At 44.2% G+C, this 71,829-nt stretch overlaps 1 protein-coding gene across 2 annotated transcripts; it reads left to right on the top strand.

The window, feature by feature from the left end:
* Nucleotides 1-40,071: 40,071 nt before the first annotated feature.
* On the top strand, nucleotides 40,072-69,445 carry TMEM273 (transmembrane protein 273). 2 transcript variants are annotated; one of them, XM_065919947.1, is made up of 6 exons: nucleotides 40,072-40,143; nucleotides 59,755-59,808; nucleotides 60,908-61,048; nucleotides 62,279-62,309; nucleotides 64,759-64,782; nucleotides 68,525-69,445. In XM_065919947.1, exons 1-6 carry the CDS (start codon nucleotides 40,098-40,100, stop codon nucleotides 68,547-68,549), a joined length of 321 nt encoding a protein of 106 aa, XP_065776019.1. In that variant the 5' UTR covers nucleotides 40,072-40,097; the 3' UTR covers nucleotides 68,550-69,445. The 2 variants fall into 2 exon arrangements, with proteins under 2 accessions (XP_065776019.1, XP_065776020.1); XM_065919948.1 differs by lacking the exon at nucleotides 64,759-64,782.
* Nucleotides 69,446-71,829: the final 2,384 nt, after the last annotated feature.

Below are 71,829 nucleotides of genomic sequence, written 5' to 3'. Positions count from 1 at the left end.
GCTAGACACAGCTTGAGGAGTTAAGGATTTGGCAGTGAACAAGGGAGACAAAAATGAATGAATGCTGATCGGGAAGTGAGTAGGGGATCATGTAGGAGAGGGAGGGGATGGTACATGCAAATGTCCTGAGGAAGGGAAGGCTTCAGAATGCCCAAGCAACAGAGAGAAGGGCTCTGTGACTACAGTAAGGGAGGAAGTGGTGAGGAGATGAACTGGGTGAGGATTCAGAAGCAGCTCCCATGGAGTCCTGAATCTCAGGGCGAGGGGTGGAATTTTATTCCCTGTGCAATACCTCTGAGGGGTTGTAAGCAGAGGCAATGTGATCCTTCAGGTTGCTTTGTGTATCATTACACCTTCAGCAGACAGGAATCTGAGCACTCATCTCTGCCAGACTGTTAATCTCTCAACTCCAAGAAGTCCAAAGTGTGTTTACTTAGTGACAGAGATGGAATGTTTGTGTCCCGCCCTCTCCCCCTCCAAACCTCATCCTCAGTGTGATGGTATTTGAAGTTGGGGCCTTTGGGAGATGATTAGGTCATCAGGGTGGAGCCCTCATGAATAGGATTAGTGTCCTTATAAAGGAGACCCTAGGGAGCTCCGTTCCCTCTTCTGCCATGTGTGGGCACAGTGAGAATATGACTGTCTATGAACCAGGAGGCAGGCCTTCATCAGAGATCAAGTCTGATGATGCCTTAATCTCCGATTTCCCAGCCACCAGAAATGTGAGAAGTATACATTTGTTTTTTATAAACCACACAATCTGAATGGACCGAGACACTTAGAGCACATCTGAAACACAGCCCAGTGAGGGAAGCCCCACTACCCTCATATCCTTGACAGCTGGTGAATTCTCATAAAAATCCACCAGTCTCGGTGAGATGAAGCAACCATGTGGTTCCTTGGTTCCCACATGCTGGTCCAGGGTTGACTGCCTTCCTTTGTGAGATTGTTCACAGACTGGCTGTGGAAGGCTAGTCCATCTTTCTTCTCTTCTTGGGGATCAGACAGATGCTGGTGGGCCCCAGATCCTCTTCCTGGGGCACTGGCATAGACTCTTATGTCATTCGGGGCAATCTGTGTGGGAATCATTGAGCTTTCTAGGAAGGATGTCCTGATCAGCAAGAAGTTTGCTTGCAGTCTGGGTGGAGAAACAAGATTTCAGTGTCTTAGAAACTGGATTGAGGGAGTTGTAAAGTATTGTGGCTGGAAAGAACCTGAGTATCTTCTGGTCGTTCAAGATAAAGGCTGCAGTTACCAGCTCATAATTAATTACTGAGTATGTCATCGCAACAATGTGTGGCTAGGAATCTATGCCCAGTCTAATGGTGAGTTTCTTTGAAACCTCAGCAGTAGGGGAACCCATTGTTGAGAAGCTTTTGAGAAAAATAGGGCTGAGGCCTGAGATCATAAATGAAGTCATGAAGCACTATACATCTATTTATTTTTTAACCTTGAATATAATAAAACAAAGGCAGCATACTAAATAAAGACAAAAGCATTGGCCTCTTACACATCATAAATTTGTAATAGCAGGAAGTTTATAATTAATTTCCATTTACCATTACTTCCTTTCTTAAAATCTTTAGTTATCTCTTCCTCACAATTTCAGCAAGATGCTTATAAAGTCACTTGACATGCTTTCAGAGAACATGTTTAAAGGGGATAATATTTTTGAAGTATTTTCCTATCTGGTAACTCTTCATGCCCTGGGCTCCCCACCTGTGTTGGACAGAATTCTTACCAGGAGACAACAAAATCTGTACTAGTTAGTTTCATCAGAAAGGGGATTTTAAAATCATATTTGTTTGCTTACAGGACCTCCTGGGAGACCGGGGAATGATCTTGGCTGCTACACAGTCAGGAAAATTGCCCAAGCTCACACAGGACTATTCTAGTAAAATACCATGGCTGAAAAAAAAAAAAAAATACCATGGCTGTTGCCACCCCCTGCTTGACACCTATGACACCAGGCTCTCAAAATCCCATTTCAGTTGTTGAGAAGAGTCAGTTGTTTCTGCAATCAGACTTCTGGAAGATATAGTGTGCTGTTTTTTGGCCAGAAAGTCTTGTTCACTTCATTTTTCAAGTCGGTGTGTCAGCTTGGCGGACGCTCGGTGGTATATGGAACTCTCTTTGAGAATATAGTGTCTAGGCCAGAATAGGAAGCTCATGGGCGTGGGCGGTGGGGCAACTAACAGGGTCAGCCAGCCCCCCATGGTAGCAACAGTTTTCAGTGCTTCAGGCAGAAGGCAGGTATCAGTTAGAACACCGTGTCATGACTCAGCTCTGACTTTACAAAGTAAAAGCTTTTTTGAGTCTCTAACAGGACAATGATTTTAACAATCAGGATTTGTAGAGAGAGAAAGCTTCTTCTAAGTTCTTGAAGCTCCCATGAACATGTTAGCAGCCAGCCCTGGCCATCAGGAACATCAAGGTTATAGTAATATATTGGGTAGAGAAATTCAGGATATAGTATAATCATAGACCCTGCTACATGGGAAAGCAAAGCAAAAAGCTCACTCTTTCTACTCTAGTGAGCTATAAAAAGAGAAGAGAGAAAGAACCAGGAGACATTGGTCGAAAGTAGAATCTTTCCCCTTCCCATTCTTGGGGATACAATTTGGTGGGGTTGGCGTGTTTAGAAACATTTCTATACCTCCCAATATCACTTTTTGCATGTTATCCTGAAAGGCTATGAGCCTTAGGAGAAGAGAGGTGACACTTCATCACCATGGTTGATCTGCAGTGGGAGCAATGGTGTACCACTGGCAGAAGAGGAGGCTGGTAGATAAACCACAGGGAGGGTGCCTGGGCAGCCTCCCAAGCTCTTCCATCTGCTGGTCTGTTGCCTCCTTAGCTCTCAGTTCTCTACTATATCCTCTCTATCTGACTGGTCAAAACAAACAAATAAAAAGAGGAAGGAGAGTCTCTGGAGGACGCACAGGAAACTTCAGGGGTTTGGCCAGCAAGCAGTGAGTACCACTTCCACCGCATCTTTGAGTAGAACCAAATCACATGACATCCCTAATCGCAGGGAAGTCTGGATGATGTAGATTGGCTGTGTACCTAGAAGGAAAAGGAATGCATAACAAAGTTTCTAGCCCATACCAAGGATGCAAATGTGTCATGTGCCTTGGTGAGAGGACACAGTGGCAGCATGGGGTTCCAAGAGATGTCATGAGCAGGCACTAATATCCAGGTGCTAATGGAGGAATTTAGAGCTCTGCCCTGGGTGCCACAGGATGGCCTGGGGCCAAGGACAGTGAGAGGCTATCTGATGGACCGCAGCCCCTGGTAGAAACCTGGTCAGGCTGTGGCAGAGGTGGGTGGAGAATTAGCCTGTGTCTGCAGCCCCCTCCCCACTTTTGCCATGAGGCCACATATACCCAACACGTGCCCAGGTTCCATCTTGGTATGAAGGAATGGTCTGCTGTCTTTCACCTCTCTTCTCCCATTCTCCCTCGGATCCACTTCTTTTAGGATTGAGACAAGGAAGAAGGTTAAAGGAAAAGGTTTCTGAAGTGGCTGCCTCATTTTACATTTCCACTAGCAGTGTATGAGGATTCCATTTTCTCTACAATTTCCTTGACAATGATTGTTGCTATCTGAATTTTTGTTTCTAGCTGTCCTAATGGATATGAAGTAATATCTCATTGTGGTTTTGATTTGCATTTCCAGGATGACTGACCATGATATTTTCATGTTTGTTACTGACAAAACCTGGGTTGGGGGGTTTGACTGCAACCAAATTTTACTTAGCTCTGCTAGAAAAGTCAAGAGTACAGGTAATGGCTGGGGTTGAAGGTCAGGTTCAAGTGTCAGAGACAAGTCTTCCTTTCATTGTCTTTCCCGCGGCCTTAATTCATTTAGAAGCTTGACTCACTTGGCGAGGTAGAGCTGGAATCACCCAAATTTGCAGTAGTCAGCCAACCAACTCTCTCCTCTGGTTCTTTCACTTGTTTTAGGCTTTTTTCCCCCCTGCATCCCAGCCAGGCCTCCCCAGATCTCCTTCAATACCTCAGGATAGTCAGAGCTCGTTGGTTGATGTCAGAATGGCTGAGAAGAATTCAGGGATCTGATTCCACACAGTTAGGCTATCAAGGTCATTCCCAGAGGGGCTGAGTGTGCCTATAAACAGATTATATGTGATAATGTATGTTGTAGCAAATTATATGTGATAATGTATGTTGTAGCATATCTAAGTATTCTTTTCTTATGTAAACCCCTTACTGCCTTCTAAGAAGCATGGGTGTGCTAATTGGAAGTTTTTTGTTTGCTGAGTGTGGTTATCATGCTCTATGTAATGGCTTCCATAGGCCTGAATACAGTATTGATTTGGGTGTGTACGTTTAAAGGCAGAAACCAGGAAATTGTAAATTGTCTTCCTTAATAAGAAAGGAGTGGCAAATTGAGTGGTCTTGGGGAAAATCTAGGAACAGGAGGTAATAATAGAGGAGATTTAGAGCAGAGGTTGGCACACATTTTCTTAAAGGCCAGATAGTAAATATTTTAGGCTTTGAGGTCCATTCAGTTTGTCCTGGCTACTCAACTCTGTAGTTGTAGCACAATAGTTAAGTCCTAGATGAAACCTAAATGGGTAGGCTGCTTCAGTAAAGCAGGTGTCTGTAGTTTGCTAACCCTTGGAAAGGTTGAAGGGATAGGATGGAAGATGGGTCGGGAAGGGAGGGAGAGAGAGAGAGACTGAGAGTTCATGACTAGCAGTTGAAATGTTACACTTGGAAAAAGGGACATAACTAACAGAAACTTTCCAACGGTGGCTCTGCACACCCCACCTTTGTAGCGGACAGGTTCTTTATGATGAATGCAAAAAGTGCTGAGTATTGCCTTGTGGCTGGTGAGGGAGGGGTGCACAGAGAAGCTGTATCTGAAGCACCCAACAAAAGGGTCACCATCAGAAAGTAGTTCTCAGCTCAGTTCTTGATGCCTGGGAAACTCTTAGTTTAATGTTCAGATGATTCTGACCAGAACCAGCATCGTGATCCAAATGGCAGAGGTCTGACTGTGTCTCTAGAAGACCCTGTCAGTGGTGGAGAACTTGTTTGGTTTACAAGCCCACTCATCTACCTGTTGCAAAAGCCCATCAGAGACACCGTTCCACATGAAAACTCTGCTTTCCCCATCAGTGCTAACTTTGGCATCCTTGGTACATGGTTGCTTACAAAGTACTGGAGAGATGAGCAATGGGGGAGAAGAGGCAAGACTGAGGCAGATGGCCTCTGGCATGGGCGACCTACGTGCCTTTGAAAGGAGGGCCCCAAGTGAATATCAGTGTTACTTAACCATATCTCACCTACTTGGTGAGCATGGACTGCTTATGGGGACAATGTGGGTATCAGACCCTGGCAGGTTAATTTATTTGAAAATCTGTTCTTGGAGAAATCTACATTTTTTTACCCTGTAGAAATAGAAGTTATGTCACTTTTTTCTATGAATTAGCTTTTTGGCTGCCATAATGTCCTACTTTTCTAGTCATGAGACTGTTGACTTGGTTGTTAAGAAAGCAGTACAAAAATCACATCAGCCATTTTTAAAGCTGGTTATTTTGGTCATGAAGACATAGCCAGAATCTTTGGTCTCTTTTGTAGTCTTTGGCAAATTATCTCAAGAGACAATTTTTTTTTCACATTAATTTATATCTTTAAAAAATATAAATATTCTGTTTTCTAAACAATTGTTTACCTCACCAGGATGTGGAGCTTTTCTTAGAATGTAAGAGGTAGCAGGTGTATTGATTGTCTGGTTAATACCGTCTATGGGGTCGCACAGAGTTGGACATGACCGAAGCGACTTAGCAGCAGCAGCAAGACATTGTAGATGGGGGACCGGGATGGGGAATACGTGTAACTCTATGGCTGATTCATATCAATGTATGACAAAACCCACTGAAAAATAAGAAAAAATTTAAAAAAATTAAAAAAAAAAGACATTGTTACCCATTCTCCTTCATTTAAAGTGAGCTTTCCAGGAAAAACATTTGGTGCAAACATGGTATAAAGGGTAATATCTTTATTACTCAAAAAGCTCATGCAAATGTTGAAGAACATTAAGACCCCAACAAAGGCATGGAGACAGAACAACTCACAAAAGAGAAATCAGACAGATGCAATTAACACAATCCCAGAACCAGCTAAAAAATTAATGCTAACTCCCTATGGTTAGTCTCATATGGTGTAAATTGGTACTCCTTTTTGGAGAGCAATCTGGCAAAATGCTTCAAGATTCATGTTTATGATTCCGAAATCTCATTTCTGGAAATCTTTCCCAAGGAAAGATCCAAAATAGGAAAAAAAAACCTTATATTTTTGAGTTCACTGCATAAGCAAACTATCAATACAAGTTCAACATTAGTGAAATGAGTTAGTATATTATCTGATAAACTAATAGGCAGCTATCCAAGAGTCAGTTATGAAGACTTAGATAACATGAAAAGTAAAATGGGCAGAATTTAAGTGGTCTGTACAACAAAATATACACATCATTCCAAAGTCCAGAGGAAATATACAAAAGTAATGTTTCTTTCTAGTCTTTGGAATGATGTGGAATTAAGAATAACTTTTAAAAAAAATAACTTTTCATTATAAAAAATTTCTAACATACATGCAGAGAAGGGAAAAAATGCTGATAAACTCATGACCTAGATTTCACAATTAGTAACCTTTTGCAATACTTGCTTCACATAAGTTAAAAAATCTTCAATAAACAATAATTTTTAAAAATGCATAATCCACGTGTTATTGTCACAACAAGCAACATAATTTCTTTTGTGTGTGTCTTTTTAAAAAAATTGACATAATTTTGACTTTAAGTTGGAGGAACAATAGAATTTCTATATACTCTTATTTGGGAAGATTCCCTGGAGAAGGAAGTGGCAACCCACTCCAGTGTTCTTGCCTGGAAAATCCCATGGATAGAGGAGCCTGGTAGGCTACAGTCCATAGGGTTGCAAAGAGTCGGACATGACTGAGTGACTTAACTCCCACTCACATACTCTTATTCTAGAATATCCAAATGTTAGTGATGTGCCTCATTTGTTCTATTCATTTTTTCCTCCCCATAGTCATACACACTGTGTTTTTTTTTTAAACCATTTGTCTTAGTCTGTTCCAGCTACTGTAACTAAAATAACACACCGAGTGACTGAAACAACAATTATTTATCATAGTTCTGGATGCTGCAAGGTCTAAGAACAAGATACTGGCAATTCAGCTTCTGGTAAAAGCCTACTTCCTTGTTCATAGAGTGACATGTTCTTGCTGTGTCCTCACATGGTGGAAGGGGCAAGAAAACTTTCTGGGATCTCTGATATAATAACACTAATCTCATTCAAGAAGGCTTCACTCTCATAATGTAATCACCTCTAAGGCCCCACCTCTAAATAACACTGCATTGGGAATGAGGTTTGAACATATGAATTTGGTTGATTGACATTATTATGAACTCATTTTGTTGTTTAGTTGCTTAGTCATGTCCAACTTTTTGCCACCCCATGGGCTGCAGCACAACAGGCTTCCCTGTCCATCACCAACTCCTGGAGCTCTCTCAAACTCATGTCCATTGAGTCAGTAATGCCATCCAACTATCTCATCCTCTGTGCTCCCCTTCTCCTCCCACCTTCAATCTTTCCCAGCATCAGGGTCTTTTCCAATGAGTCAGTTCTTGGTATCAGGTGGCCAAAGTATTGGAACTTCAGCTTCAGCATCAGTCCTTCAAATGAATATTCAGGATTGATTTCCTTTAGGATGGACTGGTTGAATCTCCTTGCAGTTCAAGGGACTCTCAAGAGTCTTCTCCAACATCACAGGTCAAAAACATCAGTTCTTCAGCACTCAGATTTTTTATAGTCCAACTCTCACATCCATACATGACTCCTGGAAAAACCATAGCTTTGACTAGAAGGACCTTTGTTGGCAAAGTAAAGTCTCTGCTTTTTAATAGACTGTCTATCTTTGTCATAGCTTTTCTTCCAAGGAGCAAGTGTCTTATAATTTCATGGCTGCAGTCACCATCTGCAGTGATTTTGGAGCCAAAGAAAATAAACTCTGTCACTGTTTCCATTGTTTGCCCATCTATTTGCCATGAAGTGATGGGACCAGATGCCATGATATTAGTTTTTTGAATGTTGAGTTTTAAGCCAACTTTTTCACTCTCCTCTTTCACTTTCATCAAAGGCTCATTAGTTCTTCTTTGCTTTCTGCCATAATGGTGGTGTAATCTACGTATCTGAAATTGCCAATATTTCTCCCAGCAATCTTGATTCCAGCTTGTGCTTCATCCAGCCTGGCATTTTGCATGATGTACTCTGCGTATAAGTTAAATAAGCAGGGTGACAATATACAGCCTTGACATACTCCTTTCTCAATTTGGAACCAGTCTGTTGCTCCATGTCTGGTTCTAGCTGTTGCTTCTTGACCTGCATACAGATTTCTCAGGGGGCAGGTTAGGTGGTCTGGTATTTCCATCTCTTGAAGAATTTTCCATAGTTTGTTGTGATCTACACAATCAAAGGCTTTGACGTAGTCAATAAAGCAGAAGTAGATGTTTTTGGGAACTCCCTTGCCTTTTCAATGATCCAACAGATGTTGGCAATTTGATCTCTGATTCCTCTGCCTTTTCTAAATCCAGCTTGAATATCTGGAAGTTCATGGTTCACATACTGTTGAAGCCTGGCTTGGAGAATTTCGAGTATTATTTTGTTAGCATATAAGATGAATGCAATTGTGCAGTAGTTTGAACATCCCTTGGCATTGTTTTTTTGGGGGATTGGAATGAAAACTGATCATTTCTAATCCTGTGGCCACTGTTGAGTTTTTCAAATGTGTGCACCAGGAGCCAGGAGAAAGTAACAGTGTCCCCAAAAGAGACTGAGCCAGAGTTGCCTGTGAGTGTCCAGGAGTCTCCAGTGGAGGTGTGGGTCGACAGTGGCCTGCCACAATGTCAGGGGCACTGAATGCAACAGTGCATGCACAAGTTCTGTTGAAAGGGGTTGCCATCCCCACCAACAGTGTAAGAGGGTTCCCTTTTCTCCACACCCTCTCCAGCATTTATTGCTTGTAGACTTTTGGATAGCAGCCATTCTGACTGGCATGTAATGGTACCTCATTGTGGTTTTGATTTGCATTTCTCTGATAATGAGTGATGTTGAGCATCTTTTCATGTGTTTGTTAGCCATCTGTATGTCTTCTTTGGAGAAATGTCTGTTTAGATCTTTGCCCCATTTTTTGATTGGGTCATTTATTTTTCTGGAATTGAGCTGCAGGAGTTGCTTGTATATTTTTGAGATTAATCCTTTGTCTGTTACTTTGTTTGCTTTTATTTTCTCCCATTCTGAATGCTGTCTTTTCACCTTGCTTATAGTTTCCTTTGTTTTTCAAAAGCTTTTAAGTTTCATTAGGTCCCATTTCTTTATTTTTGCTTTTATTTCCAATATTCTGGGAGGTGGGTCATAGAGGATTCAGCTGTGATTTATGTCGGAGAGTGTTTTGTCTATGTTCTTCTCTAGGAGTTTTATAGTTTCTGGTCTTACATTTAGATCTTTAATCCATTTTGAGTTTATTTTTGTGTATGGTGTTAGAAAGTGTTTTAGTTTCATTCTTTTACAAGTGGTTGACCAGTTTTCCCAGCACCACTTGTTAAAGAGGTTGTCTTTTTTCCATTGTATAGTCTTGCTTCCTTTGTCGAAGATAAGGTGTCCATAGGTACGTGGATTTGTCTCTGGGCTTTCTATTTTGTTTCATTGATCTATATTTCTGTCTTTGTGCCAGTACCAAACTAGTACAGCCACTATGGAGAACAGTGTGGAGATTCCTTAAAAAACTGGAAATAGAACTGCCATATGACCCAGCAATCTCACTCCTGGGCATACACACTGAGGAAACCAGAACTGAAAGAGACATGTATACTCCAACATTCATCACAGCATTGTTTATAATAGCCAGGACATGGAAGCAACCTAGATGCCCATCAGCAGATGAATGGATAAGAAACTTGTGGTATGTATACACAATGGAATATTACTCAGTCGTTAAAAAGAACACATTTGAATCAGTTCTAATGAGATGGATGAAACTGGAGCCCATTATACAGAGTGAAGTAAGCCAGAAAGATAAACACCAATACAGTATCAGTTCAGTTCAGTTCAGTCACTCAGTCGTGTCTGACTCTTTGCGACCCCATGAATCACAGCATGCCAGGCCTCCCTGTCCATCACCAACTCCTGGAGTTTACTCAAACTCATGCCCATTGAGTCAGTGATGCCATCCAGCCATCTCATCTTCTGTTGTCCCCTTCTCCTCCTGCCCTCAATCCCTCCCAGCATCAGGGTCTTTTCCAATGAGTCAGCTCTTCGCATCAGGTGGCCAAAGTATTGGAGTTTCAGCTTCAGCATCAGTCCTTCCAGTGAACACCCAGGACTGATCTCTTTTAGGATGGACTGGTTGGATCTCCTTGCAGTCCAAGGGACTCTTAAGGGTCTTCTCCAACACCACAGTTCAAAAGCATCAATTTTTCGGTGCTCAGCTTTCTTCACAGTCCAACTCTCACATCCATAATGACCACTGGAAAAACCATAGCCTTGAGTAGACGGACCTTTGTTGACAAAGTAATGTCTCTACTTTTTAATATGCTGTCTAGGTTAGTCATAACTTTCCTTCCAAGGAGTAAGCGTCTTTTAATTTCATGACTGCAATCACCACCTGAAGTGATTTTGGAGCCTCCCTAAATAAAGTCAGCCACTGTTTCCCCATCTAATTGCCATGAGTGATGGAACCGGATGCCATGATCTTAGTTTCATGAATGTTGAGCTTTAAGTCAACTTTTTTCACTCTCGTCTTTCACTTTCATCAAGAGGCTCTTTAGTTCTTCTTCCCTTTCTGCCATAAGGGTGGTGTCATCTGCATATCTGAGGTTCTTGATATTTCTCCTGGCAATCTTGATTCCAGCTTTTGCTTCCTCCAGCCCAGCGTTTCTCATGATGTACTCTGCATACAAGTTAAATAGGCAGGGTAACAATATACAGCCCTGACATACTCCTTTTCCTATTTGGAACCACTCTGTTGTTCCATGCCCAGTTCTAAGTGTTGCTTCCTTACCTGTATACAGGTTTCTCAAGAATCAGGTCAGGTGGTCTGGTTTTCCCATCTCTTTCAGAATTTTCCACAGTTTATTGTGATCCACACAGTCAAATGCTTTGGCATAGTCAATAAAGCAGAAATAGATGTTTTTCTGGAATGGTCTTGCTTTTCGATGATCCAGTGGATGTTGGCAATTTGATCTCTGGTTCCTCTGCCTTTTCTAAATCCAGCTTGAACATCTGGAAGTTCATGGTTCATGTATTGCTGAAGCCTGGCTTTGAGAATTTCAAGCATCACTTTACTAGTGTGTGAGATGAGTGCAATTGTGAGGTAGTTTGAGCATTCTTTGGCATTGCTTGTCTTTGGAATTGGAATGAAAACTGACTTTTTCCAGTCCTGTGGCCACTACTGAGTTTTCCAAATTTGCTGACATATTGAGTGTAGCATTTTCACAGCATCATCCTTTAGGATTTGAAATAGCTCAACTGGAATTCCATCGCCTCTACTAGCTTTGTTCATAGTGATGCTTCCTAAGGCCCATGTGACTTCACAATCCAAGATGTCTGGCTCTAAGTGAGTGATAACACCATTGTGATTATCTGGGTTGTGAAGATCTTTTTTGTACAGTTCTTCTGTGTATTCTTGCCATGTCTTCTTAATATCTTCTGCTTCTGTTAGATTCATGCCATTTCTGTCCTTTATTGAGCCCATCTTTGTATGAAATGTTCCCTTGGTATCTCTAATTTTCTTAAAGAGATCTTGTCTTTCCAATTCTATTGTTTTCCTCTATTTCTTTGCATTGATCACCGAGGAAGGCTTTCCTATCTCTCCTTGCTCTTCTTTGGAACTCTGCATTCAAATGGGAATATCTTTCCTTTTCTCCTTTGCTTTTCATGTCTCTTCATTTCACATCTATGTAAGGCTTCCTTAGACAGCCAATTTGCCCTTTTGCATTTCTTTTTCCTGGGATGGTCTTGATCCCTGTCTCCTGTACAATGTCATGAACCTCCGTTCATAATTCATCAGGAACTCTGTCTATCAGATCTAGTCCCTTAAATCTGTTTCTCACTTCCACTGTATGATCATAAGGGATTTGATTTAGGTCATACCTGAATGGTCTAGTGGTTTTCCCCACTTTCTTCAATTTAAGTTGGAATTTGGCAATAAGGAGTTCATGATTTGAGCCACAGTCAGCTCCCAGTCTTGTTTTTGCTGACTGTGTAGAGCTTCTACATCTTTGACTGCAAAGAATATAGTCAATCTGATTTCACTCTTGGTCACCTGGTGATGTCCATGTATAGAGTCTTCTTTTGTGTTGTTGGAAGAGGGTGTTAGCTATGAGCAATGGGTTCTCTTGGCAAAACTCTATTAGCCTTTGCCCTGCTTCATTCTGTACTCCAAGGCCAAATTTGCCTGTTAACTCCAGGTGTTTCTTGATTTCCTACTTTTGCATTCCAGTCCCCTATAATGAAAAGGACATCATTTTTGGGTGTTAGTTCTAAAAGGCATTGTAGGTCTTCATAGAACCGTTCAACTTCAGCTTCTTCAGCATTACTGGTCAGGGCATAGACTTGGATTACCGTGATATTGAATGGCTTGCCTTGGAAACGAATAGAAATCATTTTGTCGTTTTTGAGATTGCATCCAAGTACTGTGTTTAGGACTCTTTTGTTGACTATGATGGCTACTCCATTTCTTCTAAGGGATTCCTGCCCGCAGTAGTAAATATAACGGTCATTTGAGTTAAGTTCACCCATTCCAGTCCATCTTAGTTTGCTGATTCCTAGAATGTCGATGTTTACTCTTGCCATCTCCTGTTTGACCACTTCCAATTTGCCTTGATTCATGGACCTAACATTCCAAGTTTCTATGCAATATTGCTCTTTACAGCATCAGACCTTGTTTCTATCACCAGTCACATTCACAACTGGGTGTTTTTTTTTTGCTCTGGCTCCATCCCTTCATCCTTTCTGGAGTTATTTCTCTACAGATCTCCAGTAGCATATTGGGCACCTACTGACCTGGGGAGTTCAACTTTCAGTGTCCTATCTTTTTGCCTTTTCATACTGTTCATGGGGTTCTCAAGGCGAGAATACTGAAGTGGTTTGCCATTCCCTTCTCCAGTGGACCACATTCTCTCCACCATGACCCGTCCATCTTGGGTGGGCCCCACACAGCATGGCTTAGTTTCACTGAGTTAGACAAGGCTGTGCTCCATGTGATCAGACTGGCTAGTTGTCTGTGATTGTGGTTTCAGTCTGTCTGCCCTCTGATGCCCTCTCTCAGCGCTTACTGTCTTATTTGGGTTTCTCTTACCTTCGACATGGGGTATCTCTTCACAGCTGCTCCAGCAAAGCGCAGCCACTGCTCCTGACCTTGGACGTGGGGGTAGCTCCTCTTGGCCACTCCTGCGCCACACAGCCGCCACCACTCCTGCGGTAACCATCATCTTAGTTACCGACAATAATTTAACACCATCTGTTACCCTATCTGTGTCCAATTATCCCTGATTTTCTGTAAAGTTGCTTGCAGTTAATTTGTTCAAATCAGGGTCCAAACAAACTTTACACTTCTTATTTGGTGGTAAGTCTCTTGAGGGGTGCTATAATAGCACCCCTTTTTCATGCCATTTACCTTTGTAAGAACTGAACATCTATCCTATGAATCCTTCACATTTTGGGTTTGACTGATTTTATCTTGCAAGTGTCATTGAACATGTCAGATTTCCTTTAACAGGCAATTAGACCCAGTTACTTGGTTATGTTCAGGTTCAGTTTTGTTTTGAAAGGGAATTTTGTTAGATGGTGTTCTGTTCTTCCTATCGTATTGTATCATAAGGAACATGGTATCTGGTGAAACCAATCCGAAAGATTACTGATCAGTGTCCACTCACTGATAGGTGATGTAAGTCTCTCTTATTACAAAATCCCTGTCAATCTTTTCCCAGTGGACCTTCAGCCATTGATGAATATCATCTAGATTCGTTGTCTTGAGGTGGCAAAACTGTAGTTTTCTAATTCCCTGGCCTTTTATCTGCTCCTACACTTTATTTAATGCTGTAATGTACTTGTAATTAAAAATATAAATACATAAGAATACAAGTTTATATCAGTATCAGTAGTAAGCTGAGGCCAAATGGCATTATCCATACGGAAGATTTTTAATCTAGTTTCCCAGATAGTCTCGTTACCATGCCTCTTGAGAGTGCACGAAAGTTTCCAGAGGCTGAGGGCTTATTTTGGGAAAGTGTGTGACCAGTTAAATCCCTTCATAGAAAAGGAATTAAAATGCACACACCCTGTTACTCAACAATTCTATGTTGACATTAACACCAATGAAATGGCCATCTTTCCCAGGGCAATGGCTTCTGCAATCTTATGACAGAAGTGTTTTGGTGGGCCAGCTTGAAGATAGAAACCAGGAGAGATGTACCAGGAATTTCATTATAGCAATGTGTGCAATAATAACCAGGTGCAACAACCTCAATGTGAATGGAGGAAGGGATAAGTGAAAGGTAACAGAACAGAACAGAACATGCAAACAGAACAAGGCACAGCAGGCGAAAGGCATTTGAGCTATCTGAATCAATAGGGATAAATCTCAAAAACTTACTGTTGAGTAAAAAATGAGGTACAGAAAAATTCATTTTTATGTCAGTTATGAAAATAAAGATCTACCAAATAATATTTATTTTTTATGGGTAGATATGTATCTATGTATATATGACTGTAAGACATGAGTTGAAGGCAAAATGAAATATAATACAGGTAACCACTGGGTTGAGGAGAGGGCAAAGGACCTTACATTTCGCTGACATGTTCTAATACTGCTTTTTAAAAAAGAATATAATACTTGTGGGTTGCTTTTTAAAAGAGCATAAGCACAGAAAAAGAGATGAAATATCCCAAAGTAGGCACACTGTTTCACTGTCTCACATATGGGTCATTGTTCCTTTTTTTCCCCGTTGTTTTTTGGTACTTTTTAATTTCCAGAGATTATAAAAGGGCAGAACCTTGCTCTGCAGCAGAGATAGCTCATCTAAAAAGGTCCCTGGAGGGACAGCTCTCACTGTGATGTGATGGGTCCGTCTGGATTGGCAGATCTCACTGGAGTGGGCGCCAGGCCTGGGACTGTGGTGTCTCCCAAGACCCAGTGGGCTCCTGCAGTCTGGGACCATCGGAAAGCCATGTCTCCTAATAAAAACCTGTCTGCCCTTTTCTCAGAGGCAAAACCCTGGATCCTCTGGCTTCTTTTCTTCTTCTCCTTCCCTCCCCACAGGCAAACAGTCCCCAAGAGCTGAAGTCCCACTTTCCTCACAGCTTCCCCCGCTCCCAGCACTGCCCCCCTCTCTCTAATCCCTTTTGTGTAGATTCCAGACTGGCCTTCCTAAATCCCACGGCACATGACTGTCTCCCAGGTGTAAAGATTCTTGGTAGCCCCTTATAGAGGCTGGGACAGAATCTCAATAGCTTTGCCTAACATTTGTGGCCCTCTCTTCAATCTGACTCCAGCCTTCATTTCTTCCTCATCCCCTTCTCTTTCCCTTCCTCCATTGACTCCTCTGCTGCAGTCTGTGAACAAGAATCTCTCACTAGAACCAAATAGTCCACACGGTATTTCTTAAGCCTGTGGCTCACCGTCCCCTCACTGGCCCGGAATGCCCTTCCCTCCTGCCTGGCTCTCATTGGCTCCTCTGTGATCTACTCTCAGTAATCAGTCTCCCCTCTGAGTGCTCTCATCATGTATTATCCATGCGCTCATGCATTCCTCTCATACCTATTATAAAATAATAATAAAGAAATAGCTACTGCTTATTGAGTACCTCCATGTCAGGTGCAGACAGAGTTATTAACCAAAGCCATTAGTTTGATGGAGGGCCAGAGAGATGAGAGACCAGGAAAGGCTTGGCAGGGTCCCAGGCACCCAGACTGTGGCTGGGCATAAGAGAGTCAAACACAAGAGGGTCTACTTGAAATCATTTGAGGGAGTTGAGATGGGCAATATGCGAAGAGGCCATTTTCTCTGATGTCTAGAAGGGGCCAGGTTTGGGATACACCCAGCTGTTGTAACTGGCTGTTGTAACTGCCCCCTTGACAACCACTTCCTTGCTGACCCACAGAGGGTCTAGGACTCTAGCAACAGGGAAAGGAACAGAGGCCATCACCCCGACTCTCCTCACTTGGCCCCACTCTCCCGCCTACAAGGCAGGCTCTGAAAAGCAAAGAGCCCTGGAGTCCAGCTGCCTGGCTCTGGCCCCTCCCGCCCCAGATAAGTGACTGCCTGCCCCTGCAGCTTCTGGTCCAATGGGTACACTGCTCCTTCACCCCAGTACTTGAAGCTGGGGTGGGTGAGCTCCTCGGCTATCCAGGCTGCAAGGTTCTCTTTCTGCAGTCCACAGCCCATCTTCTGCCTCCTGCATCTAGTTGTCTCTAGTCCTTTGCTCAAAGCGGTCACCATGCTTCCTGTCTCAGGGTCCTAGATTCTCATCAACCTGAAGGGACAGGATGGAGGCACAGGCCCTGGGCTGGTGGCCTGAATACGCTTTTATTTAGGGCCTTGCCTATTTGTCCAGGTGGCCTATATGTCCTTCAAGATAGGGCTCTGGGTCCTTAACACCAAATATCCTTAGAGAAAAAAGCAACAACCTGATTTCCAGATAGAGCCAGGGGGATTTTCCCTGTATAGACCAGGGACCCAAGCCAGAGACATTCAAGGAGGCTGCAGGAGTCTGTCTTGGAGGCAGAGGACACGCAAAAGCAGCCTTCTGGCCGCAGTGTGGATGTGGCCCCTTTCAAATGCCCAGCCTCCTGCCAGCCACCGGGGGCATCTGCCACTTACCTGGAAGCTTTGGGAAAGGCAGTGCATTTGCGGGGGCATTCGGAATGCCATCAGTTTCCGGAATGGATGACGTGGAGTTTGCACATGGCCATTTTATTTTTACTCCACGTTTCTGGAGAAAGCCTAATGGCTTCAAGTGCTCCTCTCTGCTCGTGAAATTTGAAAGGGGGAACAAGAGCACACATAATTATAATCCCACAGCAGGGCAATTGGCTTGCCTCTGACTATTAGGTCCCATTAAAGATGTAATATCTCTGGTGTCTCAGGAGAAATTCCTACTTATTTATGCCTAGTATTAGGGCAAATATTAGTTAGCATCAAAACAGGATGCAGTTAAGTCTAATCTGATGTCACCAGCAGAGCTTGCCTTATAAACAAAATAAGTGGCATTTACTTTCAAGCTGAACTAATAATTTTTTCAAGTGATTCCATTTGTTCATCAGAAACATTCACCAAAGGAAGGTGTGTTCTAGGCAAATGTGCAGGGTGTGCTTTTTAATCACACTTCATTTAAATGTACAAATGAAGGCTGCGGGACTGGCTCTCCTCTCCTCCTCCCTAGGTTTTCCTGTGGGACAGTAATTAGGAAATATGACCCAATATAGAAAATGAGCATTGCTGCTTTTATGGGGATTTTAAACCAAATGGCTCTGCTCTGTTGACTGAAGGAAGGAGTTGCTCCCAAGAAACCCAGAGGGCTGTTCTAGGCTACCTGTAATTCAGACCTTTTGGAAAATGGCTCCTTGTTCCTCTGGGAAGGACTTTCTTGAGAGAAAGAGGGGAATACCCGGGAATACCCTGGGGGCAGGACCCTGGTGAGGAGCGGGCCCAGCACTCAGCCTTGTTGCATGTGACCAGGCAGGCTCTTCAGGTGGTGGTCTGGGGGCAACTCCCCTCTTCTGCACTGTGCTCTTCCTGGCAGCCAATGGCTGCGTGCTATGCTTTATTTCAGTTTTAGCAGCTGGGCATTCAGCACATTCTCCAGAAAAAGAATGTCCCTAGCCCAGAACTTCCTCAGGTTGCAAATGTCACTCCCAGCCAAGACTCCCCGTGCCTTGTTAAATGTGCCCCTTAGTCTGACATCCACACAGCTCTCAGAGGGCTATACCTAGGCCCTCTGGGTGATAGATGGGGCCATCCATCCCTATGTCCTTCTGGGAGGGGCAGCTGCTTTAGGGTCTCACCCATGGGCATTTTCTCTGCAGCGGAGAGAGGACCCCACCCCCTACACTGGCAGGATCCCCCCTACACTGGGGGATCATGCGCAGGACTGTGTCTCCAAGTGGATGTGAGCTGAGCACTCATCTCCAACAGGACCCTGGTTCCACATCTGCATCTCTGCACAGCACCAGCCAGGGTTGGCCCAGGCCGTGAGAAAATCTGCAAGAGCTTCAGATTCACTTCCCCTCCCAGGTTTCACCCTCTCTTCAGGTAGCTCCATCTCATTACACCAACAAGGGGCACTCTCCATGGATCAGGTCTGGTGAGGTCCAGTGGCAGATTCGCAGAAGAATGAAGCCCAGATTCTACCTACACAGAACCTGCACTTCTAGTTTCAAGAAATGGTAACAGATAATTAACTGAAGACACCCAGGCTGAGATGAGTACCATGTGGTAGGTGGAAAGTGGTCTAGAGAGGCAATCGTGTCCATTTGGGAGGATGAAGGAAACCTTCAGGAAGGAGGCAGTGTTTGCGATCTGAAAGGTCAGATACAATTCCCCTTCAAGAAGCTGGTTTCCAGGGATGATATTCCAAGCAGAAGGAGCTGCAGGAGGAAAGCCGTGGAGCTGGGACGTGAGGGGCACTTAGACAATGCCAGGTTGGTGGCTAAATTAGTTACGTTTCTTTTATTGAAGCAACAGAAACCACTGACTGGTTGTGGAGGCTAGTGGCACAGATTAGCGTGCCAGCCATCATGGGAGAAGGGTTGGGGTACTGCAACACAGGTGTCTGGGTGGGACAGAGGTCTGGGGTGGTGGTCAAGTCCTCCAGGGCACTGCCTTGAGCTGTCAAGTGTTGGCTTGACACCATCATGTTCAGTCGCTACCCTGCCAGAACCCACCAATGGCTCCTCATCGTGCCCAGGGGAAGTCCAAATGCCTTTGCTTGACATGTCCTGAAAGTCTCTCCCTGAGCTGCCCTTTCCCCTTTCACCTGCTATTACCTTTTAGAAATCATTTCCTCTGACTCTGGCAGACCCTTCTTGGGGGCTGAGGTAGGCAGGCCAACTAAGCTCCCCACAAATCCCCGCTCTCCAGGAGCAGAGAGCTGATGTCCCAGCACAACCTTGCTTCCCTGGTCTGTGGGTAGGCACCTGACCAATTGTGCCTAATCACATTTGTTCTAGGATCTTGGAGAAGGGCAGAGGCTCAGTTCCACAGGGAGGGCCAGTGAGGTCTGGCTGAAGTCACAGATGCTGCTACTGTGTATTTTCCTGCTTCCTGCTTCTTGGTTGTTCACATCTTTCTCAGATTCCCTGCGATATGTGTACACATATAGATACAAATTCCCTCTGTATTACTTGAAAATAAGTACTTACATGTTAATCACTTCATCCTAAACATGCTGCAAGGTAGCTTCTAAGAATGAGCCTAGGACAGTCTCAGGGAGTGGAGGAGGACTGGGGTCCATGTAAAGGGTTGGACTCAGGAGCTGTCTCATGGGTGCCAATCCCTGAGCCCCTGCTCACTTGCCTGTGAAGTGGGCTCCATATGTGTCCCCAGACATGCAGAGTGTCACGGGACTCTGCTGTTAATCTCACTGACCCGTAGGAGCTGGCCACACTGGAGCCACTGGCTGCCAGATCCAAGCCTCACCAGCTTTCCTCTGCAGCCCAGAGGTGGGAGGCAGAATGTCACTGATAGGGCAAGGTCCAGTCCTGGCAAAGAAAGGGGGTGGCCTTGTTAGGTTAAGAAATACGCCCAGAAACAAATCTTGTAAGCAGTTCCGCCTATTGGCACACATGTTTGGAAACATTTTGCCTGCCACGTGGGTTGGTAGAAATAGAATGTCATGAAATAGCAGAAATTGGTGGATCTTCACGAACGCATCACACTCAGCAGGAAGAACGTGTCTTGGTCAGCAAAACGGCAGGAGAAACAGGGCTGATAAAGAGGAAGGGTCGCTGCAGAGCTGATATTCTCTCAGCCTCCAGTGGGAGGCCCAGATGGAGACGGTGAGGAGCTATGTGGATGGCAGCGACGGGCCTCCCTGGGGACAGTCTGGGCTGTGCACTGAGGTGACACTGAGCCGGCCCTCAGGAGCAGGGGGTCTTGGCTGTGCCTGCCTACCCTGTGTGTGTCAGTCAGTGGCATGAGCACACACTGCTTGACCTGCCCTCAGAGTGCTGGGCGGGGCTGCACTCTCTTTTCCTGTGGCTTCTCCGAGCTGGTGCCACGCCGGTGACAAGGGCAGCCTGCGGCCTTGACTGCTCCTCTCTGACCTTCACAGTGCAGAGCCTTTCCTCAGAAAGAGAGCAGAACACAGAAGCAGCCTCCCAGGGTCCAATCACATCACCTTCTTTACCCTTTGCCTTGAAATATTTGAGGGTCCCAGCCATCCACTCGACAACTATTTTAAGAGTCACGGGGTGTTATCAGTGACCAGCAATAACATAGCAGGCTGCCTGGAATTTTTCCCTGGTGTGTATCTGGGAGCCAAAGCATTCCAACTCTCCTCCCTGGAAGATGGTCATACCCCATAGGCAACAGCTTTTAGGTTTGCTGACGAAGCTCTTTGAGTAAAAGAATAGAAGTGTTATGTTTTCAAATGAATGCTTCATTGGTCATCTAATCTTAAGACTGGAAGTGCCTCCTTTTATTAATAAAAATCACCTAACAGTAACAGGGCTCAGAGAGGGACCTTGACCTGTCTGGAGCTACTCAGCAGGCAGTGGGGTTTGGGATTCTGATTGGCAGCCGCTCCACCACGGAGGCAGGCATAAGTAAGAACTGATGGATGTGTACCTCGGGGGAGGGCTGCGATCCAACGACTTCATGTTTTGCCCCAGTCCACAGGATACTGCAGAAGACTCTGGAAGCCAGAGCTGTGGGAAAGTAAATCTAGAACCACTGAGATTCTGGTCCCAGCTTCCCGCCTGGGCCTTCCTCCTCTGATGGGGGTGAGTAGGTGTGTGGGAGCTGCAACCCGTCCTCAGGCTGGCTGAACTCAACCCTCGTTGTAGTGGCCAGTGTCTGTCCCATGTACCAGTCCCTCTGTCTTCCCGACACCCTTTCTTACTCCTAGGCAGCCAGATTTGTTGCTTTTCAGGTTCCAGAGCTGTGTATTTGGGGGCAGGATGATGGCATGACTGTTAGCATAGGTTATAGCATCACATGCGACATGCACGCAAAGTCGCTCAGTCATGTCCAGCTCTTTGCGACCCTATGGACTGTAGCCTGCCGGGCTCCTCTGTCCATGGGATTCTCCAGGCAAGAATACTGGAGTCAGTTGCCATTTCCTCCTCCAGGGGATCTTCCCAACCCAGGGATTGAACCCACCTCTCTTACATCTCCTGCACTGGCAGGCAGGTTCTTTACCACTAGCACCACCTGGGAAGCCCACGTAGTATCACATAGACCTGGTTCAAATCCAGGCCCCACTCTGTAGCTCTGTTTGAGTTGGTCCCCCTTGTGCAATCGGTGATCATTAGAGTTCATTACACATGTCGTGGGGGCTGAATGGGGAGATGAATGTGCAGCCCAGGGCATGGTGCCTGCCGCACAGTATGGAACCTGGTGGCTGTGGTGGTTTTCAACACTGGCTTCAGACTCTCGCGGTCTCCTGGAGAAGGGCAAGAGGCTTTAGAGTCCAGGGGACCTGAGGGTATGTCCCAGCTCTCTCCACATGCCACCTGTGTCCTTGGGCAAGTTCCTTCCTCTCTCAGCCTCAACTTCCAACGCATCCTGACATGTCATAGCTGCCGCACAGATACCTGCCTTGTAGCAGAAAATTTGACGGTCAGTGTGAACACATACTTGAAAACACCTCTTTTATCTTTAATTTTATGACACTTGATGCCAGTGTTAATATTTGTTAAGGTTTGGCTGGCTGAAACTGAAATGATAAAGTAATTGCATTTGCCACCTGTATTTGGAGATACTCATTCAAACTCATCAATGAAACTTTCTAAATTCAGATTGATTATGATCTGTTCAAATGTATTTGTTTGTATGTTTGTTTATTTTGGGCTCCTGAGACACACAATAAAGTAAGAGTTGAAAGTGTTCTGGAAGGAGATCAGAGGCATCAAAGGAAGAGCGTGAGGTCCGGGTGTTTATTGCCTCAGATCCCTCCTGGCAGTTGCCTTGTTGTGTTTATTATGTGCAAGAGCTTGTCTCTCCCTTTAGGGTTCACTGTCATTGGGGCTGGTGACCAGGCATAATGACAGGCAATGTCACCATACAGGGAAGTGAGTGGCAAAGTTTCAAGGCGAAGCATCCTTAGGGTCTCTGTGACCTGAGTCCAGCGTGTGGTCTGTCCTACCAGCATACGGATGCAGCCTGTGTGGAATGCCAGGCCACTAAGCCAGCTTGTCAAGCATGTTGATGACACACATCCGAGGAAGGAGAATTCTGTTTTGTCCAAAGGCGATCACAGGACCAGAGGTGTGAGCTGCTCATTGTCTCTATGCGAGCAGCCTCAACAGCCATTTGGCTTCGTTTCTACATTTACCAGACACTACAGCTCTCACTTTCCCTTCCAGCAATTAATAGAGGAGGCAGCTAGAGCTATTTCAGGGAACACGAGGAGCCACTCAAAGTGGCCAAATTGTTAGCGGTCGTGCTTGGAAATACGACATAGCAATAAGGCTTCATTCCAGGGCAGCCGCACTTATAATGCAAAAGGCAGTAGGTGTTGTGTGTGTGTATATGTTTTTTCTCTCTTGAGAAAGTAAATTAGTTAATACCAAAGAAGTCATTAGAACAGTGTCTGGAATAAAGGTCTGCATAGTTGTTACATATTGTGTTTATTATGTGCAAGAGTTTGTCCCTGCCTTCAGGGTCACTGGGGCCAGTGAACACACAGGAAACAGATGCTATCCTCAGGTTAACCCTTGCGCTGACTTTACCAATGATGATTTTCCTTTGTCTCATCAGGTGTTGTAAAATGCACAGGTTTTAGAGACAGACAAGCCCATGTTTGGATTCTGGTTCCCCTTTATATTAACTTTGATAAAGCCTCCAGCTCTCTCCAACCAACCATGATATCTTCCATTTGGGCCTCTCACACTGTTGGAATGACTTCAGCTGGGCTGTGTGGGGAAGCGGAGTTCATCGTCCCTCAGGCTCTGGGCCAGATGCCTCGTCCCCCAACGCTACATACCAAGAAAATCTTGCATGGCACCTGATTCCAACTTCCCAAGGCCTTGCATCTTCTTGACCACTGTGCCCAGAGACCCTGGTCTCCTGGGGGTGGGACTCTTTTCAAGTGTAACACTGATGCAGGGGTGAGACCCGTCCTTGAACTGAGCTTCAGACAACCCATTCACACACACACTGTTGAGACAGGTCAGGGGAGACACATGCAACACCACCCTGCAAAAAACTGAAATCATTTACTGATTTTTCTTTTTTCGGAAGTTTCTCTCCGATGCCTTCCACTCAGTCCACCTGTTGGCCTGCCCCTCAAGGGCCCCCACTGGCTTCTCCTCTTTTCCTGCTGCACCTCCCTCCTCCTGTCTGCACTAGATAACACACAAACTCCAAGTCCTTCTCCCCAGAGCTGTATCCAAGTCATTTGGACGCTCAGCAAGCAAAATGACCTTTTATTAAATGGCATTCACCTTTGTGAGAAGACAGCTAAGGATATCAATTGCAAAGTTCTTTACTCTGTTGCTTGAGTGGCTTTTCTTTGTGTTTCCCTCCCAAGATGAATCTCAGACAAATCCTTGGGTGCAAGGAACTCTTTTGGGAGGTGAGGCCCGGGAGCAGGAAAGAAGGAGGAAGGAAGGTGAGAGTGGGACAAAACTAATAAAATGTGTACAGCACAGTAATTTCTATGTGTTCAGCAGAGGCTGACCTCTGCAGGAATCTCCGTGAAGCATTGCCAGTCAGAATTGTCTGTTTAAAACTCAAGAGGCTGGAGGATGTGTGTTCCTGTCCCCCATCATTTGAGTTGCCCAGAAAGTAGTTACTCCCCCACATTTCCAGATTGCTTATGAGCTAAGTGGGATGCCACATCTACAAAGAAAGCTCAGAAGCACAGGCAAAGAGACCCAAGGCTCAGGCTGGAGTTGGGAACGGGTGCTTGGAACTGTCCAACTGTTGTGGCTGAAAGTGCAGGTGGCCAGGTCCATGTGGAGCAAGACGCTGGTGGCATCTTCCGCATTGTGGAGCATGTGCAATACCTCAGCATCTCTTCCTCCCCTCACCCCTGCCCATCCCCTGACCCTTCATACAGTTGGTTCATCATGAGATGCTGACCATGCCTGGACTCCTGCCAGGTCTATCTCTTATCCTGGGATTCCACTTCCCTGTCCAGCTGGGTGCCTGCATGTACAAACCACAGTGGAGTGCATATGTGTGCCCCTTGCTGACACCAGGAGCAATGATGGATGAGATGGAGGCTGTCTTCAGCTCTCAGGAGGGAGGAAAGGATGGGCCAAGGAGGAGCTCTGTGCCTGTGTGGCCTGGGGGTGATCAGTGGCCAGGAGGAGCCAGCTGCCAGCCTCTTGTGCTGCTGTGACTGCACGACCCCTGGGATGAGGGGTGAGGTAGGCAGGGAGGATGTGGAGGAGCTATCCTTTGGGGGGGTCTTTGTCACCAGTAATTGGCTGAGCCAGCTCTGATGCAGAGTGTCCATGAACCCCCTTTTCTGGCCATTGAAGGGTGGAGGTGGAGGTGAGATGAGGGCCAGGCCAGTGAGCTGCCCAGCTTGGGGAAGTGGGAGTACAAGAGTGGGCCTAACCCAGGCACAGGTGGATTTGGGGCCAGACCCTTCTGAGCGGCCCAAGGAGCACAGAAGCACAGACATGTTCTGCTTCTGGGGAAGCCAGGAAATTGCTGAGGACCGTGGTTGGGGCAAGGGGGATCAGTGTGAGGCCTTCCTACTGTGTGTAGACCCTGGACTGGGTCAGTGAGGGAACCTCAGTGTGGGCAGGTGTTCCTTGCCACCTTAGGGCATCAGCTCACACAATTCCAGGCAGGCCTTGCTGTGAGCGTCATCCTGATCTGACAGATGAAGTATCTGCAGCCTGGAGAGGTCATGTGATTTGCTTAGATGACACAGTGCATAACTGGGGACGTGGATCCTGGAACTCAGACAGTCTGGGCGCAGGGTGGGTTCCTAGCCAAGCACGACCCTGCTTCCTTCTTGGGCTTGCACTGCTGTATGACAGCCTTGTGGGACCACAGCTCACCCTGCTTCCATGTGAGCCCTGCTTCTAGACACCGTCAGTAATGGACAGAGTCAGCACTTCCTGCTCCAAAGCTCAGAATCCCTGTTTAGGGCTCAAGAATGGCCTGGACCCCCAGGGTCTCAGCCCCAGATGCTTAGGACATGGCTCAGTTTTCTCTCTCCTTTTTTTTTTTTTTTAAAAATCAGAGGACTATTTCTCCAGCCCGATACTGCTCACATCTTCCTGCCTGTCTGTTTTGATCATGGCTCTGCATGTTTTCCTCAGATCCCCCCAACTCCCAACTTTAATTAGAGAGCACGATTGACTCACAGCCTCACTCCTGGCACTGACTCCCCTGGTTCTCCATGTACTTGTGTCTCGGCTCTTTCCAGAGAGAATGACCCGAGGATATGAGGGATGGCTTAGAGCTCGGGTAATCAGCGGGATGGACCTCTGAGGAGAGGAGAGGAGGATGCCACCCCCAGAACCACAAACGCTGCACAAGAGATGACGTCTGACCCTGGAGAAAGCTCTTCCCAACTGCTCCAAAGCAGGCAAAGCTCAGAACAGGATGTGATGAGAACACTAAATTCCAGCGGAAATGACAGAAGGATGCCGATAAACAGTAGATATTCGTCCCAATTGAGACCTAAGGCAGAAGTTTGACACAAATGGCGCCTCAGTGACTTGCATAAAATAAAATGGAATGAAATCTTGAAAGCAAAGGAAAAATACATAAAACATAGCTCAGTTCCAGGACTTAGGTTGCCGTGCATTTTCAATAAGGTTGGATCTAAGTTTTGTGAGCAAAAGTCACCAGGGGGTTGGTTGAACACAGGAAGTGATTCTCCCATGAAAATCTTACTAGAAAAATCTCCTGGGGAAATCTCACCACAGAGCCCACTTGCCAGTCTGGCCACTATTGGCAGGCATTTGTTGGTGACTGAGGTAGATAAAGAATCTGCCTGCCAATGTAGGAGATGTGGGTTCAATCCCTGGGTTCAATCCACTCCAGTATTCTTGCCTGGGAAATCCCACGGACAGAGGAGCCTGGTGGGCTACAGTCCCTGGGGTCACAAAAGAGTCAGAAACGATTTAGTGACTAAACAACAACAAAAACGTAGATTGAATTGAGGGCTCTTTTAGAAGTGAGACCACTACTGTGACATCAATAGAAGTCTGGAAAGCAGAATAATTGAGTGGAGGAGACACTGACTCTCCCACAGGTTAATAACCCAAACAAAGCTATTTTTTGTCATATTGTTGCTTCATTACCATCATTTTTCCCATGAATTTTTGTGACCATCCTGTGTAAACAGATTTTGTATATTGTTTTCTCCTCAAATGGCCTTCTCCATGTTAGCCTTTTGTCAAACTTGCTGTTTTTAATTGTACTCTCTCCTATCAAAAGTTTGTTTCCTGATTTGGTGTGTTCTTCTTTGAACATTTGGGTTATTTCTGATTTTTCACTATTAAAGGTATATTTTGTGCATTGGGCTGTTCTCCATCTTTGAGATTATTTCCTTGGAAAACATCCCCAGCACAGTTCACATGGCAAAGAACATCGTCATTTTGAAAGCTTTTGTTGAAAATGACCAACTGACCTTCTTAAGGAGGCCCTTTTTAGTTAGTTACCATCCCTGGGCAAACATGAACTTACCATCAGGTACCCCCTTAGAGCAGAGGCTTTGTCTTCTCTTTGTTACTTTCTGACCCCATTCATTTATTCAATATTCATTCAACCCCTGCCATAGAACAGGAATTTCTGTGTGTGTAGTGCAAACAAAATGAATCTGACCCATCCCTGTTGCTCAGACAACACACAGTCTGGAAGAGAAGGCAGATGGTCCAGCAGCAGTCGGGCACCAGCTTTCCTGTCTGTTGCTGCCCAGAGTCTAGCACAGAGCTAGGCTGCCCTTATGGAGATGTCCACGGTCTTGCTCCCACTGCACCCAATGAGCTCCTCCCAGGCTCCTGCTTTCCCCTCATTCCCTCTCCTCCCATCTCCTTCCCAGTGCCTCTTGAAGGACCCTTGTATTCATATCACATAACTCTCAGTTCTTGAGTTCATAACGTGCTTTCAGCTTCTTACCCAAACCATTCTACCTTCTTCAGATTGACCAGGTAGTCGGATTGCCTAATTTGTTTTATTTCCTGGGGCTTCTGATTTTTTTCTCTGCATCCCAGGGAACTTTTCATGGGCTCCCAGAGCCTCTGAGCTGTTTTCTCCATATGTCTTAGGCCATCTTGAGTTTCTTAATCCCCGGCCTGGAGTGCAGAGAGGATATTTGCATAGAGGCTGCAGAAGAGTGGCTGGGATATACAGAGCCCCTTGGAGCAATTCCACAATCACCATGCTTCTCAGATGGCCTTTGGGAAAAGATGTGGGCAATGGCCTTTCAGAGAGTTAAACAAATTAGGATATTTTGGGGAAAAGAAGATTGTTTCCTTGCAGCTTCGTTAGGTGCAAGCTGTTGGCCTGGAGTTTTAATGTTCTCTTCAATTTTTCTGTGTCATAACCTGCTTTGAGGTAAGAACTGTTCATTTAGTTTGATTCCCCTCTTTTTTTTCTCGACTCTTGCACAGAGGTAAAGTTGATAAGAAGGAAGTAGTTTCTCCTCAGTCCCAGAGGAGTGTAACAGCAACACTTTAGCTTGCCTCTAATTACAGCCACCATGACAGTTCATATGTTGTAGCAATAAAAATAACCATAAACCTTACATAATCATTAAAGTTAAGCAAACAGCCCCTCACTGCATCATAATGTACAGGTAGTTGCTAATAATCCAAGAACAGCATTGGGGCATTCAAGGAACATCTTTCCTATCTCCACAGTTTCTTAAACAACTTTAGAGACATATTTTTATTAAGTATATGCAAGGCAGATGATCTTAAACCTCAAGAAGAGTGTGCATAATAATTGTGTACTCTTCTAATGCTCTCCAAAGCCCTATTCAGAGTCCATTCTGAAAGACAATAATATATCAAGAAGTTCTGCAAACTTCCTCCTAATGAAGACATGCCAATTTGAGACCAAGAATGTGGCCTCTAAGGACAAAATAACCACCGCTCTCAGTCTCTCGGCGTTTTGCTACTTTATTTCAGAGTGATTCAAAATCTAATTAAATTTCTAAACTCTAATGAAATTACAGAAGAAAAATCATTTAGAATTATATTATGTACAATTACTCACAGCTGAAAATTACAGTTACCCTCTTTCACCAGGATGGAGCCTCCTGGGAAAACCCATGTTATTTATCCACCATATATCTGACACTTCTCTCACTATTTACAAGTTGGAGGTAAAGCTGAATTAATTAAATGTATATATCCTGAACTGCAACAGATAGGTGGGGAGGGAGCCCAGAAGAGGAATGGACTGAGATTTTCTTATACAAGAAAGGCTGGGATTAGGTGAGTAATGACTGACACTAGATTCTGTCTAAAAGAGAAGATGCTCAGAGTCTGGGATCTCTTGGAAACAGAAGCATCGCAAAGCTTCAGAAGATGAGCCTAGGGTGTAGGATGTTTTTTTCAAGTTATGTTTGGCTTTGAGAATCTTTAGCTTATTTTTCTGCAGGTAAGTGAAGACTTTGCTACCAGAAGTTTTCTTAGGGATGATGGCCTGAATTTCCATTTTAAAAGGACTCAGTAATGTGATCCATTCAGGCTAATATCATTAACCAGATGCTTTTGAGTCTTTAGCAGCTGATTAGCAATTTCAAGGAATGCATCTGCTCAGTCTTTTTTTTTTTTTTTTAGTTTCTGTGAATAAGGAGTTTTGAAGGTGCCTCCATAGATACAAGTATTATCTTGTATTGCAATAAGTTGGTCTATGGTGGACTTAGAATTCTGAGAATATAGACTAAGTAATTCAGATCTTTCCTCTTATTAAGAACGACTGGAAATGCTAGACAAAAAATAAATTTTAAAACATATGTTTAAAGTTGTCAGAGTGCTAACAGGCAACGAAGAATTATGAGAACAAGATCTGGGAGAAGAAACTCCAAATGTGCGTGGAACTTGACAATTTTTTCTCCTGGAGGCACCTTTCAATTCCAGAAGAGGTGACTGGGAGGCTGAGAAGGAAGGAGAGCTGTCAATAACTTTGAGGGGATAAAACCAGAACCTACTATGAAAGAGGACCCTTGGAAACCCTCCTAGCTTTGGGTCTGGGTGCTAAAGGGCTAATTCCTAGTAGAAATAGTGGACCAGAAATAAACTGTCCCTCAGAAGAAGTAAAGTTCAACTTTTATTCATTTTAGTCTCTGGTATGGTATTCGGTGTGGTAAATTTTGCTAGTGAAGCATAGGATACTGTCAAAAGAAATACAAATCTACTTGAAGGAGTATAATATCATCCTAAACTTAAAATTATTTTGTTTCTCTAATGTTCATATGTAATATCAGGGATTCAATAATACAACCAGGTATATGAAAAAATAAAACACACTGGAAAGAAAATAAAAACAAGAAAAATAAATATAATGAATTAAATTGATAGATTTTTCTGGTTTTAAGTCATTCTTGAATTCTTTGAATAAACTCTATTTCATTACAATTTATTAGTTTTTTTTAAAAGTAAGTAGTTGGTTTGTTAATACTTTACAAAAATCTTTTATCTATATTCATATGTGAATATTTGTTTTAATACTGTCCTTATCTGATTTTAGCATCATTAATATGAACTTTTATTAAAATGAGTAGGACAGATTTTAGTCAAATTTTCTCTGTAGAAGTTTGTATAAGAATTATTTGTTCCTGTAGAATTTGGTAGAACTCATAAGCACATGTAAACATGGGTTTTATAAAGGTGGGATGTCTTTGATCAACGTCTCCGTTTTTTGGATGGCTATGGTAACTTTAATTTGTCTATGTTTTTCTTATGCTAATTTTAGCATTTTATATTTTTACCAATTTTTGTCCATTCTTTGAGGTTTTTAACTTGCTTTTGTAGATCTTTATAAAATTTTTAAAACCTCTCAATTATGTAATCAGTTCAGTTCAGTTGCTCAGTCATGTGTGACTCTTTGTTATAGTATCTTATTTATTTTTATGTTATTTCTCTTGCCCTTTTGATAAGTCTTGCTAGAGGTCTACTGAATTAGCATTTGTAAAGAATCAGTGTTTCCTTAATTTCTCTTTCTATTTTCTCATTTCTATAGCAATGCAAGGGATTTCTGTGTGTTAATTTTATATCCTGAAACTTTACTATATTCGTTGATTAGCTCTAGTAATTTTCTGGTAGAGTCTTTAGGGTTTTCTATGTAGAGGATCATGTCATCTGCGAACAGCGAGAGTTTCACTTCTTCTTTTCCTATCTGGATTCCTTTTACGTCTTTTTCTGCTCTGATTGCTGTGGCCAAAACTTCCAAAACTATGTTGAACAGTAGTGGTGAGAGTGGGCACCCTTGTCTTGTTCCTGATTTTAGGGGAAATGCTTTCAATTTTTCACCATTGAGGGTGATGCTTGCTGTGGGTTTGTCATATATAGCTTTTATTATGTTGAGGTATGTTCCTTCTATTCCTGCTTTCTGGAGAGTTTTAATCATAAATGGGTGTTGAATTTTGTCAAAGTCTTTCTCTGCATCTATTGAGATAATCATATGGTTTTTATCTTTCAATTTGTTAATGTGGTGTATTACATTGATTGATTTGCGGATATTAAAGAATTCTTGCATTCCTGGGATAAAGTCCACTTGGTCATGGTGTATGATTTTTTTAATATGTTGTTGGATTCTGTTTGCTAGAATTTTGTTAAGGATTTTTGCATCTATGTTCATCAGTGATATTGGCCTGTAGAGGAAACCAGATCTGAAAGAGACACATGCACCCCAATGTTCATCGCAGCACTGTTTATAATAGCCAGGACATGGAAGCAACCTAGATGCCCATCAGCAGATGAATGGATAAGGAAGCTGTAGTACATATAAACCATGGAATATTACTCAGCCATTAAAAAGAATTCATTTGAATCAGTTCTAATGAAATGGATGAAACTGGAGCCCATTATACACAGTGAAGTAAGCCAGAAAGATATAGAACATTACAGCATACTAATACATATATATGGAATTTAGAAAGATGGTAACGATAACCCTATATGCAAAACAGAAAAAGAGACACAGATGTACAGAACAGACTTTTGGACTCTGTGGGAGAAGGTGAGGGTGGGATGTTTCGAGAGAACAGCATCGAAACATGTATATTATCTATGGTGAAACAGATCACCAGCCCAGGTTGGATGCATGAGACAAGTGCTCGGGCCTGGTGCACTGGGAAGACCCAGAGGGATCGGGAACACATGTAAATCCATGGCTGATTCAGGTCAATGTATGACAAAACCCACTACAATATTGTAAAGTAATTAGCCTCCAACTAATAAAAATAAATGAAAAAAAAAAAGAATCAATGTTTCATTACTTCTTTGTTTTGTGTAGGTTCCCCCCCCCTTCCTACCTTAGTAATAAATCCCTAAATTTTATGCAGGGCACCTAGATGAAAGACTTTATTTCCTAGTCTCTTTGCATTTAACTCTGATCATGATTAATTTCTTGCCAATACGATGTAAGATGAAATGTGCTACAAAATTTGTTTTCTTTCTTTTTTGAGTATAAATGTATTAGTATGAACTTACTTTATTTAAACTGTTTACTTCTTGCTTATTTTTGTCTATTTGATGTCTCAGTTTCTAAAATAGACATATGACATTCTTTAAGTATAATTGCTTATTTCTCTCTGCAATTCTTTCAATTGTTCCTTTATATATTTTGAGATTACATTTTTAGGTGCCTGCATATGCATGATTATTATACTTTCATCATTTTTACCATATGTGTAATATCCATCTTTTCACTTATGTGATTTTACACCTAAATTCTGCTTTATTCAATATTAAAATCGCTACCCTAGTTTTGGTATTTGTCTGCTAAATTTTTTGTTTCTAATTTTCAACTTTTCATGAATTTCTTTCTAAAATAGATCTTTATTTAGCAACAAATAGACAACATATTGCAGAATTTTAAAAAATTTAATGTTAGTGTTTATCTTATAGTTATCCCTACTTACATATTTAAATTTTTATTGAAGTTCAATATGTATACAGAAAATGTGCATATAAAATTATATAGAGCTAAAAGAATTTCTAAAAAGCATGGCTCATCCCCAGCACTGTTTCTCCCTCCAACATCTTTGCCTTTTTCCCCATCTCAAGTCATACTGTTTAGTAAGCAGTATCCTAGCAGGAATATTACCCATGGAGTTAGATCTTTGAGTTTGTGTAAGGAAGGTGATATTCCATTTTCAAAATATTTATTTATATGATGACATCTTTTAACACCAAAGAAACTGGTGTTTATCCTAATTTCTTGTGTTTCCAGGGCAGAATCTTAGCTGCAAACTGAGAATTTGTAGATAACTCAAGGCTTACTTCCTAGGCAGAGAAGCCAGGAATGATTTTAATTCCTTCTGAGAAAATAAGGTGGAATGGGAGACTTCTGATGTTTGCTAGCATTCTCTAAGCTTCTTGCATCACCGAAGATGTCCAGATAGCCAACAATCTTTTACTCAAGATTGAAGTTAAGAAACAGGCATCTGGATTGTGTTTTTACCAGTCTTCAAATTTGATAAATGCAAACTTTTGCAACCTTCTAAAAGATACCAGCTGAGAATGAAGTTCTTCTTTTTGATAGTGAGAGAAACACTGTATACACCATAGTTCCCTAATTATCACACAGCATGCAGATGACTAAGTATGGGTAAAACTGAAAGCCCACTCTGAGAAAGATGCTCTGTCCCCCCTAGAACTCCCTTTGAACTGGGCTCTTAGCAAGCCATGCCTATGTTTCTTTGACCAGGAGCCCCTAAGCCAAGGGGGCTTTATGGTGTCCATGGCTTCTTCAAAGTCTCACTGGTAGATAGACACCCAACTCCTTAGCTTCCCTGAAGCACTGGAAAAAATCTGAGAATGAAAATTCCTTTTTGGTTTTGGTGGTTTTGTTTTTTCAAGATTCATTACTTTAATAGTGAATTTTTCCTTAGTACCTTAATGGACTTTATCCTTCTTATGATGACCTGGCCATATTTGAGAAAATTTAGAATTGCAACATTATTCTTGGATCAGTAACAGAACTGTACACAGTCATGCAGAGATAGGGGAAGAAATTAAGCCATATGTAAGTTAAGGCATAAATATACATATATGTGTGTGTGTGTATATATATATATATATATATATTTTTTTTTTTTTTTTGCTGTGTCACATGGTTTGTGGGATCTTAGTTCCCTGAGCAGGAGTTGAACCCAGGTCCTTGTACAGAGTCTTAAACACTGGACCACCAGGGATCCCAAATTTTTATAATCAGAAAATAATATTGAAACCACATCACATGTATGGGAAGATTTATGGATTTATATATAAGATTCTCTGTGGATCATCCCCAAATGTACACATATGCTTACTTATTACAATATCTCTGACTTACTTCACTCTGTATAATAGGCACTAGGTTCATCCACCTCACTATAACTAGCTCAAACTTGTTCTTTTTTATGGCCAAGTAATATTCCATTGTGTATATGCACCACTACTTCTTTATCCGTTCATTTGTCGATGGACGTCTAAGTTGTTTCCATGTCCCTGCTATTGTAAATAGTGCTGTGATAAACATTAGGGTACATGTGTCTTTTAGAGTTGTGGTATTCTCATGGTACATGTCCAGTATTGGGATTGCTGGGGCATGTGGTAGTTTTATTCCTAGTTTTTAAAGAAATCTCCACAATTATTGTTCTCCACAGTGGCTGTATCAATTTACAGTCCCACCAACAGTGCAAGAGAGCTCCTTTTTCTCCGCATCTTCTCCAGCATTTATTGTTTGTAGATTCTTTTGGTGACGGTCATTCTGACTAGTGTGAGATGAAACCTCATTGTAGTTTTGATTTGCATTTGTCTAATAATAAACAATGTTGAGCATTTTTTGTGTGTATTTATTAGCCATCTGTATGTCTTCTTTGGAGAAATGTCTGTTTAGGCGTTCTGCCTGTTTTTTGACTGGGTTGTTTGGTTTTTTTTGTTATTGAGCTGAGCCACTCTTTAAATGTAAAAGGTTTTGAACCGAAGGGCTGCACTACTGACCATACTTGTCTACAACCTTTACCTTTCTTCCTTCCCTGGAAACAGGTATCTACACCAATTTACTTACGAAACTCAAGCAAGACGATGACGGTAAAGGCACACATTTACTGGTATATACCCTCCTGTCCTCTTACTATTTCATTAAAAACATGAGCCAGTTTAGGTTGGTTACTATTTTCTACTTGTCATGTTCTTATTTTTAGTTTTCATTAATTGTATGGTGAGCATTTTTGTATATACATCCTCGTGGGTGGTGGTGGTGGCTTAATCCCTAAGTCGTGCCTGACTCTTGCGACCCCATGGACTGTAGCCTGCTAGGCTCCACTGTCCATGGGATTTCCCAGCAAGAATAGTGGAATGGGTTGCCATTTCTTTCTCCAGGGGATCTTCCTGACCCAGGGATTGAACCTGTGTCTCTTTAATTGCAGGCAAATTCTTTACTGCTGAGCCACCAGGGAAGCTATATATACATCCTTGTACATTTCTTCAATTCTTGCCGTAAACAATGTTTCTTGCAGGGGGATTAATGGACCAAAACTTGTGTAAACTTTTAAAGTTGTAGATGCTTATAACTAGAATGTTTGGAATAATTTAAAACGTATCAAACAACTGTGCCAGTATCTACATTTACTTTAATTATTTAATCTTTAATAAATAAAAAATTCTTTTTAACATCTGTGGATTATGAATAAATAGACTATATAATTATGATTCAAATCTTTTGGTCCTTGTCAAACTTTGGGGAGTGAAAGGGATGCTATTATAACCATACAAAGATAATGGACATAAACCAGGACTTATCTGGGCAAAACTCAGCATATTGTCTTCCTACTGGTGAAGCATAATAACCCATGCACCTGACTAGAAATTAAAGACCTGGAATGTTGCCTCTACTGCCCACCTTCATACTCCTTCCCTTATACCTCATCTCCTGAACTTTTTGTTTATAATTTTAATGATTTTTAAAAATATTATTCAATGAAAAATAAGTATGTGTTCTCTGGATTCTTTATTGTTTAGTTTTGCTTGCTTCTGTACTTCATGAAAATGGTATCACTCTGCCTGTCATCTTTTGCAATTTGATTTTTTCACACATTATGTTTTTGAATTTTATCTAAGTTGTCTCTGTCACTGTAGTTCGTTTATTATTTGTTGTTGTTCAGTTGCTAAGTCGTGACCCCATGAACTGCAGCATGCCAGGCTTTTCTGTCCATCACTATCTTCCTGAGTTTGCTCAAACTCAAGCCCATTCAGTCAATGATGCCATCCAACCATCTCATCTTCTGTCACCCCCCTTTTCCTCTTATCCTCAATTTTTTCCAGCATCAGGGCCTTTTCCAATTTATTAATAGTTATATAATATTCCATCATAAAATTCATCATGAATTATTTACCCACCCTCTTTTTGATAGATTCTGTAGTTCTTTCAAGATATGGTTTACCTACACAAATTAGGCTCTGTGAATATTCTTTTCTATGTCTCTGAATGTACAGGTGTAGGAGTATATCTGGTTATATCTTCAGGAGTAGACTTGTTGAATCACATGAAAAGTCTTCAACTTCACTAGAGAATAAAAATTGTTTTCAAAAATGTTATATCGTACTTTTTCACATTCTCAGCTTAACTTAAGCATTACCCAATATTTTCACCCATCCTCATTAAAGTATTAATCAACAAATAAAAGTTTGATACATTTAAAGTGTACAACTTGGTGTTCTGATGTATGTATACACTGTGAAATAACAGTCAAGCTAATTAACATATCTGTCCCCTCAATGTGTGTGGGCATGTGTATCAAAAACAATTAAGATTTACCCTCTAAACAAATTTTAAGTACAGAATACAGTATTGTTAACTATATTTGCATTTCTATGCATTGGATAACCAGACTTATTCATGTAACTCATGCTTTTTTAAGTCCTTCTTTTCTAAGAATTTATATCTACTCATTTCCTTTTAATTATTATTTTACTTGCGGTCCACAAATCTGATACAAGACGTTTTCATTATCACTCACTTCTAGCTGTTTTTAATTTTCATTGTAACTTATTCTTTGACTTATCAGTTACTTAGAAATGCATTTTTAAATTTCTAAACATGAAAACTTAATATATTTTTGGCCACTGTTACCTAATCCAGTTGCACCATGGTAAGAAATATGGATTGTTTGGCACCTATTCTTTGAAATTTTTGAGAATGGCTTCCTGGTTCAGATTTTTTTTTGCAACTATTGTATGTATGGTTGAAAAGACAATTTTCTATTTTTTTGGACCAGCCTTCTATTTAAGTGTGGTACATCAATATATGATTAAAAATCTTCCCTATACTTAGTTTTTCACAAAGTCTCCCACAGTCTTGGTGGATTTGACAGTTTCTCCCGACTAGTACTGGGCTTTGCAGGTGGTGCTACTGGTAAAGAATCCGCCTGCCAATGCAGGAGGTGCAAGAGACGCAATTTCGATCTCTGAGTTGGGAAGATGCTCTGGAGTAGGAAATGGCAGCCCACTCAGTATTCTTGTCTGAAGAATCCCATGAACAGAGGAGCCTGGCAGGCTATGGGGCTGCAGAGAATCAGAAATAACCAAGCAGCAGAAATAACCGACTAATACTATAGACACATATGTGTCAATCGCATGCAGTGTGGCTGGTGCTAAGCCGCTGGGAGAGGATAGAAACTTCCTGGGCATGAGGGGCCCATGCTGGGGAAGGGACAGAGCCTGCAGAATATCAGAGCTGCAGAGCTCTTTCTCTTTTGGTTGGCAGAGCAGATTACCTCACTACCACAGGTGAGGTCCACAGCTGTGCTCTAGGCTGGAGGCTGGGCTGGCTCAATCTGTGTGTGAGCAAAGTAAAGTGATTCCTTTATTCAATAAAAGCTCTTGAGAACCTATGTTGTGTCAGTTGTGGGTCTCAGTGCTCCGGCCTCTGACCTCACAGGCTCCCAGTCTAGTGGGAGGCATTCCAACACCTATGAAAGAGCAACCTCAGGTTAAGAGCTGGGCATTTATTATAGGGGCATGGGGTGGGGCAGCCCATCCTGGCTGGGAGAGCACCAGACCATACTGAGACTCCAATCACTCCCAGGTCCACTGACTAGATGATGTCAGGCTGTTTGTTTTTTTTTCTTTTTCAGATTCCAGCTTATGAGACCATTTTGAGTCTCTGCATTTTCCACTCTTCTACTCAGGTGGGTAGCAGATGCTGCTTTTTCTGGCCTTAGGAGGTTGTGCCTGGGTGAAAAAGAAGAAGTTGCTGCAGAAACTTCCCTTCGTGGGTTTAAATATGAATGCTTGAGCCCTGGAAGAGATCACGAGAGGTATTCTAGAGCAGAAGTTACACACTGCTATTGGGTTTGACTTGCCACACGCGAGGGCTTCCCCAGTGACTCAGCGGTAAAGAATTCACCTGCAGTGCAGGAGATGCAGGAGACACGGGTTCGATCCCTGGGTCAGGAAAATCCACTGGAGAAGAGAATGACTACCCACACCAGCATTCTTGACAGGAAAATCCCATAGACAGAGGTGCCTGGAGGGCCACAGTCCATGGGGTCTTTGTAGAGTCACAGACGACTGAAGCGACAGCATGCACACTGCCTGTGAAGACACTTTAAAATTAGTTGCCAAAAATTGCAAAGTCTGATGTCACATCAGTTTGGGACCTCTTTGTGTACCTGAAGCTCCACTGGTGTGTTTTCTGCAGCCCACAGCCACTGCCCGTAGATTATTATGTCTGCACTGGCATTTTCTTTTAGTTCGCTTAGGGGAAACTGAAATATCTCTCCTACAAATGTCTCCATTAAGTAGGATAAAGATTTTAAAAATCCACATGTTTCAGGAGAAGCAAGAGAGAGTATGTTTCCTGGTGCAAGTAAAGACTGAGCCAAAATGTTTAAAATGAAACAAAGTGTATCTGGGTAAAAGGATGAAACTTAAAGGCACCAAAATGAAGAAACCTGCGTTCCCCAGAAACGGTCTACTCCACTCATGTGGAGACTCAGAGGAGCAAACACGGCAGTTCTGAAGGGGTCCCATCAGTGGGTGTCAGCGGCTGCCAATGCAACCTGATGGCCTCTGGCGGGACAGATGGACCTTGGCAGTGGGTGGTGCCCACCCATGGAAGGCAAAGTCCAGTGTGAGAGGCACAGACTGCCAGCCAAAGCCTTGGGCTCAACACCCAGCTGAGTGGACCTGGGGGTACCACACACCTCAGTGATGTCGTTCCCTCCTCAATCAAAGGAAGGCCAGTGCTAACACCTGACTCAGAGGGTTGGGATGAGGGTCAAACAAACACATTCTAAGATTGCAGCGCTCACTGAGTTAGCTGTGTTAGGGATTTGGCTGAGGGATCCCAAGAAAAAAGTGTTCAGTTTCTGCCCACTCATTTACATGGAGCTCTACAACTGTCATTAATTTGATTTATGTTTTTGCAAGTGACAATTCTTGCACAGTGGAGTTGGTGCCTTGATAGTTAAGTATGTGTCAAGGAGAAGTAGGGAAATATATGACCCCAGATTTGTGGGCTGAGTCTGTGTTAACAACCAAGGGTCCTCTGAGGTTGGACACAGCCTGGGATCTGTGAACTTGGATGGGAAAAAATTCCATCTCTGTCCTCTAACCTCTAATGGAAACTTAGCTTTTCCTGCTAATTCAAGTGCAGCCACTAAGCCACAGTGGCATTACCAGACAGGTGATTTTATTACTAGTAGGAGCAGTGAATATGTCCATCCATATTTCAGTTGTTAGAGCCATCTCTCAATATCATTTTATCATGGCATCAAGATCCTGGTAATTATTTCACTTGATGCTACGCCTTGTTATTTACTGGGTTGGTAACGAAGCACATATACTTCTGTATCACAAGTCTGTTTTCTAGATATTTGGATAATTGTATTTCAAAATAACTGGTTTCTTTTATAATCCTTGTGTGTGTGTGTGCATGTGCTAAATCAGGTGCTAAATCACTCAGTCGTATCTGGCTCTTTGTGATCCCATGGACTATAGCCCACCTGGTTCCTCTGTCCATGGGATTCTCCAGGCAAGAATACTGGAGTGGGTTGCTATTTTCCTCTCCAGGGGATCTTTCTGACCCAAGGATTGAACCAGTGTCTCTTTTGTCTCCAGCACTGGCAGGCAGGTTCTTTACCACTAGCACCACCTGGGAAAGGATCCCCTTGTTTGGGGCACTTAAACATGTTATTCTGGGAAGAAATCCATAGGCCTCTGGAACCTAAAGGAGTCTGTGGTTCTAAAACAGTGACTGGCCACGCTGTGGGCTTGGGGGTACTTCCTGTCCTTGCCTCAAGGCTGGAGGGCTGGGAGCTACTGCAGGAGCTGCACCTCCAGGCAGACCAGCTTTGCCCACATCCCTCTCTGAGACTCACCAGCTGGGGTCTCTGGGGAAGAATCTGCACCCAGTCACATTTGTGAGGGGAAGATGGTAGGAGATAATACTGGGTAATGATCAGTACTGTTCCCCCCGGTGCCCCCTCTCACCCCAGCTGCCCTCATTGTGGACCAGCTCCCCTTGGCTGCCTGCACTTGCTGGGATGACAGGGCTGAGAGGAACTGAGCAGCGTTGGGCTGTGGCGGCAGCTTCCTTCCCCATCTGTCACGTGGGACTTGGCTCCCGTTCCCCAGAGCTTTGGGTCACACAGTCCCCCCTTTCTGCCCTTTAAGAAGCCCTGAGCGGAACGCCAGCATGCACGCTGTGGCCAGAGTGCTGAGAGTCCTCCTCCTTCTCCTTGGTAAGTGGTGTGTAGAAAGGGGGGCTCACATTCCCCATTCTTGGCTGGGGCGGGTGAGTCAGAAACTGGGGCTTACTAACCCGCTGGGGCTCAGTCCCTCAAGAACGCATGTGTCCCTTTGGACAGATGGCTTTTCTCACTGTGATGGGACAGTGAGAAAAGCTTTTGGTCTGTTTCACTCCAGCTGCAGTTGACAAATGCTTCTGGGGCTGCAGAGGACAAGACGTTTCCTGTGGCAGAAAAAGCTTTGGGGTTGAGACCTAGACAAATCTAGCGTTAAACTGTGGCTCCATTGTTGACAAAACAGAACTGCTTAGAGTCTCAGTTTCTGAACCAATAAAAGGGAGAATAATAATGTTTACCTTCTAGGATTGTGTGAAAATTAAGTTAAATTTAATTAAGTCAAATGAAAATAATTACGTAAAATGAGAAAATGTAGATATGTAGATGCTTTTCTATTGTTAATGGTGAATCAGTCTTATTATGCAATAAAGCATGCTCTTATTTACTCAGAGGTATTTGTTTTTTAAAGTCGTTTTTAATCCTGTGATCAAAAGAGGAAAGAAGGGAGAGAGGCAGAGACTAATAGAAAAACAGGGAGATATAGAGGGAGAAAAATCAGGCCAGAGAAACAGAGAGGAAAAACCCAAAAGAGATAGGAATCAAGACAGAGTGATGGCTAGAAAAATGCATAGATAACAGAAAAGGAAAGAGTCTTGAGACTCTTTGCAAAATTGTCTTTAACGTCAACTGTTATTTCTTAAAAAGGCAATGGATGTCTGTCATCTACACAAAGAAGCTCTTTTCCAAAACTTGCACTGAGTCAAGACTCAGAGGCAAGCAGTCTGTCTCAATTTAATGTTCTGTCTCTCGAGTAACAGTCTGTATCCTGGACATGAGCAAAATTATTCTCGTGGGCAGAACTTTGTCTAAAGCCTGCACTAAGCCCAGGAGAGAATAAAGCTCTTGACCTCCGGGTGTTAGCATGTCAGACAGATAGCAGCCTCGGCATCTGTCTGTTTACATGTGGAAATGGCGTGTAAAACAAGTGTTGGTGGCAATGAAAGGATGATGAAACCCAGGCAGCAAGAACTAAGGATGTACAGGACAGACCATGGGAGGTGTACCTGGTAAAAGTGCCGGAAGGTAGTGCAAGTTTTAACCCTTGTTTCTGCTTTTGACCTATGTAGATACACAAGCATGGGGGGGAAAAGTTAAATTTAAGGAGCCTCCTGAAAAAAAGGTGCAAATTATATGAACAGGCAGTTCACTGAAGAATGACAAATAGAAATAAACCTTTAAAATGCTCAGGCTCACAAGTAACAAAAGAAATAATAACGTCAAACATTTTGGAGTGCATCTGATAAGCTGCATAGTCATATATATTCTGCTCAATACTTTACATTAGCTCATTCTGTCTCCGGGACAACTCTGAAATTAGTCCCCCTGTTATCTGAGTTTTATGGATGAGGTTTGCATTGTGATACTTGGCCAAAGCATCACAATAATTTAGGACTTTCAAACACTACTAGTAGAGATAGCAGTGATTGGCCTTGTGCATCCAGCTCTAAACACACTGCATGTTAATCCTTGCTCTGCTCTTTACGAGCCCAGAGAGCATGGGTAGGATATTCATCCTCACTGTGCTCAGTTTTCTCATCTGTAACTTGGGGATAAAGATAGTACCGACCCCACAGGTTGAGAGAATTCAATCTGTTATCATATTTAAAGCATGTAGCCAGTATCTAAGGTGAGGGGAGCATTTGTTGTTGAGTACCAGATTCTGTAATCACAATTTGGTAATTTGTAGCAAAATGTAAGCTGTTCATAGCCTTCCACCCCAAAATTCCACTTCCAGGAGCTCATCCTAATAACCTAATAGGGTAAAAGCTCCCTAAAATATTTAATAGGATGCTATTCAGCACTGCTGATCACAGAGAAAACCAGAAACTACTGATTAACAGTCAGAATCCAGCTAAATCAATTATGCTCTAAAATTTCCAATGAATCCAGTAAGTTTCAATGAAAGACTTAACTTTCTCAGAACTGATCTGGGTAGAAGAGAAGAGACAAAGTCATAGTTACAGAGTTTTAGTTATGTCGTCGTATTTTGCCCATGTTTTCTTACCTTTCCAAAAATTGACGGGAAGGAAATATAGCAAATGGTTAAAAGTATCCTTCAACTCTTTTTAGGAAATAGGATTATGGGTCATCTTTTAGTTTCTTTGTGTTGGAGAATTTCATAATGTTTATATATATTCTTCATTCCAACAAATACATTTCTATGAAGAGAAAAATAACTACCAACCTATTGAAAATTGTAAGACAAACAAAATTTTCCCTTTATGGACTGGTGAAAGTGACCTAAGGATTATCTAGTGTAACCCATTAACAGATGGCCTGTGAAGGCAGGAGACCAGGCTGGTCATCCCAGGGTACATGAGAAGGCTTTTAGGGACACAGAGAGGTAGAGTGGCATCTTCACCTTTTCACCTTGGTGACATCCAGGCTTGCCTGGGGCCAGGGAAGAGAGCCCAGCTCCACTGTTTCCCATACATGGAGTAGTTGGAGAGCTTTTAAAAAAACCAGTCCTCAAATATTTTGAAACTCTTTCCAAAACCTAGATCAAGGTGACAAACATTCATGGACACAATACCCTAAATTAACGCATTTCAAAATTTGGTTTTATTTTTTTAAGATATCCGTGTTTAAAGGAGATGAGTAAGTGAGCACATCCATCAGAGAAGCAGGGCATCAGAGATGAAGTTAAACCCTTTGTCTCACTTCCTCTGTCTTATTTACCTCCGTCTCTCTCCAGAGGAAGTAGCACACCTGCTTTGACTGTGCTTCCTTCCTGTGTTGTTTTCTAGGTGTTAAAATGTTGACCTGAATGCCCTCACAGCATGGGTAACATCTGTGTCATCTACCCACGCTGAGCTTATGAATCAGGTGTCTTCATCTTAACTATCTGTATGAGTCTATTGAAACACCACACAGTAATTTCCTCATCCATTGCAGTACTGACCCAGTTCAGGTTGTTGCTAACTTTTCTCATGACAGCTGTAACTGCAATAAGCCTTATCGGTCCGGTCTCCTAGAACCTATGTGCAGTGTGCCCCTTAGGAGGCATGCCTGGAAAGGAGTGACTTTCACTGGTATGCGTGATTCTCCTCTTCATCGGAATTGCTCTCCACCAGTGAGGTCTGGATTATCTATCCTGCTACTGATTCAATAAAACTTGATATTGTCACATTTCTAAATTTTTTTGCCAGAGTTGTGAAATATTACCTATAAGGGTTTAGGTTATATATTTCTGATTGCTAGTGTGAAGAACCATTTTCTATGTACTTATCAGACAGGTTTCTTTTTCTCTGAACTTCTTGCTAGTTTTACTTGGTTACTGGTCTTTTATGTAACTTTTTCTGGATATTAAGTTTTTGTTTATGTCTTGCATTGCAAATATTTTCTCTTATTATTGCTTTTCTTATGTTACTGCTTTTCCTTTATACTTGTGGTACTCTTTGCAGAAGTCTGTAAATGTGATACAGTCAAATTTGGGTCTTTTCCTTTTGGTATGTTTTGTTTTTCTGTCTTGCCTAAGAAACTTTTTTTTTAACTTTAAAGTGGTTGAATTTTTCATGATTAGGTCTTTAATTTATTTGGAATTTATTTTTGTGTAAGGGCTAATTTTAGTTTTTTTCTTTATCGAATATTAATTGTCCTATCATTTATTTAATCATCTTTCCTTTTTCTTCTACTTTGCAATACTTCTATCCTCATCTAATATGTGTCTGAACTGTTCATGAGCAGCATCATTATGCCCATTTCACAGAGGAGGAAACAGAGAAATAGAGCATTATTGCTAATTTACCAGAGGTCAAGGTAAGTGAGAATGTTGGGATTCAAATGGAAGTGTTTTGATGCCCAAAGACTGTATTTTTGGCCCATCAGTCAAGAATAGAAAATGGATCATCAGGCAAAAACTGACAAGACTTTTCAAACTATCAATTTTTTATTTAAAAATAATATCAAACCTAAGAAAAGTTGCAAGAATAAGAATAGTGCAAAGAACAGTTGTACAATTTGCTGATTTCTTTAACAAATTACCTCGCTTGCTTTATCATATGCTCTCTCTCTCTCTCTGTAGATAGGGAGAACACATGATAAAACAAATGTGGCTAAATGTATATCTGTATTTATAATCTCTATTGATCTTTATGTAGATAATAGCTATGTTTTTATGAAACAGAAAATATCTATTATATATAGTAGATATATTTATACATATACGTATATACAGAGAGAGACACACACAGAGATTTTTTTCCTGAGCCACTTGAGATTAACTTATATACATCACTTTAAAAAAATCCTAAATACATTAATGTGTGTCTTTTTAAAACTGAAGATAGGGTTCAGTGGTAAAGAATCCTCCTGCCAATGCAGGAGATGCAGGAGATGAGGGTTCAATTTCTGGGCTGGGAAGATCCCCTGGAGTATGAAATGGCAACTCACTCTTTTTTTTTTTTTTGGCAACTCACTCTTATATACTTGCCTGAAAAATTCCACAGACAGAGGAGCCCCATGGGCTATATAGTCCATGGGGTAGCAGAGAGTCAGACACACACCCCTGAGTGACTGAGCATGCACAATCTCTCACAAAACTACAGTCACAGGACAGTTACCAACTTCAGGAAAGTTAGCACTGACAAAATTTTTCATGTAATCTATCATAGTCCAGTATTTCAGGGGACCTCACAATGATCTTTGCAGCTTTCACTGTGTCTCAGGCAAGGAGCCAGTGGCGAGGATCTGGTGTTGTGTTTGGTTGCCCTTTCTCTTTAACCTTCTTTAATCTGGAACATCTCCACAAATTTTGTTCGTTTATGATACTGATGTTTAAGGGTTTCTGTTCCCCTTTTTCATGGAACATTCCTCAATTGGGAGTTTGTCTGATATCCTAATGATCAGATTCCAGGGGTCCGTTCCCCATCAGGAAACTCCATAAACTGATCTTGCGTCCTTAGGGTTTCACATTGGGAAGTGTAGGACAGCATCCTGAGAGAGGTTGATGTACTTTTGACATAATGATAAAAGACTTACATCCTGGTTTTGGATAATAGTTGTCACAATTCTAAATAATTTGCCACTTAACTACTAACCAATCAATATTTTAAAATTTTGTTAAAATATTGCCCTAAGAAGAGCTATTGAAAATATCCAGTGAAATTTCTAGGCATTTTATTAGAGGTTTGCACCTTCCTTTTTAGAAAGCTGCTGTATAAAATATTCCTGTAGACTCTAATTCCCACCCAAATGTCAGCCATCTGTCTTCGTTTTAATTCTGTTGGAAAGTACCTGCTGAAATCTATGTATTATTATAATCATGATAATAAAAGAAATACAATATCACTTTAATTATGTTCCAGTGCCTAAAACATTCTTCACTGGAGGAGGCAGAGTTATTGAAGAGAGCAGAAGCTTTCCTCCCCCCTTAATTTATAATGAAAAGATGGCAAAGGCCGGGATAAAGAGAATTAAATTCGTTTTTATCTTACAAGTCAAAGTCATCACTTTATGCCTTGGCTCTTACTCCCTGAGATCTTTGTAAAAATCTTTCCTGACAGCTTTTCCCCTGTTCCAGATTCTTGCCAAGACAATGGTTCAGAATCGTGTGGTATGTGCATTCCAGTGAGAAAGAATTCCTGCTCTATTAGTTCTCTTTGACTATGTAACAAATGATCATAAATATAACAAAAGAAAATATGCACTAGAGTCTTTCTTTTAAAGTCAGCAGAGGGTAAAGGAAGGGGCTAGGACCCCAGGAAGGCAAGGAGAAATTTCCTGATATGGTAAGAATTCTCTTCATAATTTTTATCCATTTTTTAATTTGACTGCTTTTTTTTTTTCTAACTGTAGAATCTTAAGAGTTCTTAATATATTTGGGATTGGAGTTCTTTGTCAAATACGTGATCTGCAAGTAGTTTCTCTCAGCCACAAGCTTGTCTCTTCATCCTTGTCATAGGGTCTTTCATAAAACAAAGCTACTTAATTTTAACTGCCTAATTTACTGATTTTTTTTCTTTAATGTATCATGCTTTTGATAGCTGAGTTTTCACCAAGCCCTAAATGTCAAAAATTTTATCTTGCATTTTCTTTTAAAAGTTATATAGTTTTATATTTTATGTTTAAATCTGTGATCCATTTTGAATTCATTCGAGAATTTAAGTCAAGGTAATTTTTTTCTTTTTCTTCCTTTCTGTCTTTCTTCTCTACTCTTCTTTCTTTCCCCTCGCTCCCTGCCTCCCTGTTTTCCTTTTATGGATATCCAGTTGCTCCAGCACCATTGGTTGACACAAAGGTTGTCCCTCTATTGAATTGATTTTGCTTGCTCCTCAAAAATCTGTTGGTCGTATTTGTGTGAAATATTTCTGTGCTATCTTCTCTTTTCTGTTGATGTATGTGTCTGTCCCTCTGCCAGTACCACACAGTACTGATTTCTGTTAAGTATACAGGTTCCAAAATGGTAGAGTGATCATTCCTACTTTACTCTTCCTATTCAAAAAAAATTTTAGCAAGTATAGTTCCCTTACCTTTCTAGGTAAATATTAGAATAATCTTATCTATATCAACCAAAATCTTTCTGGAATTTTGATAGAAATTACATTAAATCTATAGATCAATTTGAGGAGTCTGGCATCTTTATTATGTTGTATTTTTCATGGTCAGTATGTGTTACTAATTATTTAGGATGCTTTTAATTTTCTCTCAGCATTGTGGAATGTTTAACATATTAGATGTTGTATGTATATTACCAGACTTGAATCTAAGTATTTTTTTGAGTGATTATAAATTGTATGGTATTTAAATTTCCTCTTTCTATGTGTAGTTGTTAGTGTATAGAAGTATAATTGATTCGTATATGTCCATCTTTTATCCTGCCCCCTTGCTGAATCGACTGATTAGTTCTAGGATTTAATTTTTAGATATTCCTACATAGACCATAATATCACCTGCAGGGACAGTTAAATTTTTTCTGAAAAGTATGCCTTATATTTCCTTTTCTTGCTTTATTAGATTGGCAGGAACTTCTAGTAGTATGTTAACAGGAACATTCTCCATCTTAATGGAAAAATATTTCACTTTTCACCATGAAGTATTCAATATAATATTAGCTGTAGGGATTGGGGTAGATATTCTTTACCAAGTTGAAGGAATTTTCCTCTATTCCTAGTTTCTGAGAGTTTTTTTTTTATCATGAATGGATGTAGAATTTTGTCAAATGCTTTTCCTGCATCACTTTATATAGTCAGGCAATTTTTCCTTCATTAGCTTGTAATTATGGTGGATTACATTGATGGATTTTTGAATATCAAACCAGTCTTGCATCCCTAAATAGACTCCATATGGTCATGATGCATAATTCTATCTTTCTGAATTCTATTTGATAATATTTTGAATCTATATTCATGAACTGGTTTGCAGTTTTCTTTTTTTTTTTTACATTTAATTTTGTCTGGTTTTAATGTCACAATAATGCTGGCTTCATAAAATCAATTAGGAAGTATTTCCTTTCCATCTTCTGGACGGAACTGTGCAGAATTGGCATGAATATTTTCTTCAAACATTTGCTAGAATTCTCTCATGAAGTTGGTCTTGCAGATCTCTGAGAATTTGTAGATTATGAATTTAATTTCCTTAATAGCTACAAGGTTATTCACCCTATCTCATTTGGTTGAGTTGTGATGTTTGCCCTTTTTGAGGATTTGGTTCACTTTATCCAAGTCATCAGGATTTTATGCATAGAGTTTTTCATGGTATTCTCTTATTAACCTTCTGAGGTCTGAAAGATCTATATGATTCCCTGATTCATTTCTGCTATTGGTAATTGGTATATTCTCTCTTTTCCTTTGTTAGTCTTGCTAGACATTTGTCAGTTTGATCGATCTTATCAAAGGACCAGGTTTTTATTTCAGTGATTTTCTCTACTCTTCTTGTTTCCAATCTCTCAGACACACATCCCTGATCCTAGAGACCCTGAAGGGAAGTGCCCTGTGAGGTGAAGGCAGGAGGAGTGACCTCAGCAGAGTGTGTGTCTATAGGAATATTCCCCTGTTCCTTACACCCTGGGTGGGAGCCACAGTTGAGAGGCTCAGAGCTGTTGCTGACCTGGCTAACACACTGATCAGCAGACTTCTTCACTTGCTCTCAAATTAAACCATGCATGCTTCCTCTGTAAAGTCATGTAAGCATCTCTGTCACACCCAGGCCCTCATTTATCCACCAGAATTGCTTGAACTGCTTCTTTTATTAAATTTGATTCCATTAAATAAGCGGCTAATGGTTCTCAGTAAGATGAACTGGGCTCGCGCTCTCCCTGTTGTCTGAATGAAGCAGATGAGCAGCTGGGGGAGTTTTTGCCTGGAACCTGACTGTACCCACCTCAGAGACCTGTGCAAATCCTTGGGCCATGTCATCAAGGAGTTGACGTCCAGGGTTTGAGGTGAAGGACCTAGAACTGGACCCATGGGCTATACCAAGGGACAGGAACACATGGACATCAGGGCTGTCCCTTATGTTAACCAAATAGTGATTTTCACCAGACTCTGCCAGGGTGCAAAAAGTACATGATTTCAGGCCCCAATCTGAAGGAGCTGACAGTTCATGGAGAGGACATTTGCAATGTGTTATGTTAAGTGCTGAGATGAAGGAACAGGGAGGGAACAGAGAGGAGACCTTGAGCCAAACTAGAGTATCCAGGAGGGCTTCCTGGAAGAGGAGTTTTCCTGAGAGCAATTTGATTATACCTCTGTCTGACTAAAATCCTTCAGCAGCTTCCTGCTGTTGCCAGGATTGACAAGCATTTATGTGGTCACTGGGCGTCCCTAGCCCATCATGTGGCCCATCCCAGGGCTCTTGCTCCCCAACCCCAAGAATATCCTTCCAGTTCCTGTCCAGTTTCCTGTCCAGTCTCATACTGCCTCTGTTGTGAGATATGTGCCACCCCCCACCCCACAACCCCAGGACCCCAGAGATGCTCTCTCCCAGTGCTGTTTCCATGCCTGTTTGGGATCTCACTCCCTGCCACACTGTCACCTCAGTCAGGTCAGGGATCCAATCTTGCCAGCTACCGCTTAGCTCATGCCCAGCAACTGCACTTGTTTGAGTTGGTTAGTGCATGAAGTAGAGGCTTGACTTATAGGAGCCAGTCTGCAGGAACTGTAAGCAGGGACAAATCTGGTTGGCCCAAGAGGACTGCGGGAAGGCAGTGTGGTCTGGAGAGGGGTGTGAGGTGCAGCCAGGGATGATGGAGGGGTTAGCTGGAGGAGGAGTGTGAGCCTTGGGAGGAAACAGGTCTTACTCTGAGGGCCTTTTAGCAGCCCTGGAAGAAGAGCCGCCCCACCACCTCCCTGATCAGTGTAGCAGGTGAGCTAGGAGCAAGGAGACCACCTAGGAGAGAAGACAGCCTGGATGTACCTAGGGCTTCACCCGCAGGGTCTCTGCTGGCTTCTGAGGCCTCGTTACACACTCACACCAGCATTCCCACTGCGTGTGGCCTGAGGTCAGGGTGTGGCCAAGGCGCCTCATCTATCACAGCTTGTGGTGCAGAAGACGATGTAGGACCAGCTGGCTTGAGGCCGTGTGGAGACAGCCCTGGGCAGCTGAGCTGACCCAGAGAAGGTTCTGGAGATGCTCAGAGAGGGCCCCTAAGGCGACCCTGGGGTACGAAGAACAGAGCCCCCCCTTACAGGACTGTAGATGAGCCCTTGTCACTGAGCCACCCATGACACATTAAGAACCTGTGGTCAGCCTGGAGCCACCGTCCACACTGTGCGCTGGCCTGAGACTCTGAGGAGCCTGGCCGGCTCGGGTTCGAATCCCAGGGTGCACTTTTTCAGCCGTGTGACACGACACGGCTTTCACCTACTGGGACTTCCCTGGAAGGACGCTATGGTCCCTAAGAGAGACTTCTGCCCCTACCTGGCTTTAGAGCTCCGCCCCCTGTCCCGCCACCAAATCACACACACAAACAAATGCAAGAATTCTTCTTTTTCTTTGGTTATGTTAGAAAATCCTTGAAAGTTCCAGAACTGGGCCAGCACAGAGATGTAAGGGAGGGATCTGTGTGTGCTGAGGGAGTGTGATGGGATGGGGACCACGGCTTGGTGGGGAGCTGTGAACTAGAGACTGAGGGTGGGCTGCTGCTTTTATTTCAATGATCGAGGGCGTTCCTATGCAGACCCAACTCCCAGGTAGCTCCACTCCCTCCCTCTGCTTGGTGGTCCAGGGTGGGACGATGTCTTAATGCTGCCCCAGAGTCCATTGGGAAAAGCAGGGCATGGGTTGGTGTGAGGCCCTTGGGGGCGTCAGACTGAGCCAGGCTCCATCCTGAATCCTGGGGATCTGGTCTTCCCAGCAGGTCCAGGTCAAGCCCAACATTCCCCTGCTCTGTTCAGAAGACCTTGGCAGCCCTTGGGGCCATAGGCAGGGCTGAGCTTCCCTTTCCAGAAGGTGACCCCTGGAGAGTGGACCACTGGGCCGTGCTGGAGGAAGTGGGTTGAGCCCTGTATGTGGCTTGATCTCTAATTTTTAAATATTTAGATGTGTGGTGTGCCCTGGTTTCTGCAAATGTTAGAAGCAGCCTTTAAAAAGATAACTATGGTGGAAATGCCTGACACAGACCTCGGCACACAGTACGGCCCAGTGATGGTGACAGACGGCTCAGAGTTGCCAAGCTCCCTAGACTTTCATTGGCTGGGTGTGGCTGTTTCCTCTGCAGCTTCACAGCCCCTTCCTTGAGGGCTAGGCCAGCTGTCATCCCACAGCCCCACCCCCTGGGCACATGCCCCCTTCCACCAAGTCCCCGAGGACTCCAGAGCGAAGCTTCCCAGAGACTGAAGAGCACACTATGAATATTGCATGAATAATAATAACCCTACCACTTAGCGGTTATGCAACGCTTTCCTCTTCCACAATACTTTACCATCATTAATTAGTTATTCTGCACTGCTTCCAGCCTCCCCTGCTCTCTCTGCAAAGGCGGGCCCTGAGATCGCTCCTGAAGACAGGCTTTCTCTGGTCTGAAGCCCCTATGTTGAGTGGGTGGGCTGTCCCCCACCTGGAACCCCACAGTCTCCCAGAGGCAACAGCAGAGACCTGAGACCTTGGTGGGGAGGACCTTCTCCTTTCTGAGCCAAGTGCCTCTCCAGAGCCCCTCCTGATATGCTCTGTCCCCGCCTGTCCTGCAGCCCTCTGGAAAGCTGAGGACCCTATGTCAAGCAGTGGCCAAGTGCCCATGGAGGATGGTTCATGCCCACACTTCAGTCTACACCACCCACCTGTGAGGGGATCCTTGCAGTCACAGTCCTTGTGTGGGCAGGCAGACTTCCTGTGGTCAGCCCCACTGCACAGGGGCCACTGAAATGGGAGCCACGAGGGGCCCATGGCCACTGGTTGAGCAGGGGCAGAAAGGGGACACAGATGTTCTGGTTCCAAGCATCACGCCTTCCCATCCACCATGGAGGCATAGGTAGGTTTCATGTCCCCCCCAGAGACATTCAAAGATGGAGTGAACCCATCCACTGGTAAGTGTAGAATTGATTGGGTGTTCCAGCTGGGGGGTCCTCTGACCCAGGCTTTCCTGGACATCACTGCCCACCCCAGTGGGCAACCTCAAGCTCCTCCCAGCTTCCAAAGCACCTTTGACCCCCTTGAGGATTCAGCAGCTCTTCTGCTGGGGGTGATAGCATTTATGCATCACCACTCCTCACTGAGCATGGCTGGAACTCCCTGTGGCCTGCTACCCCTTTGGGAGCACTCTGAGGGCCTGGAGCACCCTTGGTTCCACCTTGGGCCAAAGCCGGCTCCCTGCCTCCAGCCCCTCCATTAGCCTGGAAGGGTATTGATCAGTTTGGCTTCTGCAGCTGAGTGTTTTAATCCCAGTGTGTGAATCTTTAAGAATTAATTAGCGAAGATTGCTCAGGAAAAACAAAGTGGGCACAAGTTTTGATACCGTCTGGTCACCCACCATTAATGTTTTCCTCTTAATTATGAGGCTATTTCTGGAAGCTGGAGACATTTCCCCTTGTGTTCTGTTACCTCAGATGGGCTCCTCCATCCTTCTGGTGGCCTTCCGTGGCCTCCTGCTTCCAGGTCCTTCCCAGCTGCCTCTCCTGTCCGCATCCTCTAGAAAGCACTGAGAGCCTCAGTTTACCCATGCCCCCTCACTGCTCTGACCCACTGAGCCACTTTCTTTATTCCCAAGGCTTCGTCCTACTTTTCCTTTTGTTTTTAAATAGTGCTCACTCCTGGACTTTCACGGATGCCCAGGCTGGGTTAGGTCCCCCTTAGTCCTTCTGGATGCTAATGGCTGTATGCTTCTGTCGTTAGGAAGGACCCCCTGCATGGAATTCCTTACTCACTGCTCATCTTCCAGGAGTCAGGGCCCACTGCAGTCCAGGGCCTGGGAGGTCCTGAGCTGGGTTTGGGAGCGAAAGGTCTGTCTGGTTCAGTGTGCTCTTGCCCTGAATGGGTATCTCTGGAAACCAAGGAGGCATCCCCAGTCTCCCAGGCCCATCATGGAACCATCTTTGCTTTGTTCTCCTAGATCCTCTGCATTCCTTCTGCTTTCCATCTCTCAAACCTGTGCAGCTTTGCAGGTTTGTGTTCTGCTCAAAGTTTAGGTGCTTTCATAGGAAGAAAGGAATGTCCACAGTTGTGGGATAGGAATGACAATGCCCTGTTTACTTGAAGTTTGGCAGCTGCAGCCTCTTTACTGAAATTGGGAAAGTGTATTGAAGAAGAGCAGTTTCAAGGTGGTTTCTAGGTTTGTGAGCCAGGAGCCTGAGGTTCCTGTAAGTCATAGAATGTCAGAGGAAGGCCATAGACCCCAGTGCAAAGCCACTGGAAGCAGGGGCCACTGGGAGCAGAGGCCACTGGGAGCAGGGGCCACTGAATAACCCAAAACAACTCACAGTCCTCTGGCATCCTGCTCAGGAGAGGACTAGAGCCTCCATCCTGTGTTAAGGTTTCACATGTCTAATTTCTAGCATCTCACAGCCCCGGGGAGGGGCAAAAGGGCCAGGCCACTGACCTGGTTTTTCTGAGAAGAAGACCCATCTGTGAGCTCTGAGGAGGGATGGGATTGCCAGCACCCACAGCCCCTAAGCCAGCCCAATTAGAGAAGTGTGCCCTGAACCCTACTGGGACCCCAGGGTCAGCTTCCATTGCAGAAAGGGTTTGGGACAAATAGATGGAAGAAAGCTGTCTGAGTAAGTCCATTCTATGTGTCAGGGCCCATGTTCAGCTGAGCAGAGTGAGGTCCAGGCTCTTTCCAGGATATGAAGCATAATGGGAGCATCCCCTCTCACTCTGCACTTCCACTCCCCTTTCTAATCCTCTCTCCTAGTGGGATCTGGCTGTGTGGTACTTGGACCAGGGCCTCAGGTGTATCCACAGCAATAGCAGCCACGTGTCCCATCTGTGTTCCACACATGGTCCACAGGTATTCCTGGTCTCAGAGTCATAGGAGCAATGCCGTTACAGGATCTATTTCTCTGTGGCTGAATTTTACTTCCTCCTGAGCCCTTATTATTATCACTCAGTACGGTAAACTTGATCTTATCACACAAGCCACTTCTGGTTTAACAGTAATTTCGGGGAATCTTCCCCGTCAGTTCGAGATTCTCCCCTTTCACCTTCCTCTTGTACCTCCCTGGAGGAGAAACTAAGCTCCGAGGAGTCTGACATATCATCCTGGGCCTGGGGAAGAACTGGGGCTAGGAAGTGTGTCCTTCATGCCCTAGAGCATTCTGCGGGACGGTACAGACATGGCAGGGGCAGATACATGGCGAGGTCACAGCGGGATCCTGAGCCAGCTGAGAGCAGGGGACTTCCAGAGGGTGGCTTTGTGCTATGTCTGGCAGGATAACTAAGAGCTTTCCATGGAGACAAGAAAGGTGTTGCATCGAATGGCAGCACGTGCAAAGGCCCAGGGGCACATCGGTTTGCTTAGCGGGTGGATCATAGTTGGGCTTATCTGAGGCTGTCTCATGAGCTCCTGGTTCACAGACAGCACTCTCTGCTGTGTGAAGGACCTGCCACCTCAGTCATCAGGATGCTTGCAGGTGACACTTACTTAGCTCAGGTTAGACTATAAGATAAAAAAGGTGTTTCCTTACTGAGGTGACGAAGAAGTCATCAGGCACAGCTGGTTTCAGGGGCTCAAAACCTGTCTTAGATTTGGTCTTAGCCTAACCTTCCTGGTGGCTCAGTCAGTAAGAGTCTGCCTGCAATGCAGGAGACCAGAGTTCAATTGATGGGTTGGGAAGATCCCCTGGAGAAGGAAATGGCAACCCACTGTGCCTGGGAAATCCCATGGACAGAAGAACCTGGTGGGCTGTATAGTCCATGGTGTCGCAAGAGTCAGACAGGACTTAACGACGAAACCTAAACCTAGCATGACCCTATTCAGTGGGGGTTTCAGTCTCAGCAGGTTCCCTCTAGCCTGTGGGTCTCCCTCAACCCCAAAGTTACCAATTCCAGAAAGCATTCTTCTTTCTAGGTATTTTCCACAAAGTCCCAGGGTTGAGTCTTACTGACCTGAGTCGGATCACCTCTCGACCAGTCACTGCTCACTGGAAGATGTCATATCTGACTAATCAGGATGGTTCACATGTCCATCCTGGGACCAGCCTCAAGGGAATCACAGGCAGGTGTTTCCCAAAAAGAAAGCCAAAGTGCAGCCTGCAGCCAAAGGGCCAGGAAATGTGGGGGCCACATGGCAAGTGTTCACACCACACACTCCTGTTCAGACTTCCTCCAGCTCCTGGGGACGCAGGTTTGCAGGAAGATGCTGAACATCTCCCGCAGCACTCTCATCTTTTCTTCGGTGTCAGTCTTGTCTGTCCATCACTGTGCGAGCTCCTCCATGGGGGTGGGGGGCAGGGTCTTTTGTCCAAGAGCACTTGGATCCCCCTGGTCACCAGGGCCATGAGGAGCACACCAAAGGTACTTCATTCCTATGTGTGTACTCTGTTAGGAGAGGATAGATGTCTTTTCTAGTTATGAGACTCCTTCCTTGGGCCGAGAACATTGGAATTTATGTGATCTAAAGTTAGGAGCCATTCTGTAATATTTAAGTTTCAGGATGAAAATGGCCAGGCATCAATTGACAAACACTTAAGGCAGCCTCTCCCTATTTTTAGTCCAGATACTTATAGAACGACATCTGCGTGCACGCACGCCCACTGCCCCACAACTGGAAACACACAGCTTGATTCTGCCCAAATAAGGGTGGTGAAGAGGGCCAGCTCCCAGGAAGGGTGGACCCAACAGGTGTGGGCAGCTCGGGAGGTCTGGATGATGGGGATGGGCTCTCAGGGGTCAGATTCCAGCTGAGATGGAGCAGGCCACCCCGTGCCTTCCACTCACTCCCCGGAGCAGCCTTGCCTCTTTCTTCCTCTGATCTAACCTCCCGGTCCTGGAGGAGGGGGAGCCAGGGAGCCTCCAGGCCTCAGGACTATTTGCTTTTGCAGGAGATTCCTTCCTGTTGGGAAACCACTTGCAGAGAGCAGATTGTGCTCTATAGGGGGGAAGGGCTGCAGAGAAGGGGCGGGACACTGGCTGTTTTTCAGGGAGAGCTGGGGTATCAGGTCTCTGTCAGCTGCCTGTCCAAAGGTGGCCTGGGAAGAAGAGCCACTCTAGATTCAGAGCTGCAATGGTGTCTTCGTACATCTTAGAAAAAGGCACCATCTTCTGGGCAGGCGTAGCCTCAGGTGAGTGGTTTGGTGAGAGTGCCGGGGTGCAGGGCTGGACCTGAGCGTGCATGGGGACAGAGTGGGTAGAGGCCCTGGAGTCTCACAGGCCCATCTAGAGGCAGCGCCCCTATTCTCTGCTCTGCTGTTGCTGCTGTTTAGTCGCTAAGTCACGTCCGACTCTGCACACCAGCAAAAGCTGCGCCCCAGGACCTTGGCTCCTGCACTCTGCACCTGGCTGTGTAGACAGTCGTAGTGCACTGTTTACTGTCAAGCCAGATTTGGGCAGCACTGTGCCTGCCAATGCAAGAGACATAAGAGATGGGGTTCAATCCATGGTCAGGAAGATCCCCTGGAGGAGGGCGTGGCAACCCACTCCAGTATTCTGGTCTGGAGAATCCCAAGGACAGAGGAGCCTGGCAGTCTACAGTCCATAGGGTTGCAAGGAGTTGGACATGACTGAAGTGACTTAGCACGTATGCACGCATGTGCCTACTGCAGCCATGTGAATCTACCAGTCAGAGGGTCCCTGTGTGCCCCCTGGGACACCAGCCTTGGTTCACTCAGCCCCTGCTCAACCCCCTTGAACTATCCCCTGGTTTTGAGAGACTGTTTTCTGGATACTAAGCTGCCAATTCATGTTTGCATGAGAGAACCCAGAGAATTTCAGTAAAGAAAATGTGGTGTGGCTTCCTCTTGTGTCTCTGACAAACCTGAAGCAGGAGCAATCAGGAGGCCTCTGGCTGTGCTCACAGACCAGCAATCCATCCTCCAGCTACCTTGCAGAGCCAGGGAAATCATCCCTGGGGGCTTGCAGGGGTCTACAGTGCAGGAGGTGAGGATCTTGGCAGGAGGCGGGGGTGGGGTTGGCTGATATAAGTGTGGTTCTGACAGGTCCTCACCAAGGGTTCTTAGAATGCAAGGCCGAGATGCTGAGCACAGAAGGAGGGCAGCTTGGAGGATTTCCCTCCCCGAGGAGGGAAAAGGCTGCCGCCAAGTGGCCGTCTGAATGGCTAGCAGGAATTACTGAGATGGGAGATGGCTGATGGAGTGCACAGCGTGGCCCACTCTTGGGGTTTGGTACCGGCAGCTGTCTGAGCTGCAGCCCCAGGGAGGGCACTCACTCAGTCTCTGACCTTGGATTTCACTCCGTCCCTCAGGCCCAGGGAGCCTATTTGGGATCAGGGACTAGGAGCAGCCTCCTCTCTTGGGGTGGACCCAGGAGAGAGTATGGAGAGAGAGGTCTAAGGAGCCTGAGACTGTGGGGGTGAGAGTGGGAGCTGAGCTGAGCCAGGGACCCCTGAGGGGCAGAAAGAGTGGAGCATTCAGGAGGATACATTTGCTGGGCAGACTGATGAAGGACACTGGGCAACCTGAGGAGGACTGGGGGCCTGGGCTGCTGGGGAGGCCAGAGCCAGGCTTTTTTGGACATTAGGCCTTCTTTCTCTCTTTCCTTCTCTGCCTGCTCATCAGCAGTCCGAGCTTCTCTGGCAAAGCGTTTGTGTGTGTCCCTCTGTCTCCATGCGTCCTTGTGTCTCTCCAACTCTTTCCACCTTTCCACTCTTTCTGATCTATGTCCTTTCTTCTTTCCCTGTTCAAGTTTCATTTTAGGCTCATATAAAGATTTGTTTGCTGTGTGATGGTCATGCAGAGCCGTGGTCACCAGGAGCAGACCCCTGAGGGAGGACCCAGGAGAAATGTCAGTGTCTGAGGGTGCAGGAGGAGAGGCTGGCCCTTAGTGGACATGGCCCCACACACTGATGCCTGCCTTCCCTGACCCTTGTCTTCTGTCCAGCAAAGGCCACGCGGGGTAGACGTGTTGGAAAGGCCCCCTGGTGAGCATGCAGCCACATCAGTCAGGGTTTCCAGCATCAGCCCAGAAGTCAGTTCCATTCAGTGACTCTAGCAGCCTAGCCCTACCATGTGTTTGAAATACAAGGCTTTGTCCAATCCCTGGAAAGGTTTTCAACCTGGCTGGAGTGGCAGGATTAAAGTGAAGAATAAATGTAAAGAAACAATGAAGCTCAGCAGGGACTTCAAAGAACTGATAGAACCGGGGTCATATTGCGTTCTGTGGTGTCTGTGGTATATGAGTGAGTGAATGGGGCCCGTGTGGGCCCATCAATGACAGAAGTCACCAGATTTCCAAGAAGACTAGTGACTAGAGCAAGGCTGTGTACCTTTGCTTCAGAGTCCTCCAGCTTTTTCATCACCAGGTGAGGCCATCAGAAAACCCCTAAAGTCTATTACAATGGTCCCGTCCCCACCAGTGCACTCAGCGAAGATGTCCTCTGTGGAGTGTCTGCCCGACTCCTGGGCAGCACTGAGCATGGTCACATGGACGTCTTGTCACTTTGGTGACCAAGCAGCCACCATTGGCCCTCCATGAGGTCAGGAGTCAGGAGGTGGACTTCTCCTGGAGCTAAGTTGGGGAAGATGTGGTACCTCTCAATGAAGTCAGCTGTTCTCTTTTAGGACCAACAGGGATTTCTGACTTTGCCTGGAAATTTGAACCTAAGAGTCAAGTTTGGGTCTCACCACCCACCTGCCCCTGTCTCAGTCCTCCAGTCCTTGGTCTTGATGGTTTTGGCATCATTCTATTAGTTAGCTGCCTGGGATTTGAGTTCTCAGGGCATCATGGAGCTTTGGGTTAAGGTGGCAGGGCTGCCACTTTCCACTTCTCTTTGGCCCTTGGGTGCATCCTCAAGTTTTCAGTGCTGGATTCCTCACTCATCGAATGGTAGCGATGACAGTGCCTGTCTCACAGAGTTCTTGTTCTGAATATTGAATGTATTAATGCAAATGCTGTCTCCACTATCTGCCTCAGAGTAAGGGGTCAGTTAATGTACACTTTCCAAGGCCTGTGGGTCAATCCTAGCTCTTCTAGAGCCCATCTTCAGGGACCAAGGCCCTGTTTGTGAGTCACATCTCCTATCTTAAGGTTTCAAGTCTAGGCTAGAAGATTGACCCCCCCTGCAGCATGCTCTATTACCATGATTCATTCATTCATCAAATGTCTATTAATGCCTCCTGTGGGCCAGACACTGTGTCGAATGCTGGGGATAAAGCACTCCCCAGGGAACCACTCAGCCTAGGGGGAAGACCAGCCAGGAGACCCATCGGTGGGTGAATAGCTGAGAAGCTCTGAGGACAGTGCCTGGCACACAGCAATGCTATGTAATGTTCTTAAATAAATGTTGTGGTCAGTTACAATGCGTAGGTACAGCCACTTCTGAAGCACCCAGAAGGGCAGCTAAGCCAGGTGTGGGGTGTCAGGAGAAAGTGACACAGAACCAAGATGAGGTAAAGAAGGAATAGGGGAGAAGATGGAGCTGGGCAAAGGGTGTGGATCAAAGGCAGCTAGTCCTGGCCTGGGTAGGGAGCCGGAATCAATCAGTCTGGCCGGAGTGAGAGGGTTCTTGGGAGTGAGGAAGAGACTAGAGAGGCAGGCGGGGATCCCAGTGTGGGTCTTAGAAACCATGTTAAAGAGCTGGTTTAACTTACAGCTAAAAAAAAACTGTTAACCTAAAAAAAAAAAAAATCTTTTATAAAGCGAATGAAATAAAAAGCAGTCTTCTAATAGGATTAAAAGGATCTGGTTTAACTGAACTCAGTATACTCTCATTCCTGCTTTGGCAGAGGTTCTCACATCCCAGCAAAACTCCCGGACACTTTGGCAATCAGGAACCTCCTCTGTGCTTCTGAGTGTGGTGGCTGAACAGGAGGTTTCCTGGGGCAGACTTCCCCAGACCTACTGGAGTGGACGGTTGGGGACAGGGCTTTGGCCTGAGACCCCCAGCCTGATCTTGGCCAGCAGTTCTGTTCTAACCAGAATTTGGGATTTTTGTCTTTGTAGATGTTGGGGCCGCTCAAGTGTTAGCAACAGGCAAGACTGCTGGAGCTGAAACTGGTAGGTGGCTGCCCGGTGGATTCTGGATGCAGGGCTGAGGGGTGGGAGGAGGCACTCCAAAATGCATGGGCAGGTGGGGCATCTTGGCACCCGTTTCCTCCCAGTCATCATGGAGCCAGGGCAATGTTCACCCCCAGACCTGTCTGAGAGGCTAACATGGCCTTATCCTGGGGGCATGAGACTGAATAAGAGCCTGTCCTCAAAGGGGATATGAGTCATCAGGGCCACCTCTGCCCACTCTCTGTGAGATGAATAGCCCTGCACTGCAGCCGTGAGCCCCCAGATAGCAGGCTCTGCCCTGGCCAGTGCCTCCCTCCACTTGCACCATCCCAGCCTCTCTCCACCTCAGAGTTCAGCTCTCCAGGTATGGTACACTTTCCATGTCATCTCCTCTGGGATGACTGTCAGTTTCCACATCAGCCCACCTTGTCACTCGGCATTCGAGTGAGCTCTTGTCTTCTGCTGCTGACTGCAGGCCCCTTAGGATGGAGCCAGGGACTCATTCAATTGTTGTCAGCACTCGCCAGAGCAGGCAATCGGCATACACATGGGTGAACTGATGCAGGGATAAGTGAGGATGACTGCAAGAAGACAGAGAAAGGAGCCACAAGCCACTTGGAAATGATCCCCACAGCTGAAGGGACCAGAGTTGGAGTTCCAGGAAGAGGAGATGCAGTGTGGGTGGAGGGGTAGGGAAGGAGCATGTTCCCAGGAAACTGGAAAATTAGGTTGGCCTCAGTGGGTTGGGACTTCTCAGGTGGCTCAGTGGTAAAGAATCTGCCTGTCAATTTAAGAGACGTGGGTTCAACTCCTGGGTTGTGAAGATACCTTGGAGGAGGAAATGGCAACCCACTCCAGTGTTCTTGCCTGGCAAATTCCATGGACAGAGGAGCCTGGTGGGCTACATTCCATGGAGTTGTAAAAGAGCTGGACACGACTGAGCAACTGAACACACATGCATGCAGCAGGTTGGACTGTGTAATGTAAAGGTCCAAGTATTTGACTTTGGACTTCATTCTGATGTAAAAGTAGGTGTGGAAGACTTTTGCTGGGTGATGACTGATTAAAGCCCCTTGTTCAATTCCTCCCTGCCCTCCAGATATCAAATATGCCATCATCGGGACTGCTGTGGGCATCGCCATATCGGCCGGCTTCCTGGCCCTGAAGTTCTGCATGATCAGGAAGCACATGTTTGATAACGATTCCTCTGACCTGAGAAGCACAAACGTGGGCTTCAACGGTAAGGAAACAGTGATGCTCAACCCTGGTTCTGCCCTTTCCTGAGACAAGACGTATTCTGGCCAGTTATCCGGTGTGAGGCTCTGAGGGTAAAACTGGCTGTAGAGAGAATAAAAAACATGGACCGAAAAGAAATGCAGTGACCTCTCTTTGTCTCTGTCTCTCTCTGCTTCTCTCTCTGTACTTTTCCATTTAGTCATTCTTGATATTCTTAAGAATCAACTTTCTTGGAGAAACGTGGGGAAGGGAGCTTAGTTGGCTTCTGACTGAAATCTCTTTTCTTTTACCCAAATGATGTGATGAGATGAAATCAATCCCAGGAAGTGGTGAGGCCACTCCTGGCATGGGTGGGTGGCGGGAGGTGTGGCCGGCACTGATGACCTGGGCCAAGTTGCATTTTTCCCCCCATAAATTGGGCAAGCCCTGCACTAAGTGGAGTTGTCTCCTTATGACCCAAGCAGAGTTGGGTTTATGAGCACCCAGCATGGTTCTCCACACCCTGTGGCAGCTGTGGAGATCCGGGTCCTTAGGTAACTGCTGAACACTCAGTGAGTTTCAGTAGCAAAACACAACATTGATTTGCACCCCTTGTCTCTCAAGGGGGGACCTGCAAAATCCATCCCCCATATGACTGCTTAATGGGATGATAATGTAGTTTCCAGAGGATAAGGAGGAGGGACCCTCACCACGTCTCTTGAAAATGTGATTGTTATCTGTGAAGATACCCAAAATGGGAGAGAGGGCAAGGAGGAGACTGCATTTGGGGGCCTGCAGTGTGTCCAACTGCACAGGGAACTTAATTGGTCATAGTTCACTTGTCATTGATTTTGTATCCCTAGGAATAAGGGGAAAGAGAAAATAGTCTCTTCAGCACGCTAAGAGACATTCTAGATCTCCTAAGGGTGAGAGGGCCCAGGATCCTCAAGGAGGGGGGAGGTGAGGAACAACTGGCCAGGGGGGTAGGGGGTCTATTTCCAGGGAAACCTCAGTCTCACCCGGGTGCTGAGCTGGGGGGCTGGGTGAGGGACTGGATAGAGGAGCTTCAGCAGTGCCAGTGGGGAGGGGGCAGAGCACCCAGCCCAAGACCACCCCCTCAGTGGCCCCAACCCCAGGAACCTCTCAGCATCGCCCGAGTCTGGTGGGCTCTGACCCCCTCCTGCTGGCCTGGCACCAAGAGAGGTGCACCACCATCACAGTGCCCCCTTCCTAACAGCCTGCTTTCTCTGTTTAGAGACCATTGCACTAAAGAAGAGAGCTTCAAGGTAAGGTCATGACCAACTTGTGTCCTCCTCATTTTCCCTCCTGTTTCATCCATCCCTCTCCCTTGCCTGACATCCTTGCCTCTCTTCCCACTTTGAAATGCTTCCTAGGGGACCAGGATGCACCCCTGGCCTCCCTCTTCTCACTCTCCCCTCCTTTGGGCAGTCCTCAAGTGTCATGAGGGTGGGTATTAAGTACCCACAGGGTATTAAGTAGTCAAAATAAGCTTGGGCTCTTTCCTGCACTTGTTGGGTTAGATTTTGCCTTATTTCCTGCTCAGAGTCCTCCCAGTGCATCACCTACTCTCATGCTCACGTCCTCAGTTCCAATTGGGAAACTACATGTGTTCCAGCTTCCCTGCTGCCACCCAGCCACATTACTCTTCTGTATAGAGCTCTTGTTCTCCAAAGACAATCCCAACTCAGGACCTTTGCACTTGCTGTTTTGTATCATATGGAATGCTCTTCACTCAGATAGCAACAAGCTTCTGCAAAGCCCTCTGGAATGAGGATTTGAGGGATACCAAGGAGGCAGCCAGTCTCTTGGAGCTGGGTGAAGGTGCAGGCCAGAATCAAGAACCGGTAGCATTTGTTGGAGTGGGGAGGTCCTAGCTGGAGATGCCCTTTGGGAAGTAGGCAGTAGAGCAGGAGTGGACAGTGGGCTAGGTGGAGGTGGGATATGTTGCTGACTATCTTTTTTGAATATGGTAAATCTGAGGCTTCTGGAGACTTCCTCATGGAGGAAATGTTCAGTGAGTGACTGGTATTCAGGACAGAATCTGAGTTGAGATGGGCTGGTGGGCTTTTAGAAGGATGCAAAGCACAGTCCCCCACCTCCAGTTCTTCCCTGGGAACTGGGGCTTGGTAAGTACAAAGTAGCATCTCTTGAAGAAATGTGTGGATCTATGGATGAAGGAGAGATAGATGTGTGGTATGCTGCAGTCAGGGGGATGCCCTGGGGGTGAGCTGGAAATGGATTTTCTTAATACTTTCACTTTGTTGAGGCTCTGCCCTCCTTCAGATGTTATGGCGTCTGTCAATAATTTCTGAGGACCTAAAGCTCTTGATGGTGGGGGTGAGGGGACCTGGGAATGTATAGATGAGCCCCAGACCCAGAATCTGCATTGCCTTTGGGGCCCAGGTTGTCTCTGTGGTGGGAAGTGTAGGACGGGGTCTGTTTTGGCTGGATGAGCTGTGCCTGTGATGGCAGACTCTGCTCACAACATGCTCTCAGGGGCCCTCTACTGGGTGGCTGAGGCACCCTGGCATGTGGCTGCAAGCTGCAGTGGCCAGCTCTGGCCCTGTGTCAGGATGATCGAGTGGGCTGGTGGAGGTTCTAACAGAGTGATCTTCTCAACCACCCATGAGCCATGCTGTCTTGATCATCCAAACTGCTCACACTCATCGGGGGACACTTTGGGTTAAGGCATTGTGCTTTGGAAGCTCCAGTGCCCCCTGGAAGTTCCCAGAACTGGTATAAACTCTGATTCAGGGACATCTTAGTCATGGGATTCACAAAACGGAAAGATTTCACAATACCTAATTCTTAATCCTGGTGCCTTTGTACATGCGTATGTGCGTGCTGGGGGAGGGAATGTGAGAGGTTGTGATGACTCATAATGAACGTCTGACACACAGATGCTGCTGCGCAAAGATGTTGCTGTGACAGTACATCAAAAACCAATTCAAGAGCATTGAATGAACAGTTACTGTGGTTTCATGTTCCTATCTATGATCAGGTCAGAGGAGCATCTGTTTGGTATATTTGTTGTTGTTTAGCTGCTCGGTTGAGTCTGACTCTTTTGTGACCCCATGGACCATAGCCTGCCAGGCTCCTTTGTCCATGGGATTTTCCAGTGGATTGTCATTTCCTTCTCCAGGAGTTTTTCCCAGTCCAGGGATTGAACCCGCATTTCCTGCATTAACAGGCGGATTCGTGACCACTGAGCCACCAGGAAGCCCTTTTGTACATTTGGATGTGCTGAATTATTTTGATACATTGGAGCTGTAGGAGGAAATTTCCATCACCCAGGCGAGGTGTCTGCCATAGTCATCCAACAATAACCATTGTAAGAGTGAAGTACAGGAGAAGGAGTGTGAAGGGTGCAAGAGGAAGGCAGGGGCAGAGGAAGGCAGGGAAGAGATGAAAGATGGGGAGAGGTGTGTGGTTGGGAGTTAATGGCTGGACGCGGGTTCCCCTGCATCTCTTCCCCCACCACATGCAGGAAACTATTCTCAGCATTATCACAACAGAGCTCTTCTATTGAGAAGGAAGACACAATTCAAGTTTCCAAAACTGACACTAGATGGAGTCAGGTTTAGTCGGAAAGCCAATAGACCCGAGAATGGAAAAGCAAAGGACATGCAAGCCATTCTCCCATAGCAGAATTTTGCCCGTGCTTTTGGTCATCTAGGAATGATTTAGTAAACGTCCTGTCTTCCTGTTTTGCAGGTTAAACCTCAATTTCTCTGAAAGGTGAGTTGTAAGAGTGACGGACGGCTCCTACTGAAAGTAGGAAAAGTGATGCCTTTCCTGTCCTGTGCAGGCTGCAGGCTCTCCTGCATGGCCCCTGCGGGATGGAGGGGGATCGCTAAGCATGGGCCAGAGGTCCTGGTGTCAGGCTGGCTGTGAGGTGAGGGATCAGCATCTCTTTGGGACAGTTGTGGCAAGTCATAATCTGGCAGTACTTTGGCAATATTTTAAATGAAGTTGTGGGGCATTTGCCTGATTAGAGCTGAGAAAACTGAGTTTTAGCAGCAAGATGGTTAAATTTTTATCGTATTTGATTTGGTTTTCTAAGAACTTCTCTTTGACAGAAGCCAGGCAACTGTAGCCAGCTTAAACCATTTGCTGGAAAAAATAAAATCCAAAATTTTCTTTGTGTCATCAAGCCATCAGTTTGGCAGAGGTGTCAGATTTTCAACGCTGCTGTGAAGTCTCAGAATAGAAGTGAGGACGGGATCCGAGGTTATGGCTAAAGGAGCTCTGCTCCCAGGAAGGAAGGCATTTCCTTCAGGTTTATCTGAATGGTTGGTTCACAACTCACTTCCCCTAGTTCTGCTTTCCCGCACCTCATGTACCATCCACGTGCTCTCACTGTCCTTTTTGAAAAATCTTCAAAGCCACAGAAATGTTGAAAGAACAGTGCAATAAAAATATTTTGCGCTGTTTGCTTTAACTCTGCCTGCATAATTTTTTCTGATTCACTTAAAAACTAGTGCAGATATCACATTTACCCATCTTGTATCTCCTGCATAATCACAATGACAGGAATGGTAAGAAATGAATGAAAGTGGGTAGTAATTCAATAGTATCATCTCTTCCACAGCCTGTATTCAAATTTCTCTGTTTCCCAGGTATCTCTTATAGCTCTATTTCTCTAAACCAGGAGCCATTGTACTTGATTTTGTCCCTTTTTAGTTTCTCTCGATGTTGCTTTCTCTCCCCACGGCATTGTCAGTTTTGAGGGACTTAAGCTTCTTGCATTATGTTCTATTTCCTGGATTTGTCTGTTTCCTCCTGAGAAGATTCAGATTGAGAATTTTGTCATGATTACTGCAGAGGTGATATTGGGTACATATCTCTCAGTGCACTGCCTCAGGAGTCACATGACTCCGGGTTCTCTCACTGTTAGTGACACTACTTTTAATTGCTTGGCTAAGTAAGTGACAACTAGATCTCTCCTGGTAGAGAGAAAAATCCCTCCTTTGCAATGAGCAAATAATCTAAGGGGTGGGACTTTGAGAGGGTGGGAACACCCTGACCCAAGTAATTCTTCACCCAATGGTTTTACATCTGTTTATGACCCATGTTTGAATAGTTATTGCACTGAGGGCTACAAAGTACCAAGTTTATAATTCCAGCATTCCTTCTATGTTTAATAGCTGGCATTCTTCTCTTATTTGTGGAATATTATTCCTAAGGACTTCAATGCATTATAATTCATCACCACCATGAATCTTTTTGATGTTTAAATTGTCCCAAGTTATCAGTACAAATCAATTCTTGGTGGCTTTAGACTGGATTCCAGTAGTCACTAAGAATTTCATAGACTTCTGAAACGACACAGTGTTCCAGGCTCACCTTACACTGTTCCTGCTCAGATTTGGAATCACGCATTTCCCCTAGATCAATGTTTTCCTACTCCCTCCTCCAACCTCCTTCTTTTCTTTAACATTGAGCAGTTTTTAGAAACCAAGATCTGAGCACAATGGGTGCTTATGGCTACTGAGGCATCATCACTTGGAGACCTTCTCAATGGACAGTCAGCACATGCATATTTACAAATATACACCAAAAACTCAGCATCATAACATTCTTCTTAAGATTTCCTCATTCCATATTTCTATTTTGCCTCCTCTAAAGTGAAAGCCCTGTTTCAAAATCATATACATATTTTTGTCCATTTGCTCTATCCTATAGTACACACAAAATACATACTTCAAGAATTACAATACTGTACAACTACAAACTCACTTAAAAATTTCTTTGCTGTTCTTTGTTCTTAGAATTTAGCCCTTCACATGTACAGAGTATTGTGTTCAAGTTGAATTAATTGTTTTCTCAATGTGGTTATGCTATCAATTTGATATATAGTTAGAGATATTTGTTTCAGTGTATATGCTGGTCTTTGGTTCATTTCTTAATCTTTGTAGTTTAATTTTATTTTTTGAGTATGTGAAACACATATATAGTTTTAATCTAAAAACGTGTAAATAGGTAAACTTAGAGATGTTCTGCTCTCCTGTCCATCCCACCCTGCTCCCACCCACTGCTTTGAGGTAATTAATCTCAGCAGTTCCTGTTTTATCTTCCCTGTGTTCCTTTTACAAAAATTTGTTTAATTAAAATATTTGCATATATACAATTTTTATACAATTAGATTAATGTTTATATATGCATATATATATTATTCTGGTTCTTGTATGGGTTTATTTTTATTTGGATCTCTGATTCATTTGGTATGGTGCATGGTATGAGATATAGATCAAATTTTATCTTTTTCCCAAACGGCAATCTAGTTCTCTTAATATCATTTTTCAAAACCACTGTATTTTCACCAATGTTTTATTTGTCACCTTTATCATGTTCAAAATTTTCACATATAGTTGGACTATTTCTAGACTTCATATTATTCTCCAATGGTATTTGTGATTATTCATGTGCTATTATCACACTCTTTCTTGTGGTGACTTCATGTATTACCCAGTGTGGCTGGTTCCCACACACCTTGCTATTCCATTCTAGCTATTCCTGTGTATTTGTTTTCCATATAAACTTTACAATCAACTTCAGAATCTAGCTACAGAAACAAACATCTTGCTATTTTTATTGGAGCTGCATTATGTTTACGTATTAAATTGAAGACAATTGACTTTTTGAGGATATTATCCTTCACTGACACAAATATATACTTTTTACAAGTCTGTTTTTGTGTGTCTCAGGAGAGTTTTCAGATTTTACTCTTATGGATTTTTCACATTTCTTATTAAGTTTACTTCTAAATATTTCATGTTTTAGTTGCTTTAATAAATGGCATTTCCCATCATGTCTCCTACTTGGTCATTGATTTGGGGTATTAACATGATAGCAGCTGACATATTGAATGCTTTTATTGTTTTGTTTATTTTATTCTTGATCTCTTGAGTTTTCATCATATTATGTCTTCTGCCAAATTGTAGATCTTCTCTTCCAATAAGCCTCTAATTGTTTTCTCCTCTCTGATTGCATTGGCTAAAGTCACCAGTGTTAAATAATAGTGGAAACAGTGAGTGTATTTGTCTTTTGCCTGACCTTTGTGGGAAATTCTCTAGTGGTTTTCATTAAGTAAGATGTTAGTTTTAGGGCTGAAGTACACATGTTTTATCACGTTAAGGAAACCCACCCGTTCCTACTTTATTGAGTCTTTTTTTTTCTTCAGGAATTTGTGTGGGATTTGGTTAAAAGACTTTTCAGCATTAGCAGGCATTAATTTAACCTCAGGAGACATTCTCTGGGATGGTCCCAGGAAGACAAGGACATATAGGCACCCTTGTTACTACTTTAGTTTTTTGCTTCTCTCCTTATTATCTGTATGATTTTGGAGGATGCGGTGGAAAATTGGATTTAGGCAGCCACTATAATCCTAGAGTCTCCAAAAGTCTCTTTCTCTTTCTTTTGGCACCTAGCTCGGGTCTGGGTATTAATGAATCTTCCAGATGGCTCTTTTTCTTTCCAGAAATGCACAAGTGATTGAGCTCTGAGTGAGCAGCCTCTTCAGGAGGGCAGTTTGGACAGCTACTCATTGGAGACAGCTTGAATTTGAGCATCCAAAGCTGGTGATGGACCTTTACATGGAACTCAAAATACGGAGCAAATAAACTTATAGAATCTACAGTGCCTCTGTCCTGAAAGAAAATAGTGTTTCTCTTCTGCAAAGAGCTGACTGCATAAAGGGATGTAAGAGTACTCTTTCCAGCAGTAAGAAAGTTTGGAAGTCAATACATACTCACTGCTTATCCTGGTTTCCAGTGTCAGAGTTGTTCATGCTTCATGATGACATTGTGTCCTTGGATCCTATCAGTAGCAAGTGACTCATGGAATGAGAACCAAACTCAAGACACAGTTTCTTCAGCACCAGTCTACCAAGAGGTGAACAGCCTTGTCTAGAACTATTGGCCTCAACTTCTTAGCTGTCAGAAGAATCCATCTGTCAACATTCAAGGGAACTGAAATGTGAAAATCGTTAGGCAGTCTCCATTTCTATAAATGACTGAGAGACCTTCCAAAAGAAGAAATGCAGGCCTGGGCTGGAGTGGGAGAAAGGGATCTGACAGCTGTGGAATGGCCCCACAGCTCTGCAACTTTCAAATGGTGGTACCCAGAAAGGATGAAAAGAGAAAGCAGCTGCCATGGCTTGTAGTGAGCTATACCAAAGAAAGTGATTATTGTTATTATTGTTGTTATTGTTATTATTGTTATTGTCATAGTCATGACAATGTCTTTACCTTATGGAGGACATAACCAGAAGAGACATAAATGCAAGGCTGCATGATGCAGACCCCATTCACATTTCTATCCCCTTAATATTAACCCTGGGTTTCTGGGCTGCATTAAGGAATACTTTTTGCCTTTTCATTCAATAGAAATCCAGTGGGCTACAAGGACTGTAGCCCTTAGGTTAGGTTAGGTTAGGTTACTTAGGTCCTTAGATTAGGTTACTCACCTTGTGTGTGGTAAAAGATGAGTTATATTTCAAAACAAAGCGCTGTGTTGTAATAATTTGCCTGAACTCCCAGGGCATCTTTTATCTGACTTGATAACAATGTAGTTCATTAGCAGCCTTGGTTAACTGATAACCTAAAGCGGCAATGCAATACTCATAAGCAATTTTCTGTGTGTTAGATAGAATAAACCATCTTGTAAGGTATCTGATAATTGATTTGCTTCTTTTAGCAGCATTTTAATTAAGACAGCTGGTTGGGAACTGAAGGTGAATGCTTCTGGAGTCTCAGTAATCATTGTAATATCTATAAATTCAATAGAATGTCAGGTCCTTTCCCTCACCCCACATCATGACATTTTCCCAGCACCACTCCCAGCCTCCAGTTTTGTTTGAGTCCCACCCAGAGTCTCCCGTGTGAAGAACACAGAGAAGTATGCTGAAGACTGGTGCTTTCTCCTCATCTTCTAATGGCAGACATTCTGAGGGAAGCAGAATGGGCTAGGGGTTCTAGGCAATTGGCTTCCTTGGCTTATATCCCAATTCCAAGCTCAGTGACTTCCTTCTGTAGCAGTCCTACAGAAAGCCATTTTTGACAGCCTGTCTTGATGGGAGCAGCTCCTGGGGATAGAGGTGCCAATGAGCAGAAACTCTTGGATATGTTTTTGAAGCAACCACACTAAGTCATTGTGTCTGTAGGTGCAATGTCCTGAGTGAGAGCCATCTCTCCTGTCCTATGCTGTGGTTTGGGAGAATACTACAAGAGGCCAAGGACTAGGATAAACCCTGCCCTCCCAGCCCAGTAGGTTCTGAGTCTCCCAGAATACATGCAGACCCCAGACAGCCCATCTCAACAGGCAGAACATCCTGCCCAAAGGAGAAGCGACAGATGATACTCAAATACCTGTGTGTGGAGTGAGCTGCAGATCTCAGCAACCAGGCAGGATCTAAAGGCATAGCTGTGGTTTGCTGCCTCTGTGACTCAGTACCTGGAGGAGAAGGTAAGATGGGAGAGAGTTATCTAGCAAGATCAACAAATTACAAATATGTATCCATCTCTATGGGCTTCCCAGATGGCTCAGTGGTTAAAAAATTCTCCTGCCAATGCAGGAGTTACAGGAGACACAGGTTCGACACCTGGGTCAGGAAAATCCCCTGGAGGAAGAAATGGCAACCCACTCCAGTATTCTTGCCAGAATAAGCCCACAGGCAGAGGACCCTGGCCGGCTATGGTCCATGAGGTCACAAAGAGTCAGACGTGACTCAGCAACTAAACAGGTACACATCAATCTCTATATCTTCAAGTTAAAAATATATTTTACATGGAATCTATAAATTAAAATAAATATATAAAAATAAAATAAATATGTGCATATATTCTTCTATGTGTGTTAGAAATATGCATATGGTGGAATTATATTCTATCATAGAATGTATGGGCATTTGAATAAGTAAGTGAAAAACACCCCTTTTCATCATCCAAATTTGAAAATAGCTGAGAGGTAGATAAGCAAGTTAAACAGATGGAGATGAAAGTATCAGAGTTATTCTGATCTTTAAATGAGTCTTGACACATTAATATCACTCTACAGGCTCTAGAGTCCTGCTTGGTCCTTGCCCCAGTCTAAGCAAGAGGTTAGTGTGACTAGGGTTGGAGTGTCGGCAGCAAAGATGCAGAGGATGAATGGGTTTTGGATGGGGTATAGTGGTAGGGTTCTCAGGGCTTGCAGATGTAGATTTGGGAGTGGAGAAAAGAGTGACTCAAGCCTCAGTCCCAGAGTTTGGTGCCATGGAGAAGGATGTGGAAGCCCCAGGGAATGCTAACCTTGGGAAGGGTCTGCAGTTGTTCTCGGGTTTCTTGGGCCAGCTTTTGGCGAGCCAAAAGATGGGCTGCACTTGGAGAGAGAGTGAATCCCATGTTCCTATGGGAGTTCAAGCTTGTAAACTAGGGTTAAAAGCACACATGTCAGAGATTTTTCTAGAATGTGCTCTGAGATCCATGAGAAAAGCAGGGAAGAATCGGCCTGGAGGAGCTGTAAGGCTCTTTAACAGTGAGGTGGAGTGTGCAGAGGGGTTGTTTAGACAGAGGGAAGCTGAGCTGAGCTGAAGATGCAAGCCGAGGGGCTGGTACCTGTGATATGAACCCTAGAAGGGCCTGGGCCAGCCTGTGCTCGGGGCCCATCCCCCGACCGGTTCTCTTCTGAGTTATTTGTCATAATCCTAGGGCTTGTCAGATAAATTAAGCATCCTTCAAGAATATGACTTTTCACATGAATGTCATCAATGGATGACAAAGCTGTGTGTGCAGAGTGCAGTGAAGT

Source organism: Muntiacus reevesi, chromosome 2 (genome assembly GCF_963930625.1).
Source record: "Muntiacus reevesi chromosome 2, mMunRee1.1, whole genome shotgun sequence".
Lineage (NCBI taxonomy): Eukaryota > Metazoa > Chordata > Mammalia > Artiodactyla > Cervidae > Muntiacus > Muntiacus reevesi.
Note: the sequence above shows the minus strand (reverse complement) of the source record. Positions and strands in the feature narration are given on the sequence as shown.

Coding starts and splice junctions, on each gene's coding strand:
- TMEM273 (XM_065919947.1), top strand. CDS start 40,098: ATGCACGCTGTGGCCAGAGTGCTGAGAGTCCTCCTCCTTCTCCTTG. Junction 40,144..59,754: donor AGTCCTCCTCCTTCTCCTTG/GTAAGTGGTGTG, acceptor TTGTCTTTGTAG/ATGTTGGGGCCGCTCAAGTG. Junction 61,049..62,278: donor CACAAACGTGGGCTTCAACG/GTAAGGAAACAG, acceptor TTCTCTGTTTAG/AGACCATTGCACTAAAGAAG.